The sequence below is a fragment of the Mytilus edulis genome, chromosome 13 (genome assembly GCF_963676685.1).
Source record: "Mytilus edulis chromosome 13, xbMytEdul2.2, whole genome shotgun sequence".
Lineage (NCBI taxonomy): Eukaryota > Metazoa > Mollusca > Bivalvia > Mytilida > Mytilidae > Mytilus > Mytilus edulis.
In genome coordinates this window covers 45,763,105-45,827,757 of record NC_092356.1, presented here as the reverse complement: position 1 = coordinate 45,827,757, position 64,653 = coordinate 45,763,105, and the positions used below count along the sequence as shown (strand labels likewise).

General features: G+C 32.3%; 4 protein-coding genes across 4 annotated transcripts; all 4 read right to left on the bottom strand.

The window, feature by feature from the left end:
- Positions 1-4,262: 4,262 nt before the first annotated feature.
- Positions 4,263-40,224, bottom strand: LOC139502296 (DNA ligase 3-like). The gene is given in 19 exon segments (XM_071291729.1): positions 4,263-4,574; positions 4,576-4,659; positions 6,389-6,753; positions 7,451-7,574; positions 12,335-12,412; positions 13,097-13,184; positions 13,619-13,698; positions 15,069-15,200; positions 15,556-15,711; positions 17,014-17,170; positions 19,632-19,709; positions 24,768-24,847; positions 25,660-25,746; positions 28,101-28,145; positions 32,697-32,803; positions 33,109-33,249; positions 33,909-34,091; positions 34,870-35,394; positions 40,118-40,224. Coding segments are annotated over 18 exon segments (2,559 nt in total). The 5' UTR covers positions 35,378-35,394; positions 40,118-40,224; the 3' UTR covers positions 4,263-4,508.
- LOC139502297 (uncharacterized) lies at positions 35,648-36,471 on the bottom strand. The gene is made up of 2 exons (XM_071291730.1): positions 36,348-36,471; positions 35,648-36,153 (listed from the first exon to the last, which is right to left on the bottom strand). Exons 1-2 carry the CDS (start codon positions 36,436-36,438, stop codon positions 35,711-35,713), a joined length of 534 nt encoding a protein of 177 aa, XP_071147831.1. The 5' UTR covers positions 36,439-36,471; the 3' UTR covers positions 35,648-35,710.
- Positions 40,225-45,968: 5,744 nt separating the features above from the next.
- Positions 45,969-46,736, bottom strand: LOC139500352 (26S proteasome non-ATPase regulatory subunit 10-like). The gene has a single exon (XM_071289096.1). It carries the CDS (start codon positions 46,734-46,736, stop codon positions 45,969-45,971), a length of 768 nt encoding a protein of 255 aa, XP_071145197.1.
- Positions 46,737-50,273: 3,537 nt separating this feature from the next.
- LOC139500351 (ankyrin repeat and SOCS box protein 13-like) lies at positions 50,274-51,002 on the bottom strand. The gene has a single exon (XM_071289095.1). The coding sequence runs from the start codon at positions 51,000-51,002 to the stop codon at positions 50,274-50,276; it is 729 nt and encodes a 242-aa protein (XP_071145196.1).
- Between the last annotated feature and the right edge of the window lie 13,651 nt (positions 51,003-64,653).

Here is a 64,653-nt window from a genome sequence, read left to right as displayed (position 1 = left end):
AAATCTGCAGGAGTGTTTCGTATGAGCTCTGATGGTCTCATAAATATTGTCAACACTGCTTTTAAATTAAAATGTAAACTCTACTTAGGAAACAACAATTTAACTTCTAGTGGGGTTTTTGTTTAAATTTGTAAAAAAAAATATTCTGAATGCCAATTCCCTACATACCTTAAGTATAGTGTAAAATTTTGAAAAAATAATCTAATTGATCGTGAAAAAAATTCTGACTAAAAATAAAACATAAACCCCCTTGAAGTTAAATGGTTGCTCCCAGTGGTGGATATCGAAATTTTCATTAGTGGGGACCCACTGACTGCCTAAGAGGGGGCCCATTCCAGTGATTCCCTGTATAATCAACCAAATTTTTCACAGAAAAGGGGGGCCTCTGGCTCCCTTAGCAGAACACAAAAAGCTAGGTTTTGATAAGACAAATATATTTAATATAATTCATGTGAGAAAAAAAAAATATTTTGGGAAAAATTAATTACAACTGGTAAATTTAAATGTTCCAATCATATAATCAATTTTACAATCTGGTTGACCAGCAGGCAAAGGTAAACCGCAATACTAAGCTTTGGTCACGTCGCAGTAAAATTTTAAATAAAACCAGCATATTGGGATGACGTTTGACAAAATTATATATTCCACCAAGAAAAAATTAAAGAAAGCAACATTAATATTGTCATCTCTTGTTTATAACTCAGTCTGGCCAGAATTGTTGACTTTTTGTTTTTCCATTGTGTTTCAGACTAACTTATTTAAAATTCGTACAAATATGGAACACACAACTTTTTTTCAAGAAGACAGCTTTGTTAACAATAAACCAGCTGTTATACTTTTTGTTGTTTTCAATTCCTCGTCGTCTTTATGTAATTTTCCACTTTCTTGAGGTGCAGCAAGCTTTAGATCTGCATATATACTGTTAGACAAAATAAGTGTATAACTGCTTCTGGAGTTGGTAAACCAGATATATACAATATTAGGTCAATGTCAGGAAAATATAAACTGTTTTGTATGAGACTGAGAAACTGGGAAAAGGCAAGGTTCTACCGAGCCCTCCCAGTTATGTCAACTTTTCATGAAGCAAATGCGGGCATGAGATTTGGCCAAAATTGAAAAGATCAAAGAGAAAAAACAATAGATCAAAGTAAAATTCCACCAAAAAATCATAAACATGCTTGAGTCTAACGCTAAATGCCTGAGACTTGGCAGCCCTGCCCTTCTCCAGTTTTGCATGAGTAAAACATTTTTTTATACTTTTATGAAATTGACCTAATATTGTTTTTATGCTGCAACATAAATTATTACACTGCATGAGAGCTTTTTAAATCGTAACACAAATGTCAAACTTATTTTCATCACTTAATGGACCCCTAATTGTGGAGAAAGTGTTCCATGATGAAATTGACATTATACAAAATATAGCTATGTTACTATATTTAGGAAATTAGCACAACAAGTTGCAGTATAAAATGTGTATTGGTGGATTTGCTTTGTTTACAGATTCTTTTTAGCCATGCCATTGTCCTTTTATTTCTAACTTGTGAGTTTTAATGTTCCTTTAGCCCAGCTCCTTTTTAGCTCACCTGACCTGAAAGGTCAAGTGAGCTTTTCTCATCACTTGGCGTCCGTCGTCTGTAAACTTTTACAAAAATCTTCTCCTCTGAAACTACTTGGCCAAATTCTACCAAACTTGGCCACAATCATCCTTGGGGTATCTAGTTTAAAAAATGTGTGGCGTGACCCGTCAAACCTACCAAGATGGCCGCCATGGCTAAAAATAGAACATAGGGGTAAAATGCAGTTTTTGGCTTATAACTCAAAAACCAAAGCATTTAGAGCAAATCTGACGGGGTAAATTTGTTGATCAGGTCAAGATCTATCTGCCCTGAAATTTTCAGACGAATCGGACAACCTGTTGTTGGGTTGCTGCCTCTGAAATGGTTATTTTAAGGAAATTTTGCAGTTTTTGGTTATTATCTTGAATACTATTATAGATAGAGATAAACTGTAAACAGCAATAATGTTCAGCAAAGTAAGACCTACAAATAAGTCAACATGACCAAAATGGTCAGTCGACCCTTTAAGGAGTTATTGCCCTTTATAGTAAATTTTTAACAACTTTTCGTCATTTTTTGTTACTTTTCTAAAAATCTTCTTCTCTGAAACTACTTTGCCAAATTTAACCAAACTTGGCCACAATTATCATTGTGTTTTACAATTTATAAAATGTGTACGATGACCCAGCCTACCAAACAAAATGGCCGACATGGCTAAAATTACCGGTAGAACATAGTGGTAAAATTGCTTTATATCTTTGAAACTAAGACATTTAGGGCAAATCTTTCAAGATTTTAATGTCCATCAGAATAAGATATATCCCCTCACAAATTTTCAATTGAATCGGACAACCTGTTGTCGGGTTGCTGCCCTAAAATTGGTGATTTTAAGGAAATTTTGCAGTTTTTGGTTATTATCTTGAATACTATTATAGATAGAGATAAACTGTAAACAGCAATAATGTTCAGCAAAGTAAGATCTACAAATAAGTCAGCATGATCAAAATTGTTAGAGGACCCCTTAAGGAGTTATTGCCCTTTATAGTCAATATTGAACAACTTTTCGTCATTTTTGTAACTTGTATAAAAATCATTTCTAAAACTACTTGGCCAAATTTAACCAAACTTGGCCACAATCATAATACTAGGGTATCTTTTTTTTTTAAAAGTGTCTAATGACCCCGCCTACTAACGAAGATGGCCAACATCTGAAAACACATTAACAGGTGAGCGACACAGGCTCTTGAGAGCCTCTAGTTACAGGTAATTAGAGAATTGTTTGATTATCCTCTTATTTTATTTTTTGGATGTAAAATTTGGCAGTAGAAATTCTAAACTATAACATAATTGGAAATACACTATTTTTGGCACGTTCATTTTTTTGTACATAAATAAGGCTGTTAGTTTTCTCATTTTGATTTGTTTTACATGGTCATTTCAGGGCCTTTTATAGCTGACTATACGGTAAGGGGTTTGCTAATTGTTGAAGGTGGTACAGTGACCTATAGTTGTTAATTTCTGTGTCATTTTGGTCACTTGTGGAGAGTTGTCTCACTGGCAATCATACCACATCTTCTTTTTTTTATATTATGGCAGTCAAAGGGACTAAACAGTTCTTTCAGTCTAATCCTATATGCAATAAACAATAAGCCAGTAATGATCTTCTGCCTTGTCCCCCAGGTTATTCATCAATTGAATGTCCTGATGTCTTTTTAGAACCTGTTAGATGATGAAAGACAACTATAGATTCTAAATGATGCTAATAGCTTATACGGTGAGCCTAAAATATTGTTCTCTTTTGCTATGTTTCTATGAAGTATATAAACTCTGGTATTTTTATTTCTCAAGACTTAGTAATCAAACATTAGGTGAAAGTCTTGGCCAAGTGTGTTTGTATTCCAATGAACACTTCATTGATCAGAAGTGATCATAAAATGTACCTTCCATTGGAAATAGATATTGTCATTAGAAACCTATCAAGCAACTTTTCAATTGGATCAAAATGTAGGCAAAAAAATGGTCAGTTTGTATAACAATAAGAATGCACATTTTCTATGAGATATAAATTCAGGTATCAAATTTGAACTTTGAACAAACAGATGTAAACCAGTATACTTCTTTATTTGGAGTCTGGTTTTAACTGCTATAAAAAGACTGATTGACAAAATGTGTATCTAATTGGCATTTTTCTTCTGTATTTACAGGGAATAAAAATTGAGAACTGACTGCAAAAAGTTGCATAGTGCACCTGTCCTAAGTCAGGAATCTGATGTACAGTAGTTGTCTTCTGTTTATGTAGTTCATACATGTTTCTCATTTCTCCTTTTTATATAGATTAGACCATTGGTTTTCCTGTTTGAATGGTTTTACACTAGTCATGTTTGGGGCCCTTTATAGCTTGCTGTTCCATTTGAGCCAAGACTCCGTGTTGAAGGATGTACCTTGACTTAAAATGGTTTACTTTTATAAATTTTTACTTGGATGGAGATTTGTCTCATTGGCACACATACAACATCTTCCTATATATCTATATATCATACAGATAATAGTGCACACAGCTGCTATTTGTGGAACCATTATCATCTCAGATGCTCAAGACTAATACTAGCTATTTCAGAGGAGATCTTGCAATAAAAATTATTGATTCAAAATATGACAACTGTATGTATTAAAATGACACATGATGTATTCCAACAAATCAGATTTTTCATAATTTTTAATATTGTTTATCCATTCCAATCAAAAATCACCATCCAAAGCATTATCAATTATTCATAACAAATCATTCATTATTCCATTTTAAATTTGACCAAGTATGTCTGCAAAACAGAGCTGTTCTTAAACTCTTGAACTTCATTTGATACCACACAAATCTACGTTTTCAAACAGTCCTCTCTTTTCGGTTGAGGCTGGACCTATGCCATTACTTTCCCTATCGTCCAATGCTTATTATTCTAGCAAACATGTGATGATGTGTTTCTCACTATTGACAGTGGCACCATTAGTTTTGCTATTTCTTTTTCGTAGATGTGCCTGGAGAGGATTTTCCTTTCTTTGGGGTTACTATGTCAGATGCTTCTTTCGAATTCTTAAACAGATCCTGAAATAAATACCGGTATGTATAATTATAGATAAAAATCTAACATGTAAAATATATTACAGCTAAAATATTTATAAAAATAAAGCATGATAATTGTTTACTAAATACATGATATGCATGTTCCTTGTTTATAAGATGAGCAATTAACAAAGTTGCGGAGGGTATAATGTTTTTGACCCGTCCGTCCGTCAGTCCGTCTGTCCGTCCGTCCGTCAGTCCTGTTTCTTGTCATCGCAACTCCTCTCAAACCACACAACAGAATTTCACGAAACCTTTTCAGATAATAAGGACATACTATGTAGTTGTGCATATCGACGGGAAATTGCGATTCAATTTTTTTTCTAGGAGTTACGCCCCTTTGAACTTATTTACTTTAATGTACTACTGCAACAGTTTGTCATCGCAACTCCTCTCAAACCACACAACAGAATTTCACGAAACCTTTTCAGATAATAAGGACATACTATGTAGTTGTGCATATCGACGAGAAATTGCGATTCAATTTTTTTTCTAGGAGTTACACCCCTTTGAACTTATTTACTTTAATGTACTACTGCAACAGTTTGTCATCGCAACTCCTCTCAAACCACACAACAGAATTTCACGAAACCTTTTCAGATAATAAGGACATACTATGTAGTTGTGCATATCGACGGGAAATTGCGATTCAATTTTTATATCTAGGAGTAACGCCCCTTTGAACTTATTTACTTTAATGTACTACTGCAACAGTTTGTCATCGCAACTCCTCTCAAACCACACAACAGAATTTCATGAAACTTTGTAGATAATAAGGACATACTATGTAGATGTGCATATCAACAGGAAATTACGGTTCAATTTTTTTTCTAGGAGTTATGCCCCTTTGAACTTATTTGCTTCAATGTACTTCTGCAACAGTTTGTCATCTCAACTCCTCTGAAAACACACAACAGAATTTCATGAAATTTTGTAGATAATAAGGACATACTATGTATATTGACAGGAAATTATTATTCAATATTTTTTCTTATACATTTTTTTTTTCTTATACTTATTTAATTTCTCCAATGACAATGTGGGGACGTTGGGTATGTGAGCGTGCTCACTAAGGTTCTTTAATTTTTTATTAGATTTAAGAAATAAAATGTTCAAGCAGGATTTTTTGTTTATTTTTCTTAATGATTAATATGAAATAGCTCATTTCACAGAGTTAAAATTTTGCAATATCTAAAGCTAAATCAAGTTAAATGAGTATGCTTTCCCTTTTTCCTAATTCATGATTCTGTTCTTATTATGAGGAGTTGATCGAGTCTTAATTGTTGAATTTAAGGAGCTCTGCATTATGACAAGTTAGATAAAATGATTTGAACAAAGCCAGCACAGGTAAATCTTGTGTGTGTTCATATGTTTTCTTCTACAGAAGAGTCAAACATGAAATAATCAATTTTGGATGTAACATGTCTCTGATTGGATGACAGTGTTTCGTCTATCGGCTCACATATATAATTTTGTGATGTGAATGTGACGTCATCAACGTTTTTTCATGATTTACTCCGACTTTAAGTGGAATTTAGATTAAATTATAAGGAATGACTGTAATACATGTACTTTAAAAATTTGATGCACACTTAAAAATAACCCACTTCACGTGTTATTTACCACATTTTTTTATGTTATTTCTTCATAGATAGTCATTTCTTAAATAATTTATAAAACTTGTCTATTTATTTTGATAACATTTCTATACCTGTAGCATTGATACATCAGTAGCATATTCCCATGTTTTATCATCTCTAACATCAGCAATCCTGGGGAATCTGATTGATATCCCATCAGCTGTATGGGCTGGTGATTTACTAAACTCTGCTCCAATAATTTCCCAAATTGGCGATTCTTTTGGGTCCTTGACAACAAAATCAGGGACCAGGGACTTATTAACATGTAACCAGTTTGGAACTTTGGTGACATCTTTGTTGATCTTCACAACTTCAAGCTGGAACTGTAGTTCTTCTAAAGTCTTGTCATCAAGACCTGAACTACATTTTGTAACCGTGCAGAACTTCTTTGTATGAGGATTGTAGGATCCCATTAAAAATATTGACATGAGTCCACCTGTAAAGAAAAGAAAATTAATTTAAAATTATAAATTATAAATTGTTATACTCAAACACAATTTTACACTTTTCTGGTATTAAAGTTAGTTATCAAAAACTAATTCGACTAAAAAATTTAACATGAAGTGGGAAAGATGGATGAATGACGGACGCACAGACCAGAAAACATAATGCCCCTCTACTTTTGTAGGTGTGGCATAAAAACCTGAATTGTAAAAAATAAATACAAAGTGGTATAAAAGCCCACTAACTTAACTAGACACTGTGACTAAAAAACAACTAAGGAATAACGGTATTGTATTTCTATACTTGCTGCTATTAATCTTTTATTTTACTGTAACAAATTGAGGTCTCCATCAACACTTGAGTAGACCAAAAAAGTTATCTTGAAATGAGATACATTAGCTAGTATTAAAATGGATAACACTTATTCCTGTTCTAACATGTCTAATGCAATACTTTAATTGCTAAAGTGTGCCTGTTCAACTAATATTTAAATAAACTGAAACATCGTCTGTGATTGCATTCCTTGAACTATAATTAGCGCACAGAGAATGCTGATCTTCTTAATTTTCCTATATGCAAGATCATGCACTTTTTTTTATCTTTGTTTTTGTATCCACTATTTGTCTCGTAGTAAAATTAAGATCTACTGAGTCATCAGTTTGTGACCTCATCAAGTTAACCTTACTAACCTTTATTCCCTGTACCATAATAAGCTCCAAGAACAATTAAATCTGCTGAGTCAGCCATTTTTCCCTCCTCTAAGTAATCTTTCTTTACTTTTAGCCAATGTCTCTTTCCTGGTGAATAAACACCCTGAAATCATTAATTGTAAATCATATTTATATATCAACAATCTAGAAATAAATCAAATTAAATAACTAGATAGCAAGGGTGTACATATTTACCTTCTTTAATTACTAACCATTGATTTTATGTTAATATTCCTAAATATTAAGCTTATCTACAACTATCACATAAACTTAATAAGACCAAAGATAATGAGGTCAAGGTCAGATAAACCAAACTAAAAATACATGTCCCAACTATGTACTGGCTTCCGAAGCTACACAAAACACCTTACAAATATAAATTTATTTCGTCTTCAAGCCATTGTTCCACTACTAAATTGTCTATTCTTTTTTTTTTTTTTTTTTTTTACAACTTCAGATACTTTATTTTACTATAATAATAGTTGTTAACAAATCTCCTTAATGTTACAACAATGGCATTAATGTTCTGCCCTGTATGGTTAATTACCAATAAAACCAGGGGATTTTATTGGTAAACTTTTTATAATTTTACATACATGTAGTATTGCCTGTTAGTTACAATTAACAGAGTAATAGCTGTCTACAACATGTACTTTACTTCACAATGAAAAGAAAAACGGAACTTTGACCGTCTTTTGTTTAGCTTTTAGTTTTGGATTAATCGAAAGTGAAAGAGCATGGTTTCGATCGGATTAAGAGGTCAGTATAATTGAATTATGGTAGTTTTTAGATAGTGTCTTATCTTTCAAGTCTTATCTTCTCAAAAATGTAGGTCAATCAACTATAAATATGACAGCCAAAGAATCAATTTTCTAAAATTTTTCTTTGAAATTTTCTCAAAAAGGAATTTTCCGGATGATATAAAATTTGTGTATCAATTTCGTTTTTTAGGACTGACATCATATTCACATATTTGGTTCTCTTTTCGGATAAATAAAAACATTTATAAATCACAAAGCAAACAATTGTTATAATATGATTAAGTACATGATAATCCACATCTTCAATTTTGTACCCTACTACAAGATTTTGTAGACAAAAAACATGTTGCCCAATATTAAGATACATAAATATTTTGTGTAGAAATGTCCAATAATTTTTTACCCATGTGCATTCAAAGAAAAAATGATTATAGCTATCAGATTTAGAACATAGTTCACAGTTTTCACTATTAACTACCTTCCAGCGATACAAATTATGGTTAATAGCTAAAATATTATGCAGTAATTTCCATCTAAACATTTTTAATCTATTATCTTTTAAAAAAAGAAAGGTGAAAGATAAATTTTTCTTAATGAAATATATAACATTTTCACCTGATAGTTGGTTTTTCCATGAGCAAAAACCTACTGGAAGCTCTTTATTTGACCTGATAATAATATTATAAATTTCTTTAAACTTAATTTTGTCTAGATCGTAATACAATCCATTACTTAACATTTTAATGTCTTGTGTAATGTTGATTTTAGTATGTTTTGATATATTGCTCTTTAATTTTTGGATCCAACTTTTGGGTAAAGCTTTCCGAAGGGAACATATTTCGGAAATCCAATTTTGTTTCTTTTTAAGTTTATCTAATATTTTATGAGAAATTTCTCCTTTATCATCAATTACATCATTTACAAAAATTATGTTTTCCTTTACCCAATTACTATAATATAAACTTTTACCACCTGTTTTTATATATTGGTTTCCCCAAATAACTTGCTTTCTTATATCTCTATAATTATCAGGTACTTTCGTCTTTCCACCTCCATTTTTAATCCAACATTTCAAAATTTCAAAGTAAAATGTAGGTAAGTTTTTAAGGTTTTCTAGTGACTTATGAGTATTAAGATTCATTTTAAATATTAAATTATTTTCCCCAAACTCTCTAAAATAAAAAGTAGGTATGATTTTCCAGTTAGCACAAGTTTCATCAGTTAATCTTTTAACCCAATTTATTTTAATAGCCTCAATGTATGCGTCAATATCTGTCATTTTTAATCCCCCTTCAATATAATCTTTTCTTAACACTGAGCGTTTAACTTTCTCGCTACCACCCTCCCATAAAAAATTAAATAAGATTTTTTTAAATTGACTAATAATTTCACTGCTTAGATTTATCAATGAAGCAACGTATGTTATATTGGGAATAACTAGTGTTTTAATTATAGTTATTTTTCCTATCATACTCAATTTTCTTTTCTTCCAATCATTTAGTATCCTTTCTGATTTTTCAAACTGTCTTTCTATATTTATTGTTTCACATTCTTTTTTGTTCAGGCCAAAATAAATGCCAAGACTTTTCACCGTATCTTTCCAATTGATACTTTCAAATTTGTCTTTGCAGTGTTTTAGTTTACCTAACCATATACCTTCTGTTTTATTTCTATTAATTAAAACTAAATTGTCTATTCTTCTTACCAGTACACTTGGTACAATTAAAAACCTGATAATAAATTGTTCAAATAAGGCCTTCGAAAATAGTGGAATTAATTACTTTTGGAGTGTCAAGAACTCGTTGGAAGTACTTGATAAATTGCATGCCTTTATTGGTGATTTTAAATCTGTTCAAAGTTTTGATTTTTCTACCCTGTATTGCCTCACATTCTCATTAAGAAAAAATTCACACACCTAATTAAATGGGCATTTAAAAAGTCAGAATGTGAATATATATGTTCAAACTCTTTTAGGTCATTTTTTAGTAGCAAAAAAACTATGTCAATTGGACATGCTTTGATACTATATATGCCCTTGAATTTTTACTAGATAACATGATTCCGTATATCGTCAGATTATCGGAATTCCAATGGGGACTAACTGTGCACCACTTATTGCAGACCTGTTTTTGTATTGCTATGAGTTAAAATTTATGACAAAAATAAGCAAAGACCCATCGAAACAACATCTGATAAACAAATTTAATAATACTTTTAGATATTTGGATGATATTTTGGCTCTCAATAATGACGACTTCAGTATGTATATTAAAGAAATTTATCCTGTTGAACTTACTTTAAATAAAGCTAATACTAACAATGACCACTGTCCTTTCCTCGATCTTGATATCTATATCACTAACGGAAAGCTGAATACTAAAATTTATGATAAAAGAGATGATTTTTCATTTCCTATCGTTAATTATCCATTTTTAGATGGTGACGTTCCCTTGTCACCATCTTACGGTGTTTATATATCTCAACTTGTACGATTCGCTCGTGTATGGAACAATGTTTTAGATTTTATTGAGAGAAATTTATGTATTACTGAAAAATTATTACACCAGGGTTTTCGATATCACAAACTAGTCAAAACATTTACTAAATTTTATCATCGGTATAAGGACATCATTCGTAAATATAGCTCAACATGCAGACTTCTTATACGTTCATGTATTTCACATCCAATTTTTTAAGGAAATATTCTTTATAAAGCACAAAGGTGTCAGTATTCACCTCAAAAACTAACAAAACCTTTGAATAGACTTATTAAGAAGGGATATAGTTACGATACTGTTGTCAGGTCATTAAAGATTGCATATTTTGGCGTTACTATTGATTCACTTATAGGGTCTTTGCATCGGAACTAAACACATTTATTCAAAAACCAGTTGTTGGCATGACACGGGTTATTGTTCTTCTCATATATGTTATGATGGTATGATACTAAACCACAAACGGGAAAGATTGTGCCTGATGTTCATATGATGAAATTTCACTCAGTTTAATTGAAGTCTGGAGCTGGCATGTCAGTTAACTGCTAGTAGTCTGTTGTTATTTATGTATTATTGTCATTTTGTTTATTTTCTTTGGTTACATCTTCTGACATCAGACTCGGACTTTTCTTGAACTGAATTTTAATGTGCGTATTGTTATGCGTTTACTTTTCTACATTGGCTAGAGGTATGGTGGGAGGGTTGAGATCTCACAAACATGTTTAACCCCGCCGCATTTTTGCGCCTGTCCCAAGTCAGGAGCCTCTGGCCTTTGTTAGTCTTGTATTATTTTAATTTTAGTTTCATGTGTACAATTTGGAAATTAGTATGGCGTTCATTATCACTGAACTAGTATATATTTGTTTAGGGGCCAGTTGAAGGACGCCTCCGGGTGCGGGAATTTCTCGCTACATTGAAGACCTGTTGGTGACCTTCTGCTGTTGTTTTTTTCTATGGTCGGGTTGTTGTCTCTTTGGCACATTTCCCATTTCCATTCTCAATTTTATGTACACCTTTCAATTATTCCATACATCATATATGCTTTAAATAAAGTTGACCTATGCACATGGTACATGTATATAAGAAACAAACTTAACCAAGAAAACATCGATTAATGAACCATGAAAATGAGGTCAAGGTCTGATGTACCCTGACTGAGACAGATATGTACACCTTACAATCATTACATGCTTTAAAGATAGTTGACCTATTGCATACAGTATCTAAGAAACAATCTCAACCAGGGAAACTTAAGACTGATCAATGAACCATGAAAATGAGGTCATGGTCAGATCATAATTTCCAGACAGACATATACACCTTACAATCGTTCCAACCACCAAATATAGTTGACCTTTTACTTGAAATGCACTGAAAACAAGATGAAAAAGAAAAACAAGAATTTGTATGGCATCAATAACATACCTCGTTGATGTTTCCTTAAAATATCTATATTAGGTACACTTTAGCTGTTCAAAATATTACATTAACCTCTCATGATTTTTCTCCAAGTGAATATAATGTATTATCATAGAAGACTCTGTATGCTTTTAACCAATAAGAAGAGAGAATTTTTTTTAGACATAATAATTCCATTTTTAACTTACATTTATATCTTTTAAAACAAGGCCTTCTAAACCTTGACTAAATACATCATCCATCATGTCTTGTAGATCATCAGGATCCTGAAAGTAAAGATTGACTGTAAAATAACAGATGCACAAAGAGTTTGGAACATTAGTTGGGTTGAAATGATCAATAACTTGTAGAAAAAAGGAACAGTTTTTTGTGTCAGGTGTTGTTATTTAGGTATTGGCAAGACTATAAAGTCTGCCAACCACGTAAGTTAAAGTGATGAAAACAAAAGAATGTTCTTAAAGATTCTGATGGTTATATTGTTTTATTGTTTTATTGTTTTATTGTTTTATTGTTTTATTGTTTTATTGTTGTGACTTTAACCTTTGACCAAATGACAACAAAATGAACAGGGTTATTTTTCAACCCAAGGTGCATTCTTCTTCCCTGAAGATAAGTAAATATCTGATGTATTGGTCATAAGATATTGTTCAGAAAACTAAACTAAAAATCAAAATTTACTAAAATGTATATTTTTGTCACTGTGACCACCACAGGAAACAGCTGACCTATGTATTGCTTTATTACCTGTTCAAAGCAAGAAAACAATACGTGTTATTTGTAACCTTGTTAAAGTAACTTTTATGTTATTTAGAGCTTACGCTCTTTTAAATCATCTTCGTTAAAACATATTCTAGTAGACTATTGAAGATGTGAATTATAATAGCAATAGGATGTGGTAAGGGGAACATGCTTGATCGATCAACTCAGCAATTCTATATCACATAACTTACATTTATCAACCTCATCTCAGAAAGCATAACTCTATTTTTAATAACCATCATCTCATCTTGTAAAAGTTTCCTCCTTTCTTTAATAGGTCTACAATATGCATATAAAAAGTCAATAAAGGATTTGAAGTATTTTTGGGGGGATGTCAAATAAAAGAACTTTTGTTCAGATAAAAGTCCAAAAGTTAAAAAATTGTTCCCTTAAATTTTAAAATTCAGTGTCCAAATACCAGATTTTCTTTGTAAAATTAAGAACATTGAGAAAAATTATCTGTGACAGTCGTAATTTTCCAGCAATGTCTGTGAAATATGTTGCAACCCTAAATTCAGCTACTGGATATTTTAGTGACATACTGTGAATTCAATTTTAGTCATAAGATACCAATTTACTTTGACTGTATTGGTACATATAGGTAAATCAAAGCGTTAAAATTTTTAACAAAGTAAAAATTATGATAAGGTTGTATGTAGACTTTGCCAAAATCATGAAATAAAAAATTAACAAAAATAAATGCATTCACTCACTTGTGCATGATGTTTTCTCCATTGATGAGCAGACAGTCAAATACAAATAAACACACTTGGGCATCCTGGAATTTAGCTTTCTGCGAAATGACAATACATATCTTATAACATAGAAAGTTAAACAAAACAAAAGCATTCACTCATAAATATTTAAAAAAACAATTATTTGAATTATATAAAAAGAAACATTTTGCTGTTAACAATGTCATTACACTGTATATGTTTTCTGCTTAAAATTATTAAAAATTTCTGGTGATAAATAGTTAATACTTGTAAATATACTTAACCAGGACAATCATGACTGCTACAAATAACCATGCTAATAGTTTATTTCAAGGAATCCTAATAATTTTTTTTATCTCATAAGTAATACTTTTGACTTCTGTAGACATTTCTTTTCTTATTAGTAATAGCATAAAAAATGGCTGAATGCAAAGGTCAAAACAGATAAAACATAACAATCATGAATGAGTTACATCAGTTAACCTGGTGTCAATCAGAGAAAATGACTTCATTGAACAATTATTTCTTACTGTGACATAATAACATATACTGTGGATACATTAATTTTCATGGGTACCAATTTAAGGTGGTATGGGTGTCTTTCGCCATCTTGGATTGTCAAAAACAGAGAACCTAAGGTCCAGATTTTCTATCAAGTTAGCAACATTTGATACAGGAATGTAGATATTTAATGTGAATTTCCATTTTAAAGAACCAATTTATAAGAATATAACTTATAAATATTAATATTTTTACAAATGTAAATTATTTTTGGTGGATTTTAAATGTTTTTAAATTGTCATTTTAAGGGGAAGTAACTCCAAAACAGTGCATTTTCTGAAGGAATCTACATGGAATTTTCCTATTTTGTATTTTAGCAGGAAAAAACGTATGGTGACCCTATCTTTTCTTTTGAAATTCTCAAAGCATTGTCTGAAAGCTATCTTTTCCTAATTTATTTTACAATTCTATCATTTTGTTTGGTTTCTAATAACAAAATGGTGTTTTTTCCTAAAAATAATGTCATTTTGTCACAACCTGTAGCTTGAGAAAATGCGCGGTGACCTATCAATTTTATTTCATTTTTGAACATATATCAATAGATACTACATTTTGGCAAAGTATGAACAAATACTATCATTTTTATTTTAGACTCCCATACCACCTTAAGTGGATTGAGGAAACCTTGTACTTTTGTGCATATTTGATTTCATAGTTTTGCATACAGACCTATACAACATTTGTACTTTGTTAAACATTTAGATTCATGGTTCACCTCATCCTGTAACCATGAAATCAACAAAATGGACATCCCACAAATTATAATGAATCCACAGTAAAGCATTTTGAACTAGAAAATGTACAGGAAACAGGAAAATGTACAAATTTGAAAGTAGTATATTAGGCGTCTTTATTTTTTGTTATGAAACTTGATTGTATAAATCACCTTATGAACTCCTAAATTACCAAATGGAAGAGGATTGCTAGTTTCATTATCAATCAATACAACTTCAGCATCTAAGATAAGATCATCTCCTGATGGGAAGGCTTGAGGAATGTACTCAGAAAAATGCTTCACCTAAAATTACAAGAGTGCACATGATAAAATGTTTAACCTTTTTACTGCTAATAATTGAATTTTATTTAATTCTACTTGTAGGGTTTGCTACAAAATACATATTTAAGAAAGGATTTAAAATTTGGACTTTGAAAAAACCTCCCAGTACATAAAAAGAATATTTCCAAATATATGATTAAAATTCTAATTATAATATGACATTCTTTAAATGCTTTGAGAACAATCATGTGGTAAAATATGAATACAGTGTAACCTGTGTTATCCGACACACTGAGGGACCAGCAAAAATGTCAGATTAAGTAGGGTGTCAGAATACTCAGGGTTTTTTTTTTTTTGCTCTTTAGCATTGACCTACCTTGTGATCCAGAACAGGTTTCAAATTTCTACTGAAGTAGGAAAAGTTATCTCCCTTTTTATGAACTTGAACTCTTTCTCCGTCATATTTCATCTCTGCATACATTCCATTGGGACATTTTTTAAAAGCCTGCTCAATAGATCTGCAAGGTTGAGCCTGTGAATAGAAAAAGAATATATAATGAAAATTTTCTAAATATAATAGTATACTGTTGAGATCATTCACCTTATCGCTATTTGGAAATCTGTGCAAGTTGACCCAAGAATCTGTGCCACTTGAACTACCAAAGTCATCACTGTTCCATAGCGGCATCAGATATTTTGTATTATGACGTCAAAATTTTACAGGAACCTTTGTGATGTCCAGTTATGGTGGACAAATAGCGATCAGATGTATATTATTCCTGCAATACAAACTTTTAAAGATTTGGTGGTATAGTTGAATCAAGAATTTTAATTACAATTTTAAAATAGTCATGCATGAAACCTTGAAATAAAGTATCCACAAAATATCATAATGAATATAAGAAAGAAGGTGGTACGAGTGCCAATGAAACAACTCTCCATCCAAGTCACAATTTGTATAAGGTCAATGTACAGTCTTCAACATGGAGCCTTGGCTCAAAGCAAACAGCAATGCATGAATCCACAGTATACAAATGTTGGCAGACAAGTATTTCTTGACATCTTGCCTTATGCTGTGTCATACATAGGCGTATAGACAGCATGCACCAAACGTACAGAGAAAATTGATAAAGTCAGTATACGCTAGTTGCACGGCAGAGGAACGCTTAGCAATCTTTAAACGCGTGTTGCATAAGTTTAAAGTACATCGAAATACACTTGGTGAACGCTACATCTCGAGGAATTTTTTATGTAGCATAAAAATTTTCATCCAGCTGAAGCATGTGTCTAGCGTATACCTGTACGCTACACGCACGTAATACAAATGCTACAAGCGCGTTGAAAACACTACAGATAAGTTTGAGACATGTTTAGGGTACGTTGTATACGCTTTAAAATCGTTCAACTTTATCAAAGACTTATGCGGGTGTGTTTGTAACCCCAAGATATGACCGGGACGCGTCTCAAATACTTTTAAGAGTAGCGTGCATTCCATCTATGTTAGACACACGACAGGCATATGCCAATATATGTTACCTGAACGCCTGATATACGCTAAGGTACACTTCTCGTACACCCCTACACGCTTAAAGCCCGTTGTGCACTTAGTACAGATATGACTGACAGGTTGAATGCATTCAAAATTATTAGCATATTGGCAGCGTACATGAATTTTTACCATGCCAAACGTACGTCGGAGCTATACGCTAATGTGTGACGCCAATATTAGGAATGAACAGCATGCAGAGCAAATAAAAATTTACAAAATATCTCCATTACAAAAATTAAAGGCTAAAACTTCATGACAATGGATTACCCTTAATTGATAACCTACCAACATAGGTAGCACTGGTGTCATTAACAATGTCCTGATATTGATAGGTTCACTGTTTCCTGGTTTGGACTGTCCATGCTTAACTCTCTGTACAACATCTTTCAAATCCCTTGAAGCTTGGAAGGCGTCATAAGCATTTTTATCTAGTCCATTCAATCTAAAATATTAGAAAACAAGAATGTGTCCTCAGTACACGAATGCCCCACTCGCACTATCATTTTCCATGTTCAGTGGACCGTGAAACTGGGGTAAAAACTCTAATTTGGCATTAAAATTAGAAAGATCATATCATAGGGAACATGTGTACTAAGTTTGAAGTCCATTGGACTTCAACTTCATCAAAAACTACCTTGACCAAAAACTTTAACCTGGAGCGGGACAGACGGACGAACGGACAGACAGACAGACGGACGGACGAACGGACGGACGCACAGACCAGAAAACATAATGCCCCTCTACTATCGTAGGTGGGGCATAAAAACTCCAAATGAAGATCCTATAAAGGGGACAACCATTTCATTTTCTTGGAGGGGAGGAGGACTTTTAGAGGATAGAATATTAAATCTCATATACATGACTTTGTATGAGTTATCGTTCTTGTCTTCACTGGAAGTATTTTTAATTCAATGGTTTTTACAAAATAGTGAAAAGAACTGTTTTTCTTAATAACAATATAAATAGCAAAGCACAAAAATATTAATTCATTCTAAATGTGCCTTCCCAAGGCAAAAACCTGTCATCCAGAGGTGTCATTGACTGCTGGCCATCATACTCGTTTTCTCTTTTTTTTTTGGTAGTCTATGAGACTATTGGTTTTCTCTATTGTAAAATAGTTCTCATTTTTCACATTAAGGCCTTTTAAAACTGATTATACATGACAGCTTTTGCTCATTCATGTTCCATACAGGGACTAGTTTATATTGGTCAAATCCTTAAGATGTTATTTTCATAAGATATATATACAGAATAAAATTGAGAATGGAAATGGGGAATGTGTCAAAGAGACAACAACCCGACCAAATAAAAAACAACAGCAGAGGGTCACCAACAGGTCTTCAATGTAGCGAGAAATTCCAACACCCGGAGGCGTCCCTCAGCTGGCCCCTAAACAAATATATACTAGTCCAGTGATAATGAACGCCATACTAATTTCCAAATTGTACACAAGAAACTAAAATTAAAATAATACAAGACTAACAAAGGCCAGAGGCTCCTGACTTGGGACAGGCGTTAAAATGCGGCGGGGTTAAACATGTTTGTGAGATCTCAACCCTCCCCCTATACCTCTAACCAATGTAGTAAAGTAAACGCATAACAATACGCACATTAAAATTCAGTTCAAGAGAAATCCGAGTCTGATGTCAGAAGATGTAACCAAAGAAAATAAACAAAATGACAATAATACATAAATAACAACAGACTACTAGCAGTTAACTGACATGCCAGCTCCAGACTTCAATTAAACTGACTGAAAGATTATGATTTCATCATATGAACATCAGGCACAATCCTTCCCGTTAGGGGTTTAGTATCATACCATCATAACATATATGAGAAGAACATAACCCGTGTCATGCCAACAACTGTTTTTAGAATAAATGTGTTTAGTTCCGATGCAAAGACCTTATCAGTGACTCAATATTAACGCCAAAATATGCAATCTTTAATGACTTGACAACAGTATCGTAATTATATCCCTTCTTAATAAGTCTATTCAAAGGTTTTGTAAGTTTCTGAGGTGAATACTGACACCTTTGTGCTTTATAAAGAATATTACCATAAAAAATTGGATGTGAAATACCTGAACGTATTAGAAGTCTGCATGTTGAGCTATATTTACGAATGATGTCTTTATACCGATGATAAAATTTAGTAAATGTTTTGACTAGTTTGTAAACCCTGGTGTAATAATTTTTCAGTAATACATAAATTTCTCTCGTTAAAATCTATCGTTACATACACGAGCGAATCGTACAAGTTGAGATATATAAACACCGTAAGATGGTGACAAGGGAACGTCACCATCTAAAAACGGATACCGGGTAATTAACGATAGGAAATGAAAAATCATCCCTTTTATCATAAATTTTAGTATTCAGCTTTCCATTAGTGATATAGATATCAAGATCGAGAAAAGGGCAGTGGTCATTGTTAGTATTAGCTTTATTTAAAGTAAGTTCAACAGGATAAATTTCATTAATATACATACTGAAGTCGTCATTATTGAGAGCCAAAATATCATCCAAATATCTAAAAGTATTATTAAATTTGTTTATCAGATGTTGTTTCGAAGGGTCTTTGCTTATTTTTGTCATAAATTGTAACTCATAACAATACAAAAACAGGTCCGCAGTAGAAGGCTGCTTATAATACTGTGGATTATTTTTGTGGGTACCAATTTTCATGGTTTACAGATAACTTGCCTTTTCATTGGTATGTGATTTTGTGGTTTTGCCAATGTCTGCAGAAAACCGGGTTAAAAATTTGGCTCACCTCCACCCATGAAAACAACGAGAACTGATATCCAAGGAATAATTATGAATCTACAGTAGGTTAAGGAAACGTTGTAATTGTGAATTTATTGTGAATTCCCAAAAATTAACCCTTTTTGTACTCACATAATCTTTGCCCCAGCATTCATTTTTAAATCCCTTGTAATTAATCTCACAAACATCTTAATATCATCAGCTGTACATCTGTTGAAGAAAATGATACCACATAAATATATTGTCACTATGAGAAGATCGTAGTATCAATTAATTCAGAGAAATATATACAATTTGGATGGACAGTTGTCTCATTAGCACTCATACAACATCTTCTTATATCTTATTATTAAGTATCATGTCCACAATTGACCATGTGTACATATTTAGTTTTCTGTTGACCATTGTTTATTAAAAATATTGATGTTGTCCTTCAAAGACAACCTAAAAGCAATCATAGTATTAGTCCTGTCAATCAAGCATAAATTTGACCCTAACCTTGAAGTAACTGCAACAAAGGATTTTTAAGCTTTAATTTTTAGCATTATACCCAAAATATACACAGAAAAAAGTCCTAATTTGAGGAACTAAAAACACATGATTTTAAAATTCCTATGAAGATTTGGATTGATATGGGAAATAACTCTTAAAAAAGGCAGTAATATCAATTAAAATTGCTACAAAATTAAAACTTTACCGCTTCTATTCAACAGAATGTATAAATTCTTGATATTTTAGCCGTATTTAGAGTATAACAAACAGCTGTAAAGGTGTTTTCATATCTTTTATCAAGCTACAACCTAGATTTCATAATTCAATAGTTGACCATTTATTAGATTTTTCAACATGTCAAGGTAAAGAATCTCAAATTGAATCAAACTAATTAGGTATATATCCTTTTTTTTTGCAATTTAAACAAGATAGATGCTGCTGAACAAATATAATTTACAGATATACACAATACCAAATATTCAAATCATTTTTTCAAAATGGTCAAAAAGTCATAAATTTGCAATTTCTTTAATGAAAAGTGTGCCAAAAAATTAAAAATACCCATAACAATTCAGTTTTGTACATTTCATTCAGAGAAGATGATATAATATAGCCAAATATAAACTTATAACCCCATCAAAGTATCACATTTTACATGAATTTAAAAGAAAATCAACCAAAAACAGATAAAAAAACCTCATTTTTGCAGAGTTATCTCCCTTTCCAATGTTTATTTCCATAAGAAATTAAAAATGCAAAATTTGAGTTTTCCTCCAGTTAGATTTTATGGGACTTTTTTCTGTGTATATTTTGGGCTTAATGCTATAGATAAGAACTAAAATGTTTTCTGTTGCAATTAGTTTGAGGCTCAAAGTTAGTTTGACTGTACTATATACAATACATTATTGTTTAAAGTAAAACTGAAGCCCGCCTCTGGATGATAGATTTTGTAGCTGCCTTGAAGACTCATTGACAGCATTGGGCTGTTTTCTGCTCTTTAATCGGGTCGTTGTTCCTTTAAAGGGAAACTTCGCAAAAAAATCAAAAATTGATATTATAAAATTGAGAATGGAAATGGGGAATGTGTCAAAGAGACAACAACCCGACCAAATAAAAAACAACAGCAGAGGGTCACCAACAGGTCTTCAATGTAGCGAGAAATTCCCGCACCCGGAGGCGTCCTTCAGCTGGCCCCTAAACAAATATATACTAGTCCAGTGATAATGAACGCCATACTAATTTCCAAATTGTACACAAGAAACTAAAATTAAAATAATACAAGACTAACAAAGGCCAGAGGCTCCTGACTTGGGACAGGCGCAAAAATGCGGCGGGGTTAAACATGTTTGTGAGATCTCAACCCTCCCCCTATACCTCTAACCAATGTAGTAAAGTAAACGCATAACAATACGCACATTAAAATTCAGTTCAAGAGAAATCCGAGTCTGATGTCAGAAGATGTAACCAAAGAAAATAAACAAAATGACAAAAATACATAAATAACAACAGACTACTAGCAGTTAACTGACATGCCAGCTCCAGACTTCAATTGAACTGACTGAAAGATTATGATTTCATCATATGAACATCAGGCACAATCCTTCCCGTTAGGGGTTTAGTATCATACCATCATAACATATATGAGAAGAACATAACCCGTGTCATGCCAACAACTGTTTTTAAAAAAAAAAAAAAAAAAAAAAAAAAAATGTGTTTAGTTCTGATGCAAAGACCTTATCAGTGACTCAATATTAACGCCAAAATATGCAATCTTTAATGACTTGACAACAGTATCGTAATTATATCCCTTCTTAATAAGTCTATTCAAAGGTTTTGTAAGTTTCTGAGGTGAATACTGACACCTTTGTGCTTTATAAAGAATATTACCATAAAAAATTGGATGTGAAATACCTGAACGTATTAGAAGTCTGCATGTTGAGCTATATTTACGAATGATGTCTTTATACCGATGATAAAATTTAGTAAATGTTTTGACTAGTTTGTGATATCGAAAACCCTGGTGTAATAATTTTTCAGTAATACATAAATTTCTCTCGTTAAAATCTAAAACATTGTTACATACACGAGCGAATCGTACAAGTTGAGATATATAAACACCGTAGGATGGTGACAAGGGAACGTCACCATCTAAAAACGGATAATTAACGATAGGAAATGAAAAATCATCCCTTTTATCATAAATTTTAGTATTCAGCTTTCCATTAGTGATATAGATATCAAGATCGAGAAAAGGGCAGTGGTCATTGTTAGTATTAGCTTTATTTAAAGTAAGTTCAACAGGATAAATTTCATTAATATACATACTGAAGTCGTCATTATTGAGAGCCAAAATATCATCCAAATATCTAAAAGTATTATTAAATTTGTTTATCAGATGTTGTTTCGATGGGTCTTTGCTTATTTTTGTCATAAATTGTAACTCATAACAATACAAAAACAGGTCCGCAATAAGTGGTGCACAGTTAGTCCCCATTGGAATTCCGATAATCTGACGATATACGGAATCCCCAAAGCGAACAAAAATGTTATCTAGTAAAAATTCAAGGGCATATATAGTATCAAAGCATGTCCAATTAACATAGTTTTTTTGTTTATTGCTACTAAAAAATGACCTAAAAGAGTTTGAACATATATATTCATTATGTCCATTCTGTATAAAAATGCTCAAATTCATAGATATTAAAAGTTTTATTCTGCTAGATAAGAGATCACCATCGATTTTAAATTTAGAGTATCAATTTTCTGCGTTCTGCCATTTTGTCGTCTTCTCCGATTTGAAACCATGTTATGTCTATAAAACACAAAGGACCAAAACTACAGTAACCTGATGTAGTCGTAATTGCATGTCGATATCTTGTCAATCATACGGTAATTTTATCCGACTAACTAACTTGACACGGAAAATGTTCTGATTTTTTTAAAATAATCATGGTCTGTTATTTTTAAACTGTTAATATTGGAATTAGTTAAAAAGTCAAAGTTCAAATTATAAATAAGTGTTCTGTGAAAATTGTTTTCAAAAATCTAATTTGTTCATAATTCTTTTATGTAATAAACTTTATTCAAATAAATTTGGATCTTCCCTCATCTGATCACCAGCATGGCTAAAGGTATTACTCCCAAAGGTATTGTGAGGGGTGTGAGGTGACACATCCAGGTATTCAAGCGATTTCCTGTCGGGCTTGTAAGTTCATGCAAGTTCACTTCTGAGGGTATTGATCAGTGTACACGGCCGATAACTTTTAACTTTCCATATTGAACCATCAGGTGTATAATATACATCTCTGTCTTGCGTGTCCAAAAGTGATATAATATACCAGTCATTACTAAACTCATACGCTTGTTTATAAATAACATTTCTGGTGTAAAGAATATTATTTATAAAAATATAAATAATACAAACAAAAAAAAAGATTTGATGAAATAAAAATCTATTTACATATTTTTTCCTAGGGTAAATTTGGGAAAATGTAATATATACTTGTTGTCACTAGTGAAGGACAGATTGGAACATACCAGAAATATTGATTTAAAAAAATGTACGCTCTTGTTGACCATTTGTTAATACGCCTGGATAGAAAGTTACAGAACTATAGCACAATTTAAAATATATACATGTATACATTGAACATAAGAAAGAAACATACATTTTGTGTAAATTGGGGTTAGACTAGTCCACGTACTAGGTAAATAATTAAAGATGGCTTTGGATGGACTAAATTATATAGTTGCAATTGTTAATGATCTGTTTGAAATATTAAAGGTTGCCGATTTTTATTTAAAATAGTACGATTTTTAGTTCATACACTCGTGTTTAGAAGGCTATTTTTATTTATAAATTTATTCAATTAAAATAATTCAGTATTTTATCGTTACAAAAGAAATCAGAAGTCATAATTCATTTAAAAGTGAGCTTATGCAATATATAAAAATATACAACAGCTATCCAGTTATTGTGCGACCTTATTACTCCCGTAAATTAATTTTAATTCTTTTTTTTACATTTCTGTGTATAAAACTATCACTGACTCCCTTTTATCATTCATACAAAATGTTGTTCACACCTGAAATTGTGATGCCTCGATTTCACTAAATGAAGATCAAAAGATTAGAATTACATAATGCTAATCTTTTAATTACCTTGAGTTTAACATTCAACATTCACTAAGTGTCACAAAACAATACACTTTTTATTTCCACAGTAAAAGCAAGTGAAAATGTTTGCTGGAATGAAGCAAAAAGGTCAGAATACAAACATGTATTTTTAATACACTATTGATTATGTCAGTTTCATATGTTTGTTTAAAGTATTTGTAGAAAAAAAATCATAAAAATGTTCTATTGTATGCTTTACTTTTATTACTAAAATTCGTATAAAAAAATCCACACATAAATCCTACAATCTAAAAGTTGCATGGCTATCACTTATTTTTTGTTGGTTAATAGCTACACCAAAAGTCATGGATGTGCTTTAAAGCGCGTTATTAGATGGCTAATGAACAAGACTTAAATGAGTTTAATTTCACTCCCGGCATGCAAAAAGACTTAAACTTCGTCACATAAGTCAGGAAGTTTGAAGAAATAAAATCAATAATTGCAGATTGTCTTCTTTATTAGTTTTTGTATCAAAATAAAACTTGGTGAATATGTTTTTTATGGTATTATGAACATGATAAGATGAAAAGTGAAAAATCGCAAATTATCCCTTTAAAACATTCTCCGTTTCCATTCTCAATTCTATTAATCTTGTTATACCTTTGGGTTACTTCCTGAAGAATTTGTATCTGATCATCCTCTTTTCTGACCTTTGTGAGTTCCTCTAAATATTGATCAATCTTCAAAAGAATTAAAGTGTTTAGTCAAAAACATAATGAAATAGGACGATCATCAAAATTCTTCTCTTGGAGATATGTGTTACATGCAAATAAGTTACAGTCAAAACTTGTTGTGTTGAACTCATTTGTTGAAAACTCGAATGATGAGTTGAAATAATTTCTTGGTCCTGGTAAAATTTCCCATTGATCAATTGGTATTTACCTCTGATGAGTTGAATACTGGGTTAAGTGGAGAAAACTTTATAGTCCTGTCCCGTTGAAGTAGAGTTAATGTAAATTGATACAAAAAGATTCAACTGCATTATATAAATTCAAGTCCGTATTTAGGTATAAAGCATAACTGAAAATCACTAAGATTTCAAATTAGAATAGCAGTCAAATATCTTCAAGAATGTGAGCTAGATTTTTTGAATTCTCTCAAACTGCCTTCGTAGAGTTTAATTAACAAAGCATGACTTTGATTCTAATGCACACTGTGATACCACAAGATAAGAGAAACTATCTCTAGGTGTCGCTACAACTTCACTGTCACCTAACACAAATAATACTGAATTTTGTCAGTTTTCTATAATTTTGTAAAAAATTGTTTTTTTTAAGGAATTGCAAATGAAGGCCTTATTCAGAGGCGAATCCAAGGGGAAGGAAGGAGGGTGTGTTCTAGGCGTTGGAACCCTATTTTTTGGACAATCAATGCATTTGAATGGGGACATATAGTTGGAACCCCTTATACTCCCTCCTTCCTTTTATCCTGGGTTGGGAACCCCCATTTTTTAAATGGATGGATCCGCCAGTGTTACTTATCCCTTTCCTACCTCTTTTAACATAAGAGTACTTCTCTTTTGGGGTAGTATCATTTGGCTTTGTTCTAAAAAAGTTTTAATTGTTTCTGCTACATCTCCCTGCAATAAAAATCTGAATAATAGAATAAAAAATAATAGATTTCTAAAATTAGAACACAAGATTATATATCAAATGAATGACAATTGATCACTGAACAATGTAAAATAAATAATGGAAGATAACTCTTTAAATTAGTATTTTTCTATTTCTCTTTTCACTGTCAGTTTTCCTGTTTGAATGGTTTTACACTAGTCATTTTTGGTGCCCTTTATAGCTTGCTATCGGGTGTGAGCCAAGGGTCCATGTTAAAGTCGTACTTTGACCTATAAAGGTCTATTTTTACAAATTGTGACTTGGATGGAGAGTTGTCTCATTGACACTCATATCATATCTTCTCATACAGTAAAACCTGTGTAAACCGGCCACCTCTGGGACCGTCAAAAAGGGCCGGTTTAGGCAGTGGGTCGGTTTATTCAGGTTTTCAGATTGACAGGAAGTCAGTGGTTCATGACGTCAGATATTTTACAGAACTGCATATTTCATGCAATTAACAAATAATAAGCTTGTATAGTACAGTAGATTACTGACATATTATAAATTAGTGTATTGAATAATAGAAAATTCTGAAACTAATTTTATTAACCTAGAGTGCCGATGATTTGAACACAATATATATTTGGACATGTCCCTGCTTTTTACCATTTTTCTACGAACGAAACATCTTCAATCATTGCTCTCATTGGTATGAGAAAGTTAAGAAATCCATCATCTTTGGAATTTGAAAAATGATTCATACATTTAATGTTTGTGAAGAAATACTCATATGAAGTTAAAGTTTCTGGCTCGTCCGCTTCATTTTCACTTTCGCAGATTTTGTTTGCGTCGGAATCTCCGCGTTGTTTGAATTGATAAACACGAGTTGTTTTTCTGTCCATCATAAGTTTCCTCCGTAGGCATTGAAGATTAATTTTCCATAGCAGTTATTTCGTTTCAAAAGTGGTCGGATCTCTGTCGACTCTGAAAGTGGAATGTTTACATCCGGGTCTTCTTCAATATCAACATTTTCATCGAGGTTCACAAAGGGTTACCTAGAATCATGAAAACATAATTCCTTCATCTCGTTCAATGATTAATCGATCCAGTGAACAGTGAAATGAACCAAGAACGTTTTTTTCCTTTATCAGATTCCTGAATAAGTTCTTACTTTTGTTTCAATGTAGATTCATTCACGAGACCTTTTTTGGCAATGGTGTGTTCAGTTCACATTGTTTTCAAAATCAATTTTCCTCTTTTATTGGCGTACTTCAAGTCTCCATATTAATATTTGTTTAAACTAACATATTCTAAGGAAAATCTTTTTAATGGTTGTAAAAACAGTTCACTTTACTTTTAATTCACTTTTTGTTACCTTGCTAATTTTATACCCTGAAGAAACCCTTTGTGTAAACAACCACAACACACGCTCTTGATCAGTTGATTGACATCAATCAATACCGTTATGATAAAAGGCCAAACCGGTTTTGACATGTAATAATTAAAGTAATTTACTGTATTGGGACTAGATAATTAGATCGGAATTCGGAATAGACAGGGTCCGGTTTACAAGGGATGTTGTTGCAAAGAATATTAAGGGAGGGAAATTGGACTTTAATTTTCGGCCGGAATTGACAGGAAACCGGTTTACTCAGGGTCCGGTTTTCACAGGTTTGACTGTATCTTTATTATGTATAGGCAGTTAAATCTAAATTGGCAAAGCTCTCATGTAAAACAGAATTATAACAACCTTACATAGAACTATAAATAGAAATATTTAAAAAAAAAAAATTATATCTTGTAGCTAATGCCCCTTAAAGTATCAGGGAAAGAGGAAGCTATAGAAAAATCAGGGTGAAAATGTATCCCACTTAAAGCATGCTCACATGTAGAGCGACAGTTAATTCAGGAAGCCTTTATTTGTAATTCAAATGTGACAAAAATATTATATAAATCCAGTATGTGTTCCAATAATTCATTAATAGTAGGTAAATAGGATGTTGATAAGCGATGAATGATAACAAATTTCTGAAAGCTTTTATTAGCAGTCACTAGAAATTGCAACAAAAATTCATAGGGCATCATGTTAAGAATATAAAATGTGGTAAACAGGAAATTGATGAGCGATGAATCTAAAAAAGTGTCTAACTGCATAGCCTGCTGATGTGAAGCCAGCTTATATCAGGAAGTTATTATAAGTAGTTCCGGGGAAATATACAATGAAAATATAATGAAGATACAATGAGAAAATACAATGCTGACATATAAATACATGTAGATGGACATACGAGAAGGACAGACAGAATTAAAATTTAAAAAATCTTATTTCATCCACAGGATTTTGTACCATGAAAAAACTCGCCAAACAAATTCAAATTACCTGATTTAGATCTTCTACCATATCTTCACAAGAAGTGTCCAAAATCTAAATAAGATGAAAATAGAATTTAAAAAAACATCATATTTCATTATTTTCATATTTGCATCATGTAGAATACAGTTAAACCTTTGTTAACCAACAAAGAGATCTAGAGCACCTAGAGCAATTGAGTTCAGCAATGGTCATCCAAAATTGATAGTTCCAACTTGTCAAAATTTGTCTTTTTTTTCTTTTTCTTTTGCCATAGTTATAAAATGTTCAAAAGAAAACATTTGGAATATCAAGGAAACAACAACTGTGATTGCACAACTTTGTTGCCAAAAATTCAGAGTATGCAATTAACCCTTTCATTGATAGCTGCCCAGACAGAAGCTACTCTGAGACGATGGCGTCCCTGGCTACTATTACTCAAGTGGGAGATCTTCATAATAAATATGTCAATAAAAACTTGTCTGTAGTTATTTGTGTCTTTATTTCATCGTGTTCATTCACTAACACCCTGTTCACAGTTTTGTTCATGTTTTGATTATTTTTTCTTCATAAAATATTCAAATTTTAAAATTTTCAGCATTATCTAGGTAAAATTCTCAAAATTCTGCTTTTTAACCCAAAATCATAATTTTTTAACACAAAACGGCAAAATTTGGAAAAATTTCATGAGGCTGTACAAATTCCTTTCACGGAACGATGTCAATTCCAAGTGTTTTGTACATAAAACGACATTTTATGCCAAAAAAGTATACTAATTTGGCTTCAACTCTTTCATATTCTTTTACTAACTGTAAATTTCCTCTGATTTTGACACGGTTTTCAATGTTTACACTTTCATCCAGGTATTCAACAAAGAAAGATCTTGTAAAATGGGACTCATCGTCAGCTGTCTGAAGCTTGAATCCCAGTTAAGGTAACACGATACCGAATGACGTTACGCCACGAGTTATCGTTCCTAACGTTATCGAATAACGTTAACATATTCAAGCCAATGCATCAGGTTTTGCAACCACAAAGTGATAAAATTATAAAAAAATATTGGGTATTTATGTGACATTTTAATGGTAACTTTTTCTGGATACTTGATGGAGTAAAGGAAAATAGTTCCGGAACGGGAAACGATTATTGTACGGAGTTTGACTAATGTCCTGACAACCTGACAATGTCCAGATAGAAATGCAAATGCTGAATACTTTTTTTATTATTGGAAAGATTAACTTGAAATTTGGAACCATCTACATCTTTCCCGTGACTAATGTCCTAACCGATGTAAATTGTTTTTTTTTCTTTTTCTTTGAAGGATCGACTTCAAATTTGATGTCAAGGAGGATTCTGACATAAAATATAGAAATAAAAGAAACGGATCATTTAAAAATAATAATTAGAGTTAGAAAACTTGACCTTTCCAACATGGACTCTGCCCAGACTTATGGCCTGACCGATGAAAAAAATGTTAATAACTTTTTTTATTATTGCTCATTGTTTATCTTTAAAAATGTATTTCTTTACTTTTAAATAGTCTGTTTCTTTCAAATTTAAGCATCTGAACGATTTATCTACATATAATAGACTGAGTTTTATCACAAGACATTATTCTTGGTATATGTTTGCAATAAATACTTTTTCATGATGAACGACGTATTCCCATGAAATTTTGTTTTGAAAGTAGAAATCTAATCTATAGAAACTTAGGATGATGTGTAAAAAACACGGGGAATTGTTCTTACATCTATAAATTCGTGTTAAAAATGGTCTTCAAAAACACCGCTCAGGTAAAATGGAAATTTATCTGGATAAGAATACGGATAGAATTAGGCGATAATGCAAAATACAAGCAGACTTTGAAACTCATACAAAAATAGGTTGTTTGTATGGAATGTTAAAAAAAGTGGTTTACTTGGTTATTTTGCCGAATATCTTTCTCTATGTTCCAGTATAAAAAGTCTCTGAAGTTCTGTACAGAGTAAATCCGATATAGTTTCGGAAATATTTTGAAAATAAAGTGCTAGATTTGTAATCCTATAGACCAAGTCTACACGGGATAGACAGCAACATCGGAATAAAACCTGAAAAAGTTAACGTAGGCTGAGAAATACATGGGAACTTGTTTCGGCAAAAATAAAACGAAAAAAAAACCAGGTCCCGTTACAGTCTGATTAAAGCCATCCCTAAGTTGCCACTTGTGCCTATAAACGCAAGTTGATAGTCGGGACTGGCTATAGTCAGACTGATTTCGTTACAATTTTTTTCTCTCCAAATTTACAATCAAACGACTGACTAATTATTATTCAAACGGAAAAAAGAGACAGAAATAGCTAGATCTTGAAATCCTTTAGATTTTATTTTCGTGTTAATTACGCTTGCATGGGTATTTGGTGGTAGTGTGGGTTTTTTTTGTGTGATTTGAGGTGGAAATACTGTACATGTACAAGTTCGAAGACAATACGACTGAAAGAGAATTAACATAGTTGCCTTTTTAGGCCCTGAGGGACATATTGCTCACATACTTAGGCAGCAACCATTTGATTTTGACAAGTCGAAAACATTTTTTTTCTTTCAATTTTAGCATTACAAATAAAAAAAATCCATAGCCTCATAATACTAGTATAAAATGTATTAGCATGAGCTTTAGAAACACGGTGGAAAGCGAGACTCGCCGAGCTTTCCACTTGTTTCGTAGCGAGTGCAAAAACCTTTTAGAATTCTGACAATGTATATTGGACATAATTTTATATTTTGTTTATATCCTACAATTTACACCCCAAGGCCTAGGGTGAATAGGGATAAAAATATGGTCACTTGGTCTTCTTCCGACCGGCAGTAAAATGCTTCCAAAGTGAGGCGTCCATTTGGCTATGCGGGATGTATTATTTATTGTTAACTGCGTCTTGAACATGCATAAAATATTTGCCACTGGACGTAAAGTTACCATCAATCAATCCTACAATTCAAAATCACCACTTGAAACTAATAGAGCACGCAACATCATATTGTTTCACCCGCGTAAATTCGACCGTCAATCCCACACTTGATAGTCTTTTTGCTTCAGGTATGAATTGTGTACCTGTTTTTAAAGGTGAGCATATCGTCTGGATTTTTTAAATTTTTTTTTGTTCATGACAGGTTGCTTGATTAGAAATTTTGATAAATTATAAAGGCCCGCAGAGTACAGACTCTGGGTAACATCTCCTTCATGTGGAATTTAAAGCTTGAGCTTTTATGTTTCGCAGTTTGTTTTACTTATAAAGAATGCATATATGATCTCAAGATTTGTTTTATAAAATAATTTTCCATAAATGACAGACTGTTGAACTAAAAGTGAAATTTTGCATACAGTTTGCAATGTTTGTCCGACTTGCTGAGCAAGCAACTCACACATTTACACCACGCAAAGTATACTTTACTGATGTACAAATGTACGTAGCAAGTCAAGAATATAAGTTTTGAATTTTTCTTTGAGTTTTGTTATTTTATTTATCATGCATGAACTATTTGCCACTGAACGTTAAACAACCATCAAAAACAGAGCAATAATATCACTGTTAACTGAATCAAATTTGTATGGTACTATTTTTCTGCATGGATGAAGCAATGACACCACCATTGTCATAAAGGGTGGAGTTAAAAACTCAGTAATTCAAATGAATCACACGTAAAACATTTCATGTTATTTTCACTCGAATTTTACAAAAATATGACTGTATTATGCTCGTTAAGTGTAAAAATCAGACGAGCGAGATTAATGTTAAATTCATGTTAGTGAAATTTCTATGTGCAGGACGAAATGAATCATATCAGTAGAATCTCATATCACTAGAAAATTTAAGGAAACCTGACAGGGGAAATGAAAATAAAATAAAAACCCTTCAGATCACGGCACATTTTGTGTTTTCCATTTCTCATATCTCTGAGGAGAATAACGTTACATTCTGTTTCAATAACGTCACACGTTTTTGGTCAAATTCTAAGGGTATCAATCAATTTTGAAGCCATTTATCTCAAAAACAAGGATGGTGACATATGATTTTCTATACATGTATGAATTCAGTTTGTAATTCTGAATATTATGTTAGTTTTTTGTTGTTCTCCGTATATAAGAACATAGCAATCCATTGGAAAATCTAAAAAGGTTATCCGAAAAACAGGTATTTCCCCTATATACCTAAGTAAATTTGTCGCCCAAATCGACGTTTTCTAATGAAAATGCCAAGAAAACAAAAATGGTGACCCCCATTTTTTATTACATATTTCGATGTAACTCGGTGCAAAGAACGCGTATGCCAAAAAGTTTGGAAATCGGGAGATATGCCATTCGGTATCGTGTTACCTTAACAGGGAATCATCAGCGAAAGGGTTAAAGGCAGAAATTATCCAATCAAATGTTGCATTACACATCAAAAGGCAGACATCATCCAACCTAAAGTTGAATTACAAATTTTCAAATCAGAAAAATGAGAATGGATAAAGGGAGATAACAAGCAAATGTCAACAAGACAGTAATCCAAAATAACAAGCATTCTATACCTGTGTCATTTAGTCTCCTCGGAAGAGTTGTCTCATTGACACTCATACCACATCTTCTTATATCTATATTCTGTATTTTACCTGACTAAATAATTTAACCAACTGTTTACTCTTGAGGTTATAAACACGCTTCACAAATCCAGGTAACAACAACTTCAACCACAAGTAAGCATCACCTTTAAATCCATCTATAAAATATATCAATTTAAAGAACGAAATACAAGTAGTGTGAAATTAAATAATGGTTACAGGTTAGCATATGCATTATGCATATATACAAAAATCATTGCTCATATTATTTCTTATTAAGATAAAATCAAGAAAATATACCCTCATGCATGTCATGTAAATTTGATCTTCAAGGAAAATCAAAATCAGAATTGAGAAAATGGAAAAATAAAATCTTGCAAACTTGTCATTGGAATTGTAAAATTCAAGTTTCACAAATATAATCCCTTTGCAGAATAAGATCAAGTGTACATATGGTTTATACCTCCCTCAGGCCCCTCCTTTAACAATGAGGAAACTTTCTGTGTTTTTACAAGGTAACTTTTTTCTGCTGCAATGTCTTCACACAACTTCCTGAAATTCTCTAAGGAATCACCAGGATTGCCGACATCACAGTTAAGTGATTCTACAATTATAAAAATACAATTATCGTTGTAATTTATTTCTGATATATAAAGAAGTTTCATAAAAAAAGTGCATAAGATAGCAGAGACTGTTAAGCTTTATATTCATATATCTCTGGGTGTCACTGACAATTTGAAAAAGGCAAACATTATTTGTAAAAGACATAGCAAGTTTGTGACAATACCTTTTAAAACAACTAAAAAGCTAGCACTGTCAATATTTTTGAGAATTTTTTTTTTATTATTTCAATAATTAAAAAAGATACTAGTATGCTTGAAGGTACCAAAAAACATGTTCTATTATAATTGTTAATTTTTCATCTGCATAAATGTGTTACAATTTATATTTGTGTACCATCCTAAGTCAGGAACCTGTTATTCGGTAGTTGTAGTTTGTTAGTGTAGTTCATAGGCGTTTCTTGTTTTTGTTTTTTATATAAATTTAAATAACGTAAATAGACAGGATTTCTGTTTAAATAGTTTTACACTTGTCATTTTGGGGGCCTTTATAGCTTGCCTGTATTGTGTGGGCAAAGGTTCCGTGCTGAAGGCTATACTTTGACCTTCAATTGTTTACATTTTATACATTGTGACATTGAATGAAGAGTTGTCTCAATGGCATTCATACACATCTTATATATCTTGTAAATTCAAATCAAACCTTGACCTCTACAAGCAGCAGATAAGTCTATGTCAGCTTCCAATAAGTCTGTTGGAGAGGAGGGAGAGTAGACAGATTTTAAAACTTTCTTGGACGATTTTGTAGAATTAGTTGGTTTTTTCTTCTGATATGCACTATTTGAGGTTTTCTTGCTCTCTGTTTTCTTGAGTACAGACTTAGATTCTGAAACGACAACAAATATAATTCATAGTACAAATCAATTACTCTTTCAATAGCATGAATAGTTCATTCTAGAATCCTAGAATTTTCTAAAAAAAAAATCAGTATCCTGCATTTTTACTGATCAAATCTTATTTGGTTACTGTCTGGTAAGCTGAAGGGTAAATAAAGGCAACAGTAGTATACCGCTGTTCAAACTCATAAATCCATGGACAAAAAACAATATCGGGGTAACAAACTAAAACTGTAACCTCTGTTGAAATGAAGGTGCATTAAAATAATTTGTATTGATAAAAAATCCCATGGTTGGAGTAAACTGTGTCATGTGACTTTTACCTAACCCAATTGTGTATAGTATAATGCTTTACAATTAAGGGCTTTATACCCTAGTTAGGCCACAATTAAAAATATTTTGGTTTGCCCAAACCCTACCTAAAGGTTGAGACAGAGGGTAGGTAGGTAGGCATTTTTTAAAAAGAGAAATTGAAGTATCGGGTGTTTATTAGTCTTCATGCCTAGCTGATTAAAAAAAAAACTTCTTCAAATCAGGACTATAAAAGGATTTGAGTAGGCAGCTTTTTTTCAGGGTAGGTAGCATTTGGGCCAACAAACCTATTCTTTTTTATGACCTTACATGTTCCAATATTAGATGAGAAATCAGTTTCATTATTTTCAGTCCTAAAAAGGCTGTTTACCATGTCATGAATGTTTGCTAAAAGTATTTCATGTTTTTGACAAAACTTAATAATTTTATTGCTATATGTGCACTCTAAACTTGTACCATTTATCAATTTAGTAATATTATCTTTAGCCTCCATTTCAAGGTCACCGAATCCTTCCATCTTTTCTATCATAGTTGTAGTTAATTTAAATGTTTCCACCATACACCTTGGATGATACCACATCTTCATATCTCCAGCTCCTTTGGACAATGGATTGGTCACCACTTTACCGACCCTTAAATCTCCTGTCTCTATCTTGGTTTTGCATTTCTTGCATTTCGTAGTTCCTCCTTTGGCATAGTTGACAATATATTTATTATTCCATTTAATAGATGCATGGAAATTCCTCACAAGTTTGAAAAGATAATATTGAATTTTCACGTGATCATGTTGAAGGGAAATATGTGATTCCAAAGGCAAGCTAAACTGCCTTAATAATCTTTGTTGTTGATGGTTTGCTGCATACCAGCTTAAATTAACATTTCTGTTCAAAAAACATCCAGAAATTTGTTTCCTTGGTACACTTCTTCCATTTATACAAGAAGCTCTCAGGAGGGTCTTGAGCATTTAGTTCGCATGTAAAACTGAAAAAGAAAAGAAAAATATTAATACAGTGCATACGCTGTTCCTTTGCTTTTAGGGTGTTTTTTTCCCCCTGTGCATGTACTGATGTATTAGATGGATATATACTCCCTATTCTTAGGCTTTATTTTCCTAAACATATCACATACCTGTCAACCTCTGAAAATGAAAAGTCAGGTCATGACCTGCATTGAGAAAAAAAATCTCATGTCATAACGCGTACGACATTTTGCGGGCTCAATTAAAGAACAAAAATATGTTTACATATAATTTATATAGTCAATATGTATATGAAACAGTTAGAACATGTATACAAGTTTATTTCAGACTATTGTTATATTCCATAGTAGCAGACTTGGCATTCTTTAAAAGAACTGCACTTGGTTTCAGTTCATAGCAATGCAAATGTGTATTCATTTTACAAGAAAGAAGAGCACACAGTGTATCCTTATTAAGATCAGCCCTAAACTCTGTAGCTATTTTCTTTACTAAAGAAAATGCCCTCTCACTGTCTGCATTGCTGTTTGGCAAAACCAGTAATGTTTTAGCAAGTTTTGACAAAACAAAAAATCTTGGCTTGTTAAGAAAAATGTCATGCAACTTGGACATTTCTCCCCAAAATGTACCAATGTCAGTTTCAAGGGAAGTGCAAAGTGGAAGTTCATCTAATGGGGTCAACTGATAGTCACTGAACTCATCTTGTAGCTGTGTTGTCTCTTCATCATTCAGGATGTTAGGGAATTTTTCCACCAATTTCATCACTGAAAACAAAAAGAATAGCCATATGGTCTAGGTATATACCTATGTGAGATAATTTTTATTGTGTTGTAGGTTTGCTGCTTTATTGATCATGTATAAATCATATTTTTTTTTATTAAAAATTGATAACAATATCAACAATCAAAAATACTGTTTCATCTTACAAGTTTAAAATTTAATGTAAATAAAGTCTTACCACAATCAGATGATACTGTGTCTTTCCTTAAAGGGTTAACAAATCCAATATGAACCAATGTCTCATCTTTGAATGGAAATTTTTTCATCATCTTTGCTGTCACAGTACAATAAAATTGTCTAACATGCCTCAGGTTACAATACACCATTAGATTTTATGGGCGCAGCCATTTTATGAGCATAACATGGTATTCAGAATTAAGAGTATGACTTATCCTGATTGGTCGATATGTGCGCCCGTTGTTTTTTATTATTAGAGACTTCGTGCACTCTGCTTTATACAAAAGGCAAAATAAAAATTATTCCGTAGCCCTAAAGGCACTGAGATGACTTTTCAACGCTAGGACAAGACACGTATTTTTAAGGGCAAAATTGATAGGCATGGGAGATAAGTACAAAATACGCTAAGAAAAGCAACGCGAACCTATATTTCTTGGACCAAAAAATACTGTCATTATAACTTTTCTTTGATTCTAGCAAGGTTTCGTTAAGAAAATCAACTTTCTAAAGTCTGTATCTCGAAAAAGGCTACCATTGTCGCCTATGGGGAAATTAATTGTTTATTTCAATCCTCAGGTAAACAGTCCTACATTTTGACTTTTGGTTACATTGAAAAGACCGATAAAACTGAAGGTCGTATTACTTCTAAATACCGGAAACAATTCCGGTCAGAAATCCGGGTGAAACGGGTAATGTTAGAAATTCCCGGGACCCGCCGGGTAAAGAAAAACTCCCGGGTGAGAGGTGAAAATAACGGGTGTCACCCGCAAAAAACGGGTGAGTTGACAGGTATGATATCAAATGACATGAACATGATGAATGATGAGAATTTTTTTTAACTGAAGTTATCATGGTTTTATTTTATCTAAAGTCAAGTGTACATCTTTTGCACTCAAGACTAAAAATCCCAGTAGAAATCATGGTTGCTGGTCTAGTATCAGTTATCATCAGAAATTTACAGTTTTTCTCAAATAAATTTTTACATCAACTCTTTGGGGCAATATTCTTTTGACATACACGTATAAACATGATAAAGGGTTACCAAAAATTATGATAAGCAATATACTAAATAATACTTAGATGATTTCCTCATAATTATAAACAGTGAAAAGAACAGGTATGCTGATTTTTTAAGGAAATTTTATTAGTAAAAGATCAATTACCATCACTTTTGAATCTTGCCATAAATGAAATATTTAACATTAAATTGGGACATTATATTATGTATATACATTTGTATATGTGTTACCATGGTTACATTTTGCTTCTATGTATGACAAATGTATAATATTATATTATGTATGTTTATATGTTATATTTTGCTTCTGTGTATGATATTATATTATGTATGTTTATATGTTATATTTTGCTCAGACATACCTGTTGCTTCATGTAGTGAATTCCTGTCAGAAATAGTGCAAGGATAAAAAGAAAATTTATAGAAATCTTTATTTGTTGATATTCATGATATTTGCCTAAATTTATGTTTCCCCCTAGTACATCTATCGGCATACGGCATGTAGAGGAGAACTAGGTTCACTCCCTACACTGTATTATGTAATAATAAATATGGTAAAATATTGGATCCATCTTATGAAAGATATTGAACCTTCAAATATTATTCTAAGGGAAGCCATAAATCTATCTCATTCTATGGACAAACATAACCAGGAATCTTGGATAGGAAGCATTAAACATATATTTAAATTTCTAGACTTAGAATATCTATTTGTTAACCAGTCAAACTTTAAACAAAACCATATTCTAAAAAAAGTAAAAACATCTTTAACTATTAAATTTAAAGAAAGCTGGTTAGCTAGTTTAGAAAGCAATTCTGGGAAGTGTACTAATTTACAATCTGGCAATAAATCAAGAACTTACAGAAAATTTAAAAATATTTTTATGTTTGAACCATATTTAAAAATGAATTCAAAAAAAGACAGGCAAATAATCACAAGATTTAGAACTAGCTGTCATGATCTTGAAATCGAAAGAGGGAGGTATATTGGAATTACAGCTGAAGACAGAAAGTGTAAGCTATGTAAGAACGCAGTTGAAGACGAACTACATTTTCTTTTAAAATGTCCTGTTCTAAAAGATACTCGATCTCAACATCTATCTAATTTAAATTCAAAATTCAAAAAATTTTCAAGATTATCTGATGAAATGAAATTTGTTTGGATTCTTTCATCTGAAGATTTGTTTGTTACTTCAAACTTATCTAATTTATTGCACTCCCTTTTTGAAGAACGAAAGAAAATTATAGAAAATATTGTTTGAAAAAAAAAATAGAAGAAAAAATATATATAGATATATATATATAGGAAATAAAATTGATCAGGAGTTGTCTCCCATAGACCTAGAACTATAAAGATTTATGCAACTTCTCCAGGTCACAGTGGCACCCATAACAACTATTTTTTGTCAATAACTTGGTTTATATCAGGTTAATTAGTGTAAATGTGTATTCATGTGGTTTTTGTTCAAATGTACTTTAATCATTCTAATCATTTTCTGTGCTTTATTTTGTAATTCATTTGATTGTATAGCTCAAATTTTGGGCACCATGATTGGTTAATAAAATTATCTATCTATCTATATCTATCCGAAATTGCTAAATGGTATGAGAACACAATTATTTCGTAGTGCATTTCTTTTAGAACATAAATGAAAATAAAAAAAATCCCACCTGCCCTTTCTCAAAGAAACTTTTACAGTGTGTTGTACTACTTTTGGGACAAATTATATCAAAATTATCATGATTATAGAAAACTTCATCGGCTCTAACTCAAAATATGGACAATTTTATGTTTAGGGCGTCTTGAAATCTTTTGACAGCTTCCGAAGTGCTAATTTTCAACCTTTTTCAGATGGACCAAATCACTACTTTCCTTTAAAGTTCTGGACCCAAATTTTTTTACAGTGTAATTTCACCCCCTTTCATGCAATTTGAGGCATTAAACATGGAGAAATAAATTTGGAAGGGGTATACAAATTAATGGCAAGTAACCCACTGTCAACAATAGGGACTATATTCGTGAAAAACGAAAATCAAGGGACGACAATTGTGGTCTCGGACCAAATTGTCCTTAGGAACTTCAACTAACCCCCAATTTATTTTATATAGCATAGTTAATCTAGCTTTTTTTCTTCTTGTTTCTAAACTTTCCCATTCTAAAGATTTAATTAAATTTGAAACTGCTCCAGATTTGTCTTTATAATCGTTAAAGACAAACCAGGCTGCCTTACGCTGTACCTACTCAACCTGAGTGATGTGTTGCTTTTTAAACAGATCCAAGCTAGAATGCTAGACAGGGGAAGAGTATTAGACGACTGGACAGACAAGTGATGTGTACATAAGGTTTTTAACCTTACGTGTGCAGTTATTCAAGTTCCTACGAAGAAAAGCTAAGGTTTTATTTGCCTTACAGGTAATATTGTTTATATGCATGTGTTCCCAAATCAAGATCATGGCTTATAGTTACGCCTAAATATTTACCGATTTACTGTCTTTTACTGCTTCTAAAACATGATTGTGCAATATATAATCAAAAGAGGAAGGTTTACTTTTCTTAGAAATATGAATTACATATCACTTCTCAGTATTAAAATTCATTTGCCAGTCCTGCTACTTGTTCTTTTTGTCTGTTTGTTGTTTTCTATTTTTTTACATGTTTTATTTTTTTCCGTGCAGTTTCTTCTGTGGCGCATAAACCCATTGCATCCATTGCGAGTGCTGCAAAATTCATTATGTCATTATAATACATTTACCAAGTAGAGTTTCCGTTAAATAAACCTGAAATAATAGACTTTTTTAATTTTTTCTGTGGGTACTAATGACGAAGGGGAAAGGAACGAGCATTTTCATTTTAAATTTCAAACCAGCTAACTCCTGTTTCGGGAGAACCGCATTAGATGGCCCATCGAAAAATCCCATTTTGTAGCACCATAGCTTCATTTTTAAGAGAGGGAAGTAGGAAAATGGCACTTAGTTATTTTTATAACCTGTAGGTCATTTGATGTCTTAATATAAATAAGTAGATGTGGTTATAGTGCCAAAATGAGACAACTCTCCGTGCTCGAAAGTGTCTTAATTGTTTCTGTATAAAAAGATTGAAAATATGCATATTCATATCTACATAATACTTCTTATCTTCAATATGTCGAAGATTACAAAAAGGTGCATACTAGGGGAATTAAAAAAAAAATAAACGTATTTACAATAATTCCAAAACCATGTTTTTAATTTTTTTTCAGTGGGGTATATGAATTAAAATATGATTTGATCTAGCAATACATATGTGATTTTGTACCAGACTTGAATGCTTCGAAGTTTGGGATACAGGCTACTTGGTATGGTAAATAATTCAACAACCTTATTGGTCTCGGAAAAAATGAATATAAATGGCAATTTGTGGGAGATAATGGCTGTTTTTAAAATTTATGTTCTTTTGGTGGTATTGGGTATTGATTGTTATCGGGATGGTTACTAATTGATGTTGAATTTTGTATAGCATGGTGACTGATGCAATATTTCTTAATTGTAGTGTCAGCCCGCTTAGATGCTCAAGCACGGCTGTTACACTGCTTTGGTAGCTGTATTGGTTAAGAATATAACTGACAGCTCTTCTCTGAACTATTACAATTTCACCTATTTGTTGTTTCTACCAGGATTCATAGATAGCACTACATATTTGAGAGGGGGCAAGGGGGTCCCAATAACAGCAAAACAGCAAATTGATTTGGCTTATAACAGATAACAAGGAATTAAAATGGGCAAAAACAGATAACAGTAAATGAAATATTAAAATAAGTCGGGTCATTGACAGATCCAGTATTTCTTATTACGGGTATAATCCTTTGTAATGAATTCCATTTTCTATGAACATGTTCTTAAAATTATGTATCTAGAATGCGTTTACTACTCAGTATATTTTTATACGCTCGTTTACGGGACGTATTATGGAAGTATTGTTGTCAATCTGTCGTCAACATGTCAAACATTAACTCCATCACTCTTTAACCAATTTGCATAAAACTTTGGAAAAATGTTTATATCTATTGACGTGAGCTCCGTTTTTTTTTTTATATAAATTTCAGATTTAAAGTTTTTGAGTAATGGGGTTTTATGTAATTTTATCTATTGACATGAGCTCCCTTTCAATTTTTATAAATTTTAGATTTTACGTTATAGCTATTGTTGTAAGCGCCCTTTCTATTTTCATTAATTTTAGATTTTATGTTATTGAGTTGAGGGGTTCTATTCATTAAAAAAGGTGGTATTTTCCAGTTTTCGGACAATAACTCAAAAATGTTTTCAGCAGTTCTCATGAAACTTTGGCGTATTGTTTATATATATTGACTGAAGCTCTCTTTACATTTTTATAAATATCTGATATGACATAAGGAAGTTATCGAATATTTCAAACAGGGCGACGGGCGTATCATGCGCTCATGGCGGAGCTGTTTATTTGTTATAGAATACTTTTTTCAGCATTTATTTTTAAACAGTTATAGAAACTCACACATTCACACATGCTTATAATTTAAATAGTGTGTAATAAAATTGAGAATGGAAATGAGGAATATGTTAAAGAGAAAAAATGATATCTAGTAAAAATTCAAGGGCAGTTATGGTATCAAAGCAGGTCCAATTGACATATAGTTCTTGTGTTTGTTGCTATTAAAAAATGACCTAAAAAAGTTTGAAAATATATATTCCCATTCTGACTTTTTTTTCAATTCCCATTTAATGAGGTGTGTGAATTTTTCTTAATAAGACTATGAGGCAAAGTGGTATATAGGGTAGAAAAATCAAAAGCACCAATTATAAGCATGCAATTTATCAAGTACCTCGAACCAATTTTTGACACTTCAAATGTAATTTATTCCACTATTTTCATAGGCTCAATTTGAACAATTTTTTTATCAGGCTTTTGATTGCACCAAGTGTACTAGTAAGTAGAATACATAGTTTAGTAGGGGAACAATGGCTTGAAGACAAAACAAAATTAATCTTTGTTTGTAATGAGCTATGTGCAGCTTCGGAACCCATTACATGGTTGGAACTTTCATTGTACAATGTGTTTAGTTCTGCTTGAAAAGAATCAGAGAGCTGAGTCAATGTACCATATTAAATAAAAGGTTAACTGTTTGTAAGGACCTAGTCCTTAATTGAGATTCTTGTCAGATATTCCTGGCCATATGTTTTCCTTTTTGTCATATTAAGAATTGTTCTGATTTAATATGTTGGTACGGGAAACAAGGAACATTATCCTCATACAAAAAAATAAGATAATTCTAAATACATGTTCCAAAAAATGGAATTTATTACAAAGGATATAATCTTAATATACAGTGGAATTGTCCTGGACCTCACTTCTGTGAAGGGTATATATTGGAATCCTTCTCCGAATACGGGACCAACATATTAGTATGGTGGACCCCAATGTCCAATGATCTTCAATTTCTACCGAGAATTTGCTGTAAAAAAATGCTAACATTCCAATTTTCAATAACAGTTAACAGCAAATACATTATCACAATAACAGATAACAAAAAAACTAAAAGCCCAATAACAGCTTACAAAGAATAAGACAATAACAGCTAACAGCAAATATATTTTCAGAATAACAGATAACAAAGAATTAAATTGCCCCATAACAGCATAACAGTCAAACCCCTTGCCCCCCCCCCCCCCCCCCCATTTTATTGTTGGTCTGACACGTCCGGGAAACTACACCGAGCCGACGTTGCGCGCGGTTAATGTACACAACGATTTGAAATAAAATAAAACATAGCGATAGCAAAAATTAGTATCATTTTCAAATTTAAACGTTAAATTAAAAGACAGGAAACAAGTAGTTTAATCAAAAACGACAGAAAACAAGTCGTAGTTGTAGAAGGGGAAAATCTGATACAATCAACGTCGATTCGGGCGTTCCACAAGGATCAGTTCTTGCACCCAGTTTGTTCATTTTCTACATAAACGACTTGTCAGAGGGAATCCGATCAAGGGTAAGACTCTTTGCTGATGATATAATCATATATCTCATAATATCATCGGACACAACACAATAAAAGAAACTGCATACAAATCACTTGTAAGACCACCTCTAGAATATGCATGTACAGTCTGTGATCCTTAGGCAGCAAACATTTGATTTTCTGGGGGGGGGGCTATGGGTTTTTTTTCTGGACAAATTTTTTTTTGCGGCGAAAAACAATCTATTCAGTTCGCGACAAGTCGAAAACAATTGTTTTCTTTCAATTTTAGCATTACATATAGTGGCAGCTGAGGGTGAAACAAACAATTTTTTTTTCTCAGAATCAAAAACAAATTGTTTTTTTTTTCTAAAAAATCTGGAAACAAACTTTTTTTTCCAAAAAAACCCATAGCCCCCCCCCCCCCCCCCCCCGAAAATCAAATGGTTGCTGTCTTATAAAAAAACCCAACAAAAACCGATTGGTAATAGTACAAAGGAGACCAGTCAGATATGTCACTAACAGATATGATAACACATCATCTGTTAGTGACATGCTTAACCAACTAGAATGGAAAACCCTCGAAGACCGTAGGTGATCATCAAGGCTTACAATGATGTATAAACTTGCCAACATGATGGTGAAAGTTGACACTAGTTATACTCTGATTCCACCAGATAGGCTATCCAGAAACATCAACGCTAATGGATACCAAGTACCATATTGTAAGACCGAAGTGAGGAAGGAATCTTTTTACCTAAAGACGATACGAGACTGGAATGACCTACCACATATTGCCACCAATGCAGATATTCTTGAATGCTTCATGACTTACCTGTATGAGATGAACTAGATCAATGCCAAGATGTTTTTAAATACACTGTATATATGATGTATAGCACAATTCAATTTTTGTTTGTCTAAATTTTAAATTCGCGTATTGGTAGATTGAAGTAGAAGACTAATAATTAACTTTTGATCCGTACTGTTTCTTAATGTGAATGTTGTGTTTATAGTTACAAAAACAAGCGAACTAAGTTAAGATAAAAAAAATGTCTGCAAACTTATATTTTATGTGTAGCAAATATTGGCAGTGGAATAAAACATTCATTTCCCTTGGCTTCGAGAGATATGAAGATTTGCTCACCCTCGAAAATCATATTTCCCTCGGGCAAAGCCATCGTGAAATATGAATATTCTTTTTGTATAAACAAATCTTCGTATATAAAGTTTAGAGAAGATGGACACCACACTTAATATCGATTTAATTGTTCAATGACTATAACTAAGCACATTTAATTGGACAGAGTACACCATAAATGCATTACATAATTATAAATAAGAAATAATTTACCAAAGCAAGCACTTTGAAATCAGATTACTGCAATTTTCTGCATTTGAATGCTTCTATATTTTTTTTTTAAGACTAGTCTGAATATGAAACATAACAGCATTGTCCTTTTTGTTCTTTTCTTCGATTTTCTCTTGTTGATTGCAAACATGTATTGTGTTTTATAAAGACACTTTGTTTTGGGGGATTTTTAGCATGAACATGCAGGTACAACTATTTATACTAATGACGAACATAAGAAACCTAGTTGATTTAGATCTGCGATACGACCATTTTCGAAAGTTGTTTAAAAGGTGACTAACATTTTAAATTGTATTTTTTAATGGATAACTATATTTTAAGACATATATCTTCAACATTCATGATCTACACGTATTAAATATTTCTTTTTTTTTTTTTTTCTTTTTTTTTTTCTTTTTTTTTTTTTTGTAATGTGTTTATTGGCAAAGAACTACATGTATATTAACAATAGTAAATAAGTTCATAGTACATCAGCAAAATCGAGACAAGTACATAAAGTTGATATTTTGAATCCTTCTATAAACATATAATATTATCAATAATAATTTGAAAAAAAATAGAAAATCTTAATCTGAGGTAGCATGGATTGGGTAGATATTTTTATTACGTGAAAGTTAACTTATAAAATCATTCTATTAGTTGGAGCCAGGGGTTCCAGCAGGTGTACGCTCTTTGCAGTGGTTTATTTTTATAAAATATTATTTTTTCAATAAACAAATTTTCTTTAAGATAATTTTTTAAGTATATACAATTAATTGTCCACATTGCAATTTTGTTTTGTATATATAGTATTTAGTTAATAGTATTATGAGATTTCTTATGTAGTTTTTTTTCTGTTTTTTCTAATATCCCAAATAAGACAATATCTAAATTAAGTGGTAGTTCAATTTGGACTTTTGAATATATCCATTTATTAAGTTTATCCCAAACATCAAAAACTTTTGGACATGTCCAGAATATGTGTTCAATAGTTTCTATTGAGTCCGAACAGAAAGGGCATTTATTGTTTTGTGAGACTTTAATTTTGTAGAGTAATTTATTAGTTCCCAAAATTCTGTGATTAATCCTGTATTGGAGCCACTGTAATTTTGAGTTTTTAGTAATGTAAAACGGAAGTCTGTATATTTATATTTATACTAATGACGAACATTAGAAACCTAGTTGATTTAGATCTGAGATACGACCATTTTCGAAAGTTGTTTAAAAGGTGACTAACATTTTAAATTGTATTTTTTAATTGATAACTATATTTTAAGACATATATCTTCAACATTCATGATCTACACGTATTAAATATTTCGTTAGAATAGCTGGTATTTCAAAGTCATCTGTAAAATTATTATTTGTAAACTTTCTACCACAAATTTCGATAATACTATTCCGAACTACGCTAATCAACGGCTGTGGACTTTTAGTAAGAGACATCAAATAGTCACGTTGGTCTTTGGTTAAATTAGCACTTTTCTTGATTGCTTCTCGGTCAATAGACTTAGCTGTAGCGGTCAGTAGGCGTAATATTTCTTTACTACACGAGTCAGTCATATAAGGAAGTACCCCGAAGGGATCTTCCTTGCCACATGGCAAGCAAGTTCGAATATTTATTTCCCCACCATATCTTAACAGCAAACACAGTATATGTTTATTTAAATTGTGAGAGTTGTTTTTAAAATACTCCCCAATAACAGATGATGATTCCTTTGAATATGTTGGATTATTCTGGTGGAAATTTGGATTTGCTCCAAAATTAAGCAATAGTTTCGTTATCTCCAATCTATTAAATAGCCGTGGAGATTTAACGGCAAGCATCAAAGGAGAAAATCCATCTTCTGATACACCGTCAATGCTTGCACCATGTGCTAATAGTAATCCACATACATATGTTCTTCCCGCCAGAACTGCTGTATGGAGCGGGCTGTATGTACAACCCGTCTGCATTGACACTTTTGCACAATTTTCCAGTAATTGTTTTACAATGTTAAATTCACTATATTCTACTGCAATGTTAATTGGGGTTTTTGTATTGACGTTACGCATGATATTGGTGTCACTTTTGGTAACGTCGAATGTTAACGTCAACGTCGTGTACTTTATTGACCTGATGATTTATTGCCTTCTAGTAAAGTCTTTAAACATATTGTTTTTGTGAATAAAAGGAGATAAGGGTAAACACCATGTTCTCTGTAGGACAAAAGAAATTATGAGGTATACATAGTGTGTTCTATGAACGAAACAAGATGTTGGATATTCAGTAAATGGACATAAGGATTTGTCGACTACGATTTGTTGTTATATATTTCATGATATACGTTTTTTCATAAAAATTATTCAGGGACAATTTCATGTTGGGGGTCTTAATAAATAAAATAGGTACCAACAGAAGCAGACAGAACTCTCATATTATTTTTTTTGTTATATATTTGTTGTGTTAATTATCAATTTCTGATGATACACACAAAATTAATTTTCATCCTAAAATTTGCTAAATATATTCTTTATTTGAAAAAAAAAATAACTAAAGAAAAATTATGACCAAAACAAAATTACAGTCTGCGTCTTTCAACACATGGTTTGTAAATGCCGTCAAAATGTAGTTTTGTATAAAATTATAATGATCGTTTTATTAGCTGACCGATTTATTTGTATGTTGAGAAAGCCATGACTTTTGAAAATATATGTATATGCGCATTGGAGAGGATGGGTATATCTTAAAAGCAGTAGGAACGTTCTTCTTGCATTGAGCCCGAACACCAACAATTGTGGAACTATCATGTAGCTACATGTATAACGATTGATAAAATATACGTCACACCAAAGTTCGCGGTATCACATTCAGAGTTATTTTTTTATATAGTTCTGTACCGTTTTGTAAAGATTAAATGGAAGACTAGTATGAAGTTTTGAACTTTTGAATTTCCTCGGAGTATTTTTGTGATTTCACTTTTATAAATAAGTATTTTTAACTTGACCCACGCTTTAACCGAAAATTAATTGATTAGTGTTGGTGATTTTACCCAATTACAGCAGTCTTCATAAGGAGAATCATATGTGTATTTCTATCCAATGGGCCCACAAAGAGCATATATATAACATGTACAATAAAAGACATTATTTAAGACACCAACAGAAAATAAGAAAAGAATTGCGTCCAAAATTTGTTTTATTTGCAGAGAAAACCGCAGTGCACCGAGAAAGCAACCAGTCTTCGCCCGTAAACCGACACTTCCTAGTAAATAAGATTCATCGAATTAAAACCTCGATGTTAACATCCTAGTGATCAGTATAGTTATACTTCTTAGATCGCTCGGAAAACAAGGCCTCTGAAATTCCTTAAATAATAGAAAATATATGGGTATGATTGCCGATTAGACAATTCTCTACCAAAGAATTTAACTATTATAGATCACAGTACGTCTCTCAACAATGAGCAAAATAATGGATACCGCACAGTAAGCTATAAAGGCCCGAAATAAAATAAGGTAAAACAATTCAAACGAGAAAAGTAACGGCCTGATTTAAATACATAACAATAAACGGGGGGGGGGGGGGGTGATATACAGCAACAAACGACAGCCACCTGAATTTACAGGCTCCTGACTTGAGACAGTCACATACAGAATGTAGCGAAGTTAAACATGTTTGCTGGCGCCAAACCCTCCCCTTACCTAAAAGTGAAACAGTACAACACATACCCTCGCACATTCAAAACTAGTATCATTTTCTTCTTTAATTAATGTGTCTCAAGTCGGATATTTTCTTGTCAAATAAATTTAGTCGACTTTGCAATAATGTAAGTCTCCTTTGTAGTTACTTAGATCGATAATTAGACAATTATCAGGTAAGTAGGGTGTTTGGTGTTTTCTCACATAATATGTACCGTAAGACGATACATATACGTGTACTTATGTTAATTAAGAAACGTGAAATAAAATATATGGCAACGTTTGGAATGGATCATTTATGATGATTTTTTTTTTGTAATTTGAATGTCACTTGTTGCAGATATATAAAAAAAATCTCCGAATTTGATTCATTGCTGTTGTGCCGAAGTTTGCGTTAATTCCTAAAACGATCATTATTCTAATTGATACGAATTTTATTCAAGTAATATTTAAATTTCCTCTTTGGTCTCCGAAAGATTTGTGTAAATATGTTAAATATTTGTTGTTGAGTTGCTGTCTCATTGAATTGTACCCAAATCAGATTTTATTGAAATATTATGGTATATTAAAAAAGAAACGCATTTCAACGAGGTGAAATCAAATATAAATTATAAATTCATATTTTATATATATTCTCTTAGTAAAATAAATATGTTACAAAAACAGATTAACGCAAACATACGTCACCTTACAAGTGAACGTCAAAAACGTCAAACTAGCGATGCTGTGACATTTTGGTAGACCACCATGCGACCACTTCATTTTGTTGATTTTTAGATTTCTATTTATTTTATATACATCAACATGTTCCTTTTGCAAAGGAATTTGACTTTATAGAGATATTTTTCGAAACATTTATGTTGTTTTTACTCTTTTTTGAAGATTAGTAACAACTTGTCCTTAATAATTCTAAGAAAAATTGAAAACGCTTTCATTGTGACATTTTGGTAGACACCCTTTCAATGCATCGATATTCGATACTAATCGATAAAAATATTATTTAAAGCATCGAATATTTTCTTTTTTATTTGGAATTTATCATGCTGGCTTTATCCTCCGATCTAAAGTGCAAAACACATTATTTTTCGTTGTTTTCTATAACCAACACCGGAATTACTAACGTAAAACGTTGGTTATTTTTTTTTTGTGACGGGAGACCTCTAAGGTTCTTATGCTCAATTTTTTTTTGTTTAATGCTATAAATGAGATAATTGTCCGAATAAATGCCGTTCAGATGTAATAAAATAGGAGGCATGTTATATTTTCTGACTAAATGAAAAGTTTTGCACATTTTTAATCAATGTTGATAATTTCTTTTTATAACAAGTTTTTAAAACGTTGTTGTGACAGTGTACTTTAGGCTAGGTTTTTGGAAATGATGTCGATGTTTTTACGGGATTCGCTCATTTACATTAGATTTCTTTGCTTTCATAGAATTTTCCAAACTTGTTTTACAAAAGGATATGCGCTATCGTCAATTTGAGAATATAACATTCTCGCTATAAATGCATTCTAAACTGTTGTGCCTTAAGGGAGTGATATTTTTTCTTGGTGTCTACAATCAAAAATGACTTCTTTCAACGCCTACTCGGTCCAAAAATTGCGTTATTTACGTTTTAGACACATGTCACCCAAAAGCCCTTACGCTCCTCTTTCCAATGGTGTAGCAATATTATATTTTACATACCTATAAGTACCCGAAAAAAGAAGGAATACTCGAAGAACAACATTATGATGTTACCCGTCTACACGAAAAATACAAGATTTTTCTTGTTAGGATTAGGTAAACAGATTGACAAAACTGAATAAAAACCGATAAACTATATGTAACTTAATTTTTGTAGTGCTTTAAATGTTTTTTACACATGATTACACTTGATCTTTCCTATATTTTTTCTTGTTTTAGGCCCTTTTAAGTGTCGGGTACGTAAAATCTGAAAACGTCACCAACATTGTGCGTAACGTCTTTGAAAGACGTACCAGATCCTAAATTTACGTTCGCACCAAATTTTATAAGAAGGCTTACTGCGTTTGGATTATTCTCTTTACAAGCTTTCATTAGGGGTGTAGTACCATATCGACTTAGTGAATTCGGATTTGCTCCATGTTCTAGCAGTAACTCTAAACATGTCAAGTGATGCAATGGCATCAAATTAATTTCGTATCCCATATAGTAGTGTTTATTTGCATGTGCTCCATTTTCAAGTAAAAGTTTAACACACTGTTCGTGATTATTTTCAATGGCCATGTTTAGGGGGTCATACGTTAGATACCCCATATCTCGTATACTTTTCGGAACATCTTTTCCCTCTGCACCACAGTAATTTACTATTGCACCATTATCTATCAGCACTTTCATTACTTTGAAACATCCATGACTTGCGGATAAGAGCAAAGGGGTGAATCCCGTGTCGTCTGCAAGATTAACATCCGCTCCTTTTGATAATAATAAACGTACGCAGTCAGCGAATTTCATGCCTACGGCATAATGTAATGGACGAACACCGTTCTTTGTGGCATCATTAACACTAGCACCATCTTTTATTAGCTGTTCTATTTTACTCATAGATGATTTCTGAGATATGGCCTCCAGAAGTAACAATTGCTGCCCCTCTGCTTTGTCATGCGACACAGATGTCATACCTTTACTGCCACAAATTCTAGCTTAAATTGAAAAAAATATATATATTTATTATTGTTTTAATAAAAAAAAGAAAATGGATTTTTACAAATAAACTTACGCATGACTATTATATATGACTGTGCCTTTTTGTTTAGAAACTTTTTGATAGTATCAGAAATACTTGTTGTTATATGTTTTTTAAGCCTAAGGAACAGATTAGCCTTTCATATCTATAATCTTATAAATGTTATATAATGATTAAAATCATGAATGTCATGTTTAAATATGTCTAAAGTTTGATCAATGTTGGTGTTACATACAAAGTAGATTACATAATCATTCAGTCATCTACGAAACAACAGAAATAACACGTCATATGACATATATTACAAATGCTTGCATTTTAACTTTGAAAGGGTTAAAAATTGTAAAATACATGTTGATATGCATGCATTTGGTGTGTACACATTATAATGTGTGTTTTGACTTTTTTATTTTGTAATTTGTACAAATGACTTACAAATCCAAATTACAATTTGTACAGTCTCGTTGAAATCTCGTTCTTGAATTATTTCCAAAACATGTGATAGAAGTGGAAAATTCATTTATAACACAAAAGTTGAAATAATATGCATTTTGTTCTTAAAACTGAGAAAAATCACAAAAATACAAAATTGACAGCATGGTAAATTTTACACAAAAAAGCGTCAAAATATGATAAAACTTTCTTAAATTAACACCTACCTGTAGTTTTTGTAAGTAAAATTTATTCAGATTGGTCCACTTCATCTTTATAGAAAGTATGAGAAAAGGTTTAATTGTGGAACTGTGATTTTTTTATGATAATAGCCCCAAAATAGGTAAAAATCGATGAAAAATGGGGAAATCATCAAAATTGGACATTTTCAAAGGGTCGTAGCAAAAAAAGAAGTGCACCGCCATATGATTTTTTCTTCACCAATTATTTTGTTACAGTCTTATAAACAAAAAAATCAGGTTAAGAAAAAAAGTTTAATTCTAGAAATTTTTGGCTCATCAGAGGTGTACATCCTTTTAAAATATACCTTTGTTTCTAATGTCAAATGTCTAATGATAATCATTATTATATCCATACAGGTACATATATTGGATATTGTATGTTCTGTTAAATCATCGAGGTTATATCAGATCATATAACCTCAAAGGTTAAGTTGACTAGCTATTATTTTTATATAAATATCTTCATTAAACTAAGGTCATGCGTTTATACAACCAGAGACAAAATACAATTACATTTATAACAATATTATATTATATCTGAGTAATATATGTCTCTGATGCAACTTGGTGTTGAATTATTAATTGATTATATGTCTTTATGATCGGAAAGCTAATCTGCTAGAAATTATTAAAAAGAAACATTCAAAAACAATTTTTATTTTCACGGCTTTTTATATAAAGTATTCTACTAATAATATAGGTTAACCTACCTCAGGATCGTCCCTGCAAATAATCATAAATACAGTTTTTCTGTAACGTAAATATCCAACACATGTCGTTAAATTAACCCAGATCAGATAACTGGACTATGCCATAAACAAAAATTGCGTAACAATCTGGTGTTATGTATTATTATATGATATTATAAATGTTATAGACGAAGATCAATAAATCGATTGGCCGAAGGTGCTAAACTTCCTATCTATATTGTTACTAGGACTTGTTTATACCAAGGAAATTATAATACCTTTAAAATGATAAAGCAGAAGATAACACATGCTTATCTTTCTAATTAATAATAATAATCTTAAGAACTATATTAATACTAACTCAGTATACTCATGGATTTGTATAGCACTAGTCTATACGTATACACATCCTTGATATAAAATTCCCAGATTAATGAGAAGAATTAAAAAATACAAACCGTTGCCTTGGACTGGGCCAATGGGACATGATATGTTAGTATGATAGTCCCAGAGTGGACTGAAATGTGCAATTATGTGAGAGGGACACACTCCTGAAAGTGACAGAAAAAAAGTCTAATAGATTAGGAGTTAGTCAGTGTTCACCAGATGTAATCCACCATTTTCTACTGAAAGAAATTCTGAACCGACGAGAAGATGAAAACTTAAGTTTATTGCACTTGACGAATCTTTATTTGACAGCAGACACTTGATTCTGTATAGGGAGTCTTCATTTCTGTATATTCATTATTGTTCGTGTCATATTTCTATATTGCTAATTGTCTTTTTGTGCTGAGCCTCATAATTCTCTATTCTTTTTTTTTTCGTTTTGTCCAATCATCTCTATTTTTGATGTTTTCGTCTAATATCCCCTTTTCTCTAAACACCACGTTTTATATAATAAATACGAATGTATAAGATATCTTATGCTTTTTTCACAATAAAATATTTAGTTATACTCTTGAAACATTTAATTTATACACATCGATATCAATCTACAACGGGATACTCGTCTCTTAATCCATTCGAATTGTCTCCCTTTGACCTGAAAAAAATCCAATAAGTCACGAACTGTTAGTAATACCGCAGTAACCACTAGCCCACGATCGCACTACGATCTGTGAAAAAAATGCAAATTTTGATAATCGTAGTACGATCGTGTATATCGCAGTAAGGTCGTATCACGGTCGTGGTGAGGTTTTCAAGATCGTGATGAGCGTGGCCAACTTTTAACATTAACGGTCGTGGCGAAATCAGGTCGTAGTAGAAGCGAAGTGCGAGCGCACTAAGATCGTAGTAAGATCGCAAAGGTCGCTGTACCATCGTAGCGAGAGCGTAGTAAAAGCGTGATTCTATTCACAGAGACCGCGCTACGATCTCACAGCGACGTTATTACGACCTCACTACGACCATCACGTTCTCACCGCGACCCAACTACGCTTCCACTACGACTATACCACGCTGTTCACGACCATAGTACGATTCTAGCACGCCCTTGCCGTCCTCATCACGCTCTTCTCGCGACCTTACTACGTTCACACTACGACCATCATTTTTATTGTCATTTTCACATAAGATATATAAAAAAAACTCCCTAGATTTTGTTTGTCTGAATGTATTTATCCATTTACTCTAACTGCTCAACCATGCTTCTCGTTCTTATATAGATTATACCGTTGGTTTTTCCCGTTTAAATGGTTTAACATATAGTATTTTTTTTGGGGGCCCTTTATAGCGTGCTGTTTGGTGTGAGCTAAGGCTCCGTATTGAAGGCCGTACCTTGGCCTATAATGGTTTACTTTTATAGATGTTTACGTTGATGGAGAGTTGTCTCTTTGGCACGCATACCACATCTTCCTATATATATTGACACATCTGTGTCATCTCTGCTATCGTTCACTAAAATATCGTCATTTGAGCTTTATGGACCAGCAATAGCTTGTAATTTAATTTTGATTGGTCGTTCCGACATCTCTTGATGACAAATATTATACTACTTATGTGTATAGTATCAGTTTAATTGAAGTCTGGAGCTGGCATGTCAGTTAACTGCTAGTAGTCTGTTGTTATTTATGTATTATTGTCATTTTGTTTATTTTCTTAAGTCACATCTTCTGACAGCAGACTCGGACTTCTCTTGAACTGTATTTTAATGTGCGTATTGTTATGCGTTTACTTTTCTTCATTGGCTAGAGGTATAGGGGGAGGGTTGGGATCTTACAAACATGTTTAACCCCACTATTTTTGGGCCTGTCCCAATTCAGGAGCCTTTGTTAGTATTGTACTATTTTTAATTTTAGTTTCTTGTGTACTATTTGGGGGTTAGTATGGCGTTCATACCTTGCTCCCTCTGCCTCTACATCAACCCCTACCACCACGCCCACGTGTTCTAGTAGATTTGGTGGCATGACTGTATTGTTTCCGAGAAATCTCCGTTTTAATCAGAAACAGAAGGAATGGAACTTTATTGATATGAAACACGATATTGACGGTATTGCTGAGAACGTAGTAAGATCGCGGTATGAACGTAGTATAATCGTGGTAAGAACGTGCTATAATCGCAGTAAGATCGTGTTGCGATCGGATAACTCGTGGTATAGTCGTAGTGAGAACGTGAAGAGCGTAGAAAGATCTTTATAAGCGTAGTGAGGTCGCAGAATAAGCGCGGTGAGAACGTGGTTTAATCGTAGCGGGATCGTTGTAGAAGCGTAATTAGGACGTAGTACTTAGCATCGTGAAAGCCACGAAAATTAACATTTTCATGCCGCTCATACCGCGACCTCACCACGATCTAAATTTATTTTAGATCGCGGTGAGCGTGGTGCGATCGTGGTCTAGTGGGACTGGGGCTTAATGAGAACGTAGTAGCATTAATTGTGAAAGCAACGAAAATTTATATTTTCATGCCGCTTATACCGCGACCTCACCACGATCTGAATTTATTTTAGATCGCGGTGAGCGTGGTGCGATCGTGGTCTAGTGGGACTGGGGCTTAAGGTACACAGTTTAAAATCGTAATTTGTAAGTAGTAGGCGAGTGATGATTTATTTCAAAAAGACGCTTAGTTAACGACTTTAATGCACCCACCTAACACACGGCTGTATTATATATCTTTCGAAAGCTGTTAATATGTACTTTCTGTTTTGCCCGGTCGTAAATAAATCGTACGGTGCAATTTTTGTTAAATCAATGTCAAAGGTCATGAAAAAACATTCCAATTTTTGCGATAACTAAATAAAACGCCATTTTCTAATTCTTGTACCATAAAATTTTCCAAAAGATCATATGAACTTTATGGAACATGATACATAATTTCCAAATCAAACAAAAAATAAGAGATTCGATACGCAAAATTTCCCGAAAATTGAAATTTATCACAAATCCTAAAAAAATGAAAAATTATTCAAAAAGCAAAATATATCTTGGGGAATCGAAATTTGTATGCTAAAAAAATGAATGAATGTATATGTTTTAGGTCAAGGAATATTTGTTTTGTAATTTTAAGATGCAATTATTAATTATTGTTCATGGAACAGCCTTCTATTGAAGAGTTTGCAGTTGCCGAAAAATCTGCCATCTGCAAATAGCGATCATTTTGTTAATCTATCTAAAAATAGCACATCGCTAATTGTGAATATCAGGGAGGAGAATGATTTTCCATAATAAAAGAAGGGGTATTTAAAGTAAGAAAAGAATATATGCAGGGTAATTGAAGTTTAAATATGTTTTTTACGAAGTCAAACTTTTTTACTTTTTGTAATCATGTTTAAATGCAAACATTACTTTGCGACTAAATCGTAGGCAATATTGAAATAAGTTACCTTGTTTAGAAACACTTGGTTGTCTAAAGCGGGATGTAAACGAACTAAATAAAATGCGGCTGCTTCTTATTTAGTTTAAAATCGTGTTATAGTAAGTCATATTTAATGTGTTTAGAAGTTTAATCGCTTTCAATTTTTGAATAAAAGATGCTTTGAGTATTTTCTACATAAGCTTTAAAAATACAAATGCATGTCATTGTGTATGTAAAACACTATAAGCAGTTGTGAAATAACAAAATGAAAAAGTCAAATACCCTTCCTGACCTCATAAGATCATTCGCTGTTTTAGGAGTGTTCGTTTTCATGGTATGCTGTGTTTTTTGGACTGTTGTTCGTCTCTTGGACTTTAATTTTATTTTGTTCATGGTTTTAATTAACTTTATTTGATTCATTCAGTATTCACCTCAGAAACTTACAAAACCTTTGAATAGACTTATTAAGAAGGGATATAATTACGATACTGTTGTCAAGTCATTAAAGATTGCATATTTTGGCGTTAATATTGAGTCATTGATAAGGTCTTTGCATCGGAACTAAACACATTTATTCTAAAAACAGTTGTTGGCATGACACGGGTTATGTTCTTCTCATATATGTTATGATGGTATGATACTAAACCCCTAACGGGAAGGATTGTGCCTGATGTTCATATGATGAAATCATAATCTTTCAGTCAGTTTAGTTGAAGTCTGGAGCTGGCATGTCAGTTAACTGCTAGTAGTCTGTTGTTATTTATGTATTATTGTCATTTTGTTTATTTTCTTTGGTTACATCTTCTGACATCAGACTCGGATTTCTCTTGAACTGAATTTTAATGTGCGTATTGTTATGCGTTTACTTTACTACATTGGTTAGATGTATAGGGGGAGGGTTGAGATCTCACAAACATGTTTAACCCCGCCGCATTTTTGCGCCTGTCCCAAGTCAGGAGCCTCTGGCCTTTGTTAGTCTTGTATTATTTTAATTTTAGTTTCTTGTGTACAATTTGGAAATTAGTATGGCGTTCATTATCACTGGACTAGTATATATTTGTTTAGGGGCCAGCTGAAGGACGCCTCCGGGTGCGGGAATTTCTCGCTACATTGAAGACCTGTTGGTGACCCTCTGCTGTTGTTTTTTATTTGGGCGGGTTGTTGTCTCTTTGACACATTCCCCATTTCCATTCTCAATTTTATTTGAGATGTTGATTGTCCCTTTGGTATTATTTTACTTTAAAGACATTAACTTGCAGTAATGAAAATCGGCCAAAAAATCACCTCAAAGTAAAGTGAAGAAGATTAACGCAATAAGACAAATATCCGCGAAAATAACTTAATTTGCTCACGGTGATATATATATAGAACCAAATCGTTATCATGATACATTTAGCTACACTGATCTATAATTTTAAAACTTTTTACTACTTGAATAGTGACGAAATATTTCAAAGGGACATCAAACTCATAATTAAAAACGAACTGACAAAGCCGGGCAAAAAACGAACAAGACAACCAACAGTATACAAAACACAACATATAAAACTACAGATTGAGTAACACAAACCCCCAAATTTATTTTTGAGTGAACTTAAGGGCTCCAAAAGGGTAGGCAGATCATGTTCCACATGTGACACCCGTCTTAGTTTAAACATATTTATTTATAGTGGATTGGGAAACAAGTTTTGCAACTTAAATTAATCGCTTTCCACTTTGCGGGTGCGAGTGCTGCCTTGTAGCGGCTTTAGCCTGCTCTTTTTCGAAATCTACAAAGGTGTGTTTAACGTGCAAGAGATATGGCTCTCTCTTAACACGGGTCAGCCATTTATTGTTCCCTTCCGACGGACTTTTGTCGTTTCCTCAAGACCATACTCACAAATGGTGTCAAGGAAGAGCCAAAAATTCAGTCCCTGAAATTTTCATCACGGAACGGGAATCCAACCAGGAACCTTTGTGTTAGTAGTCCGATGCACTAACCACTACACCACGGCACTCTTTTACCCGTCTTGTGGCTCATGTATTTCCTAACTCGGTGCCAAGCCTAATTCGGTTGGTGACATTCACGGCAGAAATGACGGCAATTTGGTTACGTCGATGGAACTTATCAGTCGTCATTTGGCGAAACAGATACCTCATAATTGTCAACCAACTCGTAGTGACGCGTCCATGAAATTTTCAAAGGGATGATTTCAACTTTGCATTTGAACTCTGGTTTTAAACATGTTTAAATCACCATTTTTCTTCAAATGTCCTGTACCAAGTCAGGCATATGGCAGTTGGTATCGAATAATCTGTTTCTTTGTATGTTGGCGTTTGTTTTTGTAGCAGTTCTGTGTTTCTGTTATATCGTTGTGTTCCTCTTATAGTTGATGCGTTTTCCTAGTTTTTGCTTTGTGACCCGGATTTATTTTAGTTACTAGTAAATCGATTGATGACTATTGAATAGCGGTATACTATAGTTGCCTTTATTTCAGAGGAGTTGAGGCTCAATGAAATCAGTCTTCTCCTTTAGTAGTATAGATATGCAGGCGTTGCTATAATGTTGTTACATAGAAATGAAAAGTTTATAATTTGGTAGTAAGCGGTGTTTTTATGGGTTGTTTTATGCTCATCTCTTTTGTCGTAAAACTTGTTCTCAACCAACCCTCATCATCGATTTCAAGATACGTGATAGAGTAAACTATATCTGTTGAGTCTTTGATTTTCAATTTCAATGGAAAATACGAGTCCAACATTGTCACAAATTTTGCACTATTCAGTGAAATGACATCATCTATATAATGGAAAGTGAAGTTTCAAGATAATGATAGCTTCTTTTCAGTCGTCATCAGTAACTCTTGCATGAAGTCATCCTCGTATGAAAAATGAACTAGTCATTCAAGCTATTCAGGAAGTCTAGTTGTAACTAGAATCGTTGCGGATTAATGGATTTTTTTTCTTCAAAATTATTCTTATTTGATGAATTAATGCACGTAAACAATGAACAACGCAATTTAAGCAATCAAGAAGTCAAGTTTTATAATGTGTTTACTAGTTTTTGAAATTCTTTGAAATTTCAATTTTCATCAATTTATTTTCTATTTATTTTGGTCTAAATTTTTATTTCACATTAAATAAATAAAAAGTCTTTTCACTACATCAATATTTATAATGAAGCTACAAATCAAACAATTAGAAAAGTCGAAATATGTTTATTTCAGTCTGGTAGTTACAATGTAGATTGCAATCTCTTAGTTTCACCCACTTTATTTCAAGCAATAAGACGCGCACATATTTGTTTACTCTAAATTTTTCAGATTCTTAAGAATTTGTTTATTAAATCTTATATTGACCACATACAATGTTTAAATAGGGAAAAATGCGTAAAAGCTGTTTTTTCGCAGATGGCGGTATTTTGGGCAACTGTATGAGTTGTTATGATTTGCTGTTTGATTAGAAGTAAGCATAATTTTAGGAAATTTTATGATGTCAAAAACTTCTTTGATAGTCATTACAGGGATTTAATTAGTTTTTATTGATAAGCATTTGCACCAGAAAGAAAAATTTGGGTTTTCACACATTTTGTTAACTTTTACTCGAATTTCAGGAAACATGTGCTCTCTGTCAAAAACACGCTTTAAATATTAAAAAATGCATTTGAATAATGACTGTTAATCTCTCTGCTAAAAGTTTAAATTGTTTGCATATGTGAATTTAGTATATTAAAGTCATATTATGCAATCAGGCTGAAATCTTAGAAAATATGCACTTATTCGTCCTTGGCCTTTAATCTTGATTTGACGGAAATTGCACCGTACGATTTTTTCACGACCGGGCAAAACAGATAGTACAGATGTGTAGCTTTCAAATGATATATAATTTAGCCGTGTGTTAGGTAGGTGCATTGAAAATTAAATTTTATGGTTAAAGTCACTCGCCTATATCTGACGTATAATGGTTTTGTTATGGGAGATGGAATTGAAATAGAATATTAATGGTCCGAATTAATAAAGGCCATTGACGGACAAAATAAATATCATGACTTATTTGTCTCCCTTTTACCTTCAACAAAAGCAAAATACAAAAAATAAAAACATTCCCAAAACGCAGTATAATTATTGTAAGATCTTTTAAGAAGGGTAAGTATAGTATACAAAAAATTAAAACAACTCTTCAAAGATTTCATGCGTCCGAAATTTCTGCGGCAACATAATACCGGTTTGACCTTTCAGACATACACATAATAGCCGAATCCATTTAAGGATTTCGGACGATTTATTAAAACACTGGTCCTCAATATCTATTTATTCAAATCTGTTGAATGTGCTGAACGTCTGCAAATAAAATATCCTTGGAATGGTCAATTAAGCATGCACTCGCTCTTTCTTTAATATTAAAGGGTCAACAAAACATAAGATTATATAGTTAGACAACCCCTTAGACTGGCGAAAAGTTGTTCCATTGGCAATCACATCACATCTCTTTATTTCCATATAAAACCAATCTCTTTGTTTTATGTGAATGCATAAAACGTCCAAATAATTAGGAAGGCGTCCCAGAAAAACATTGAAATAGCCTTGCCAGACGTCATAATTATTTGGACTAGCATAACACAGACTTATAGTAACGTTCAGAGCAAATTGTATATGGATGATCAATACATGAGGTTTTTCTTTTGATAGGAAAAATGGATATCAAAAAGGCTGAAAGTAACAAAAGAAAAAAACCCACACACGCATTGCATTTTATCATGTACAAATTAAAAAAATTTTTTTTTTAAGATGACTGAGCCTGTCAATTTTTGGTACTAGCAAGACAAAAAATATGTTTTATTATTTGCTTCGTGAATTCACAGATGGGTACGTACGCCCAATCCGCCCTTGTTAATCGCTCATTTTGCCGATAAGAAAGTCAAGAACTGTCTGAAAATTTAAGCACATATGAAAGAAATTACAGGTAGATTACAGGTACTTTTAAAAAAGTCATGATTGTAAAATGATTTTGCAATTTGCTTTCTGTCATTTCAAATAATTCAATAGCCATAAATTTTCAGAATAGTCTTAATTCTAAGTCATTGTAAAAATGTACGAAACCTTGCTGAAATCGACATTCACCACCCACTGATGTAACTGGGTAATACTACCTATATAATTTGAACAATGTACTCCGCCTTGTATCATGGTTAGAGTTAATGTAACAATGTATGACAATTATGACACGTTCTTGATTTCAGAAGATCATTTACTGACATAATGTAGAATGCATGCAGTCAAGGTTCGACAGCTAAATAATATATGCAACTGTTTATACAGTTCGTTCTAACGTGCTAGTACATAAACACCACTGCCTTTGTTTAAACGAGTGTTGTGCACGTTTAAACATGTTCCATTTGGTTTATAAGCGTTTCTCTTTCTCTGTTTTCCCCATATAATATATATTAGACCCTTGGTTTCCCTGTTTGAATTTTTTTACACTATATAGTCTTTTTGGGGCCCGTTATAACTTGCTGTTCGTTGTGAACCAAGGCTCCATGTTGAAGACCGTGATTTGACATATGATTGTTTACTTTTTACATGAACACATTATGACTTGGAAGGTGAGTTGCCTCGCTGTCCCAGGTCATGAGCGTTAAATTCAGTGGTTGTCGTTGGTTCATGTCTGTCATATTTGTTATTTCATAGCTGACTATATGGTATGAGTTTTTTTTGTCCTACGGTAACCTATAATTGTTTTGTGAGACAGGCAAACACTGCATTGTTCATATATGTGTCATGCAATCATACCCAATTTTACATTGCTAGTATAATAGTATATCATGGAGGTACTTCATTTATACAGTATTTTCATGAATGCAGACTAATTTACAAGAATTATGGCCACATTAGGCTGGTAAATACATATAGGTTCGTCTGTGGCATTTTATTCTCACACCAATATAACTTTCCGAAGTGAAAAAGTACCTTGCCTTACATTAACGTTATAGTATATGCAAGGATGTTAAATTAAATATACTAGGTATATGTGACATCGCTGAATGTGTACCATGAACATTGAGGTTGTCAAATGTTGAACAGGATCTGCATAATCTTCTGGTGCCCTTGAGATCACACCGTTTGTCATTTAGTCGATTTTGTGTTTTTATTGCACTGGTGTTGTCAGAGTGTCATCGTCCTCTGAGTTTGATATCATTTATCATACTAGAACACACCCATGATATCGCAGGTCCGTGACTGAATAAAGGTATATAACTATGCGTAAGCCTTATTTTAGTATTGGTATTGTCAACTGATAAAGTCATGCCGATTATAATATACACAGTTTTCTCTGCTTTCAAAATCTTCCTGTTTGAACCCGTCGATCTGGAACTTATCAATTATTGGTAATATTAATTATTTGGAAAACAAAAGGGTCTGGAATGGAGTATTTTTTAATCAACAGCATTGTCCTATATTAGTTATAAATAAAGATGAATTCTTTGATTTGCTGTTTTACGTCATGCCGGCTAACAAATTAAAAACTGTACCTATACGCCCTATTTTAACTTCTTTGATTTGTCGTTTTTACATCATGACGGCTGACAAATTGGACCTCGTTATTTTAATATTATAGATATGTCTTCCGCCTCTCTGTTGCAAGAAACATCTTTAATTTTGATCTAAACTTTCCTAACCATTTCGAGAAACAACCTTTTTCAGAATGAAGTGAATGCTTAAAGTTTGAAGGAATGTACCAGTGAAATTTTGTTTTGTTTTGTCTTTGTTTTTGCGAATTTTTGAAAACATGAATGATATTGGCATTTTTTATTGAAAGTTTATCGACAGTGTTAGATTTATACTTGATATATAGAATTTGTTTACTTTATATACCAGCTCAGCATACATAAGTTAAGGTCGAATATTTGGCCATCAAATGGCACAGGCATATTAAAATATATGTGTAGTAACACCCATCGACCCGGTACTTGTGCCCATTTTCTTGGTTGCATTTCAAAATAAATAGACTAATTTAGGTTAAAATGTTGTTAATTATCATATCATTCAGCCTAATCATACATAATATAATACCTATTCATTTGTTATTATACGTTGTTGAAAAGATAAATAGTTTATGAAGAAAATAGCAATATTGAATAAACCTGTTGTCAATAGTTCGCGCGCCAGGTGTTATAAATATAATTAGTATGTGATAACCTGAAATTACAAAGCATTATTTTCAAAAGTTATATTGTGTTTTTTCTTTCTAAAGTATTTTTGTGCCTTACACTTTGATATTGAAAGTATCAAATATCTAACAAACCATTTATTTTTTATTCTCACATTTATTTATAATACAATTTGTATGACAAGCCTGATATTTTTTCATGAAAGGGTAAGTTGAACTCTCATATATTTTTTCAGACTATACAATAGGTCAATACTAAGTTCATATAATACTGAACATCTGGAGGGATGTTATTTATCATGTAAAGCTAGCATAGAAATATAGTTTTTTCAAATTTAGACACAGTGCAAAATGGTAGAAATACATTTCTTTCAAATTTATGTACAATGCAAATTTAGACACAGTGCAAATTTAGACACAGTGCAAATTAAGACACAGTGCAAAATGCTAGAAATACATTTCCTTCAAATTTAGACACAGTGCAAAATGGTAGAAATATATTTCTTTCAAAATTAGACAAAGTGCAAATGGTAGAAATATATTTCTTTCAAATTTAGACACAGTGCAAAATGGTAGAAATATATTTCTTTCCATTTTTTCTTTCAAATTTAGACACAGTGCAAAATGGTAGAAAAATATTTCTTTCATATTTTGACACAGTACAAAAGGGTAGAAATATATTGCTTTCAAATTTAGACACAGTTCAAAATGAAAGAAATATATTTAATTCTTTCAAATTTAGACACAGTGCAAAATGGTAGAAATAAATTTCTTTCAAATTTAGACACAGTGCAAAATGGTAGAAATATATTTCTTTCAGACACAGTGCAAATTGGTTAAAATGTAAAGAACGAGATGTGGTATGGTTGCCAATTAGACAACTAAATAGCAAAAGACTAAAAAAAACAAGAATTTATACAACTACACGTGACTGTACAGTGTAAAAAATAAAGAAAATCCATAAAAAAAACAATTATCAAAAAGACATCATTTAAATGGTACAAAGAAAGAATTTGAGAGAACTTTCAGAACCTCTTGAAATATATAATTAAATGACGCATTTCAACTAATGAACATCTTTAGTTCAAGTCTAGAATATTTATATGTACAAACCCAACGAAATGTTGTGTCGAGACGTAACTCATCCCCATTGCCATGCACTGTTACGGCAGCCAATTAGAACATTCCGAAGTTGAATGTCAGACAATATGTTTTGTAAAGTTTCAGTAAGTTTGGAGCATATTGAAATTTTCCACATTTCTGCTGTTTCCATAGCAATGGTGGTCAT

Excerpts from the sequence above, each read along its gene's own strand:
- LOC139502297 (XM_071291730.1), bottom strand. The coding sequence starts at position 36,438 with ATGATGAAAAAATTTCCATTCAAAGATGAGACATTGGTTCATATTGGA. Across the intron at positions 36,154-36,347 it reads CACAGTATCATCTGATTGTG|TGATGAAATTGGTGGAAAAA; the intron begins GTAAGACTTTAT and ends TTTTGTTTTCAG.
- LOC139500352 (XM_071289096.1), bottom strand. The coding sequence starts at position 46,736 with ATGCGTAACGTCAATACAAAAACCCCAATTAACATTGCAGTAGAATAT.
- LOC139500351 (XM_071289095.1), bottom strand. The coding sequence starts at position 51,002 with ATGACATCTGTGTCGCATGACAAAGCAGAGGGGCAGCAATTGTTACTT.